At 35.8% G+C, this 60,948-nt stretch overlaps 3 protein-coding genes and 1 long non-coding RNA gene across 12 annotated transcripts; 2 read left to right on the top strand and 2 right to left on the bottom strand.

Moving 5' to 3' along the window:
• Nucleotides 1-237: 237 nt before the first annotated feature.
• LOC147280072 (cyclic nucleotide-gated ion channel 1-like) lies at nucleotides 238-13,569 on the bottom strand. 2 transcript variants are annotated; one of them, XM_086249629.1, is made up of 8 exons: nucleotides 13,448-13,569; nucleotides 12,816-12,988; nucleotides 10,031-10,556; nucleotides 7,721-7,918; nucleotides 3,732-4,015; nucleotides 3,396-3,507; nucleotides 1,026-1,307; nucleotides 238-831 (listed from the first exon to the last, which is right to left on the bottom strand). In XM_086249629.1, exons 2-8 carry the CDS (start codon nucleotides 12,851-12,853, stop codon nucleotides 448-450), a joined length of 1,824 nt encoding a protein of 607 aa, XP_086105755.1. In that variant the 5' UTR covers nucleotides 12,854-12,988; nucleotides 13,448-13,569; the 3' UTR covers nucleotides 238-447. The 2 variants fall into 2 exon arrangements, with proteins under 2 accessions (XP_086105755.1, XP_086105756.1); XM_086249630.1 differs by having other exon boundaries at nucleotides 650-831; nucleotides 1,207-1,307.
• Nucleotides 13,570-25,660: 12,091 nt separating this feature from the next.
• Nucleotides 25,661-28,804, top strand: LOC147280071 (thioredoxin-like protein YLS8). Of its 8 annotated transcripts, XM_086250894.1 has the most exons (6): nucleotides 25,661-25,765; nucleotides 25,841-25,905; nucleotides 25,979-26,055; nucleotides 26,146-26,218; nucleotides 26,464-26,601; nucleotides 27,332-27,847. In XM_086250894.1, the coding sequence occupies exons 5-6, from the start codon at nucleotides 26,482-26,484 to the stop codon at nucleotides 27,638-27,640; spliced, it is 429 nt and encodes a 142-aa protein (XP_086107020.1). In that variant the 5' UTR covers nucleotides 25,661-25,765; nucleotides 25,841-25,905; nucleotides 25,979-26,055; nucleotides 26,146-26,218; nucleotides 26,464-26,481; the 3' UTR covers nucleotides 27,641-27,847. The 8 variants fall into 8 exon arrangements, with proteins under 8 accessions (XP_086107020.1, XP_086107018.1, XP_086107019.1 ...); XM_086250892.1 differs by lacking the exons at nucleotides 25,979-26,055; nucleotides 26,146-26,218 and adding an exon at nucleotides 28,367-28,804 and having other exon boundaries at nucleotides 27,332-27,653; XM_086250893.1 differs by lacking the exons at nucleotides 25,979-26,055; nucleotides 26,146-26,218 and adding an exon at nucleotides 28,361-28,804 and having other exon boundaries at nucleotides 27,332-27,653.
• Nucleotides 28,805-37,297: 8,493 nt separating this feature from the next.
• LOC147280070 (uncharacterized) lies at nucleotides 37,298-38,794 on the top strand. Its single transcript, XR_015123538.1, has 5 exons — nucleotides 37,298-37,647; nucleotides 37,808-37,890; nucleotides 37,966-38,076; nucleotides 38,325-38,551; nucleotides 38,629-38,794. It is a non-coding gene; the product is annotated as an uncharacterized LOC147280070 (long non-coding RNA).
• A 7,713-nt stretch (nucleotides 38,795-46,507) lies between these two features.
• LOC147280069 (Acyl transferase/acyl hydrolase/lysophospholipase superfamily protein) lies at nucleotides 46,508-54,902 on the bottom strand. Its single transcript, XM_086252544.1, has 7 exons — nucleotides 54,258-54,902; nucleotides 53,598-53,741; nucleotides 49,942-50,014; nucleotides 48,411-48,516; nucleotides 48,227-48,323; nucleotides 47,079-47,174; nucleotides 46,508-46,999 (listed from the first exon to the last, which is right to left on the bottom strand). The coding sequence occupies exons 1-7, from the start codon at nucleotides 54,867-54,869 to the stop codon at nucleotides 46,844-46,846; spliced, it is 1,284 nt and encodes a 427-aa protein (XP_086108670.1). The 5' UTR covers nucleotides 54,870-54,902; the 3' UTR covers nucleotides 46,508-46,843.
• Between the last annotated feature and the right edge of the window lie 6,046 nt (nucleotides 54,903-60,948).

The raw sequence follows: 60,948 nt of genomic DNA, 5'->3' as shown, positions 1-60,948 counted from the left end.
TTAGGCTTCTCTTGTCCTTTGTGTTCTTGCTTTCTAGCCAGCTTTCAGTTGAGGAGGTCCTTGTAACTTTGGTTTTTCGGCTTTGCCTCTGTGGCTTGTTCATTTAGTGCGGCCTCTGGACCTTCAGTTGTTTTGGGCTTTGCCCTCTTTTTGTATTTTTTTAATACGTTATTTATTTACGAAAAGAGATAAAAACCGAATGATGAAATGAAAATATAAATGCATTGTATAGGGACAAAACACATCTTGGAATTCTTTATAATTGTCTCCAAATAATGACAATATCAATCCACAATAATGTTCACAAAAAATAATAATAATAATAAAAAATAAGTCTCTAGGACCTTATTCATAATTTTTCTTCTGAAATCTCATCATGTATTTGATCAATCGGTCCCAACTCCTTCAATTGCAAAGAATTGCTATGATTGCTTAAATGCACCAAGATTAGTTGACCATGATCAGTCTCAAGTCCTTGGCCTTGAGAACAAAGGCTTCAACTTTTGTTTGACATTGGACATCTTCCATCGAGATAGGAAGCTGGGAAAAAGAGCAATTGGGTGTACTACAATAACTCAGAAGTTTTTCTCCATAATAATCACCTTCTTTAAGCCACTTGATATTCATCATTGATGAAGAACCCGATTCTGTTTTTGCAGCATTATCACCACTAGTCTTGTAGGTCAATATAGTGCCATCTATAATGAATAGCATAAAGGAAAGTGGATTTCCCTCTCGAAAAACATAGCTATTCTCAGTGTAGATCACTGGCTCGAGGTACTTGCAAATCTTTTTCAGCACTCGCACGTCCATGTTTTGTAACATGGGTACCTATAATAATATATAGTTGACATGCATTGGTTAATTAAGAAGTAAGAAAATTCATCATAGATATATATTACTAACTAGGTTCATTAAAAAATTTCACACGCCACTCATGCTCATGTTAATTTATTAACAATTTAACTTACTAACCATGTGTAATTTGTTAGTAAAAAGTTTATTGATGAGGTTGAGAAACATACTTTTCTTAGTGTATTCATGCAAAGATGTCCTACTATAAAATCTTTATGAAACTTGGAAAGAACAGAGAGTTGACCCTTCACATCCACATCAACGTCTATGCATTCTTTTAATTTCTTTCCGCATTGTTTCCTGAATAATTCGAAACGTATAAAATTTGGGACATGATGTCTGTCCACCCACAATTCTATCATTGGCTTCTTCTTCTCAATCATGGATTGTAACTCATTAAGCTCCTCCGGTATTGTTACTTCCGATTTTGTTACTTGCAACTGCATATATGCCTGTTTCACAATAATAAGAAAGCTTAATTAATTAGTTCATCATCAAATCCTACAAGGTGTGCGCATATCGTAGTATTGTAGTTAACTAGTTAATTTATGTCTAATCCAAATCCATCTGATTAATTATAATTGACCGCAGAATATATAAATCCAAACCAGAGAATGGCTAAACCCTCTAAAATCACTACTCATATAATGAAAAAGGCCATATAAATCAATATGATGATAAAAAACAAATACGTTGTTGATTGGTTGTTGATTGGCCGTAGATTAAACATAAACAGTATATAATAGAAAAGGTATATAATAATTCATTACAAAGGATAAATAATATGTAATTTTTTTTTATGAAAAAACATTATTGAACATATAGTAAAGACAAAACTTCAAAAATATTTCTAAAATATACCCTCATCCTACTAGACCAAATTAATATCCTTGCATATTCTTACCATTCAAAGAAGGGAAAATGTTCAATTCAAGACATGAATTATGGGTTATACCAATCTACATCATCAACTTTATTTTCATGCCAACATACCACTTTTGTCAACTTGGTTGCAAATTCCATCCAAAGATGATCACGTGTCATGGCACGTGATCATTTTTTTATGGGTAAATTCATCATGACTAGTAATATAGGTCCATATAAGTCAAACCACTTCACGCATATGGTTGTTTTGGGGACGAAAAATGCAACTAAACTAACAAAAATGGCAAATTGGCTTCAAAATTAAAGTTAAGGGGGCTGGTATGTACACCGAATTAACCCATAATACGCATCTTAAATTAACACATGGGTCAAAGTTTAAGCCATTTTTAAAAAAATTTCCCTTCCAAGAATGCATGATTAAACTTCAGGCTCTAATGCAAAATGATAGATGAGTTTTGTGTAGAAAATCTTCAAAAGTTAATTTGTATTTTCGTATATATGAGTATAATTGTTACCTCTAAAAATCACGACAAGGCTGGCCGGATTCCTAGCTAGAAATACTGCAGTCCTAGTTTAATGTTTGGGCGTGCCACTATTCTCAGCCAATGAGCCGTAATAGAAAAAAAAAATTCTAAATTGTTATTCGCGTCGAGCTTACTAACTCTTGGAACAAAATGATTGCAAACGAGTCAGGAACAAAAGCTCGCCGAGGTTCCACTTGCCTTAATCTTCAAGGACTTTAATCACTTGGTGAAACAATAACTGTGTGCTCAAAATCAAATATGCGGTGGATGGGTATTAAGGTGATTGGATGCAAAAAAAAAGTTATGAACTCTAATATAAAAAGTATGAACTATCTGATTGTCTTGAAATCGAGTAATAATGGTAGTTCAAATGACAAATCTCATACTAGAATTAAAAGAAATCAATACTAAGAAAAAGGATCCTAGAAGAGCAGATAACCAAGAACAAAATTCTAAAAACTGAAGAAAACGTAGTAATCTTGAGCATTCTGGACAAATTGTTGAAAAAAAGTTTATGCTTGATTTTTGTGTATTGTGTTGAAAGAGATCTTATGCCTTCAATGCCCTGCTTATATAGTATCAATCTCCTAGGGTTAAGAAACCCTTTTTCCTACTTGGTTTCGGACTTCTATTTCCTTAATTATTTCTCTTTTCTTTACCCCCAAGTCATGAATCCTTGTCTTATCCTATTTCGATCTCCTATCTTGCCGATGATTCTCGACAATAAAGGAAACTTCCTTTAAATTTGAATATTTAGCAGTCCAGGCCTTTAATTCTGTAACACGCCATGGGCTTTAACTTCAACCTTAAATGGGCTTTGCTAGTGACATTGGGCTTTATCAACAAAAAACATGGGTTTGGCCATAGATTAGGCCCAAAACCAATTCAGAGTGTAAACAACAATTAAATAATTAAATTAACGAACTCGCTATTGATCAATATAGTAATTTATCTTTACCTTATATTGTTCTAAATTTAACTTTCCACTCAAAATATAATTAACGCATTAGCAAGTAAATGATGTGTTATTTTAATCTAAAAATCTGTACACCCATCAATGTGTTGATTTGAAGCCTGAAATTATTGATGAACACAATTCAATTCATATAGAGAGATTCATCATCAACTTACCTGCATGTTTCCAATTAAATATGAGAATAGTAGCAAGCCACCAATAGAAATGAGAATTGCAAAGCTCATTTCCCCCATGTAGCTACTTGTTTCAAGATTCGTGCCCAAATTGCTGCAAATATTGATCAAGTAATTAGTATATGATACCAAAATTACTAGTAATAATTTGGTAAAAAAATTACTAATATGTGGTGTTTCTTAGTACTAAAAAAAAAAACTTCTTTATCAAAATTATTTAAATAAGAAATAAATTTTGAAACAGTGGAAGATGAAACTTTTTTTAGAAAATATGTGAACTGTTTATATAAAGTTCAACATACTTCCATGTATGCAAACCTTAGATTTTTGAGGCCCCACCATAAACAGTAGAAAAGCTTTGTTAAAAAGTTTTTTTGTCCTGTGGTACCAGACTGAACGGCATCAAGAAATATTCCATAATCAAATAACGTAGCATTTCCTGGATTTATAGGACATAAGTCATAGAGGATCTTAATATTTGTTGGAGTACTAGTATCATCGCAATAATACGTAGCTGTGCATCCTGGAGTATTTTTACAAGCCTGATGCCAACATAATGTGTCCCGTTGAATAGAAAAAAAGTACCAAAAGGCTCCAAGTACCTAAAATTCAATAAATCAGTCAATACAAAATTGTAACGAAAGCAACAAAAATAAATTATCACATCTTTCTTGAAGTGTATATGGGGCATCTTTTATATTTATAATGTATACGGTCCTTATATTTTCTATCCTTGTAGTTTGACATGATTCCACCAAGTCTATGTAGCTTAAGAAGTTGCAATTGTACCCCTATGTAATGTATGGTTTAGTTTGCAATAAAGGACAAAGATTCAACTTCGTCTAATTTTTTGATGGAGTGTTGGCATGGGCATAAGTGCAATGGACTTGAGTAGAAATCAAGACAACTACATGGACGAAGTAGTTCTATTTTGACCCACCTAAACTGATGTCTTAAACCGACCCCTTTTAAAATAATTTCTAAAAAATTTTCCATTTTATACCCTTAAATGAAATGTAATAAAATAATATAAGAATTTAAGAAAAACATATTGAAACCCACTGCCTCAACCCTAAACCCCACATTCCCCACCCTATACAACACCCACCAACAAAGCTCTTTCTATTCTCTTTCTCTTTCTTTTTCTCTCTCTGTTCCTTTCTTTCTCTAGCTTCCTCCTTTACCGGACCGCTATGAGTGACTATCGACTCATTGACCTCGAGATCGGAGGTCAGTGCATTTTCGATATTCCACCCATGGAGGCATGGTAAGAGAGAAAGGAAGACAAAATGAAAAGTGGAGAGCGAGAGAGAGAGAGAGATCATCGCGCCGACGATGAGAAGGAGAGGGTTTTTGGTGGGTATGAGATCATATGATGTTGGGTTGTGGTGGTGGGTTTTAATTTTGGCATAAATTCAATTTAGACACATAACTATATAAGCTATTTCAACGGGGTCCATAAATATTTCAAATATACACCCGATCTATTATCTAAATTGAAAAATGAGTTTCTGTCCATTGATTCGTTGAGAGATCAGTTAAATGATAGCTTGGTTTTTGCTGACCGAGATTACCTGGCGACGTTGCAGTATCTCAGCAAACATTTCCCACCAAATGAGCGACACGGGCCCACAATTTAATAATAATAGAGAGAGAGAGAGTTTGTGGGCCTGTGTCAGGGGTTAGGTGGACCCGTGTCGCTCATTTGGCGGCGTGTCGCTCATTTCCCGCCAAATGAGCGACACAGGTCCACCTAACCCTTGACACGGGTCCACAAACTCATCATCTCTTTCTTGCTCGTTGAACAAAAGTGAGGAATTTATATTCGAATTTGGGGAAAAACATGATGTTTTTTGGAGACTAAATGGTTAGGAGAGCGTTCGATGAGCGGGAAAGAGGTGATGGGTGTGTGGGCCCGTGTCAAGTGGACATGTGTTGCTCATTTGGTGGTCATGTTGCCAATTAATCCCCGTTAGCAAAAGTCAAGCTGACATTTAACTGATCTCTCAATAAATTGATGGACGGAATTTCATTTTTCAATTTACATAATAAATCATGTGTATATTTGAAATATTTGAAAGTTCGTAGACCCCATTGAAATAGCATATATAGTTATGTGTCTAAATTGAATTTATGCCTTTAATTTTTTATGTAAACTATTTAAAACCCTCTAATTAGAGTTTAGTTATTTCAAAACCTCCACTCTTAATTAAATTAAATCAAAACCTCCTATTAAAAATTTAATCTTTCCCAAAACCCCCTAGTCAACTATATCTATGCTAAGTTTGATCCACTTTTTTTTAATATTCCAATTATAACCCTTGAAAAAATATCAAGCCCACATTTCTCTCTCTCTCTCTCTCTCTCTCTCTCTCTCTCTCTCTCTCTCTCTCTCCTCAGCTGTTGCCGGCACATGCGCCGCTGTCCGGCGACAGTTGCCGGTGATAGCGGTCCCATCCCGCTTGCCTCTCCTCTCTCTTCCTCTCCCTGCTCTCCGCGAAACCTAACATCAACGCTGAATCGAGTCTAGGCAGACTAGAGCTCTTTCGCCGGCGATCCGCCAATTCCGACAACGACAAGGTGTCAGACCCGAGTCCACTGGTGTCATCAGAAGATCTAGATGACCTCTAGGCCCACCGTTTCGAAAGAGAGAAGTCAACGACATCCTCGCCGGCGATCTCTGTTTTTTTCTTGCAACCATTTTCGTCGAGTTAGATAATCATCTCCTTCTTCTTGTTGTGCTCTTCAGTTCTATGTTTTTGGATTGGTCCAATTCTTCATAAATCAAAAAACCCCAATCTCAGTGAACAAGAAAGCACAACGAGGTGATATTTGGAAATGGTTACTAAAGGTGATCAGACCTTGAAAGCGCTTGAGGAACTCCCTACTTGTCGTGAGGGGATTTTTGTAAAGGTATGCTTATTGTTAATTATGCTTTCTAAACTCGACAACCTAGAATTCTAATATGTCCTTCAATGTCTAATGTCTGATGCAAATATATTCTAAATGGGTCTGGGAACTGAACCATTTTTCATTCTCCCTTGGCTTGAAATATTATTCTCATTATTTACTTTTTTTTTTTTTATATATATTTTGTAGCCAACATGAGCACATAACAATTCTGTCATCATACTACTATGGTGAGAATCAACCACCCTATCATTTATTTTTTGCGTCTACTACTTTCATATATGATAACTATGTGGTGGATGAATATACATTGGTAAATTTGAGCTGCACATGCAATCCTGCAAATGAAATTTTGTGATGGTGCTGCAATTTTTTCATGCAACTTTTTAAACTAGAAGGGACTAAAGCAGAAATCAGGTCAAACTACATTGACAAAAAAATGTAATTTACCCTAGTAATTTAGCCAATAGATAGGGTACGTAATTTTATCTGCCCCAACATTTTGACAACATAATGATGTTTGTATGTGTTGCTAATTGTGAATTAAGGACACACATTTATTTAAGAGTCAACCTAATTAACAATTCAGATTTATAATCTAACAACATATATAACATTTTAATTTTGCTAAATTGTATGGAAAGAGAACATTATATTATACATATTTGTTCAAAAGCACACGAGCACATCCCCTAGTTGTTCAAACATGGTTGTAATTTTTTTAAGTTAGTTATTAACTAATTATGGTCTTGACATAATTTATTACTTAAGAATGCAAATTTATTGTTTAAGTCTTGGAGTTTAAGATTTACTTAAAACTCAATAGAAAGCCTGATCAACCCATAATCTCCTATAAGAGTGAACCCTACAGTAACTCTAAGTGCCCGCCCATTAAAAGGTACTTACTTAGTTTATGGTAAACAGAAATTGACACCTTGTTTGTAATATATGGTGGGGAGATGTTGATAGTGAAATTTTAGATTAAAGTCAAACAATTAAAAATAATCTTTTTAAATCAAGTGTTCATAACATAATTCAAACACTTGACCATTCACAAAAATTTTCTAAGATTTCATGTTTTAACCTTTTTAATTACAATATTTTTGTCTAATTATAAGGTATAATGTGGCAAGTTTTCTATTAAAACACTAAAGTCATGTCATCGAGTACTGTTATTGTTGTTTTGATAAAGAAAATGGAACATAAGACCAATATTATTGATTCTATTTATTAGATTGGCGAACCTAGATATGCATTTCTATATGTACACCTATGTATACCCTAGAGTTTCGTAGTATGATTATTGTAAAATTAAATGTCCGAGTCAACATCTTTTCTTACGAACATCAAAAAATAAAAAATAGAAATAAAATTATGACAACAATGATGCAACTTACATGACTTGAATATATGTATAGGACAAAATTGAATGAACCTTTAATCCATTTGCTGCGGTTTCTATACTTCCCACCGAATACGACCACCAAGAGGATAAACCTTGGCAGATATTGAAAAGCAAGAAAGGCGTTCAGAATCCTAGTTTTAGAAACATTTCCATAACTTCTCCTTCTGAAAAAGAACACAATTATTGCCACCTACACATATTACAATGGAAATGGGTTAGTTATTGTAAGCATTATTATTATTATTATTATTTTTTTGGTATGATTGTAGGCATTATTGTTAGTGGCATATGCGACGATCATGTGTGTGATGAGAAAAAAAAGTATATTAGAGATTTCTGGACCTTCCCTAAATTTTCCCTTAAATTTAAATTTAAGAAAAAAATATTATAAAACAAAACTCTAATTATTCTCTAAAATCTTTTCAAATTTAAGGAGGGTGTATTCAATTAGAATTTTAAATGACTTTGGTAGAATACCACCAGACTTTTATAAACTCTTTAAACGTTTTGATTCAATACTACCAGATTTTTTAATTCCACCAAAGTCATTTAAAATCCTAATTGAATACACCCTCCTAAAAAGTCTGGTGGTATTAAATCAAAACTTTTAAAGAGTTTACAAAAGTCTGGTGGTATTCAATCAATACTTTTAAAAAGTCTATGGTATTCAATTAAGACTTATAGAGAGTCTATAAAAGTGACATATTATTCAAAAAGTCATTGATTTTATTAAATGATAGACTTTAAAAGACTTTCATGGACTTTGTAGTGTAAATTATGTTATATCAAAGTCAATAATTCTCCATCGTTCCCCCTGCAGATTTCAAAGGATTTCAAATATTAAAAAGCTATTAAAAAAGTGGTATTATTTATTTTTTAAAGAGTGATGCGAAACCCCCTGATCTTATTTTTTCACCCACCTCTTAATTTATTTTTTTCTAATTACTATATCCTCTTATATTAATTTTTTTTTCTTCTTATATTTAATCGACTTCTCATCCTGGGTTGGAACAAACAGCGTTGCCACAATGCAATGTAACAGCAAGATATTCAAACCAACCACTTCACAGTCTGTCTTTACGTACTCAACAAAATCACAAGATTATATATTCATAATTTGAGAAATAATGTTACCACCACATCATATAATGTTCTCAACCTATCAATTCAATTAGACAAATTCTAACAACTCATTAAAACACAATATTTGACAGTCTAACAACATAAAAACATAAAATTCAGAACACTTATAATAAATTATGTAACAAAATAATTTTGGTCCCTACAATTCTAGCCCCAACTTTTTATATTGTTTGCAATATTAGGACAATTTATAACACATTTATCTCGGTCTTGAAGCTCATTCCCATTCCACTCACTCACGGAGGACAAAAAAATAAAAAACATATTAGAGAAATCCTAAAATAAATAATAAAAAACTATATCAAAGTTATTAGAAGTCTATAAAAATCCTTCAAATTCTATGAGAAAAGTCAGGGAAACTCTAAATAGAATTCTGTCAAAGTCTATGTGGAGTTTATGAAAGTCATTAAAAATCCATCAACTCTACCAAAGTCAATGATTTTTAAAAACTCTACAAAAGTCCATTAAAATCTTAATTGAACACCCCCCTAAAATTTTCCTCAAATTTTTTTCAAATTAAGTTAAATAGATGAGATTTCTCAAACTCTCACTAAATCTTCGATGGTCAGATTTTATACAAAAGAGCTAAATAAAAAAAATAGGAAAATTTCAACTTTAGCATTAAAGAGTTTTTCCCCAAATTTAACGTTTTTTTCTGAATTACTCTCAAATTGAAGAAAAATATAAAAAAGAGTTAAATACAAAAATGGTCCACAAACTTTACAGTGAATCTCAATTTGGTCCACAATATATAAAAAGTGTCAATTTGGTCCACAAACTTTGTAGGTTGTATCAAAGCAGTACAAACGTTAACTTCCATAAAAAAATTTAACGAAAACTGGTCATGTGCACAGCAAGTGACCACATTTTCAGAGACATTTTCATCCGTTCATCACATTTTCATGTGACCAATTTCGTTAATTTTCTGATAAAAGTTAGCATTTGTACTGTTTTGGTACAACTTGAAAAGTTTGTGGGCCAAATTGACACTTTTTATAGTTCGTGGATTAAGTTGAGACTCATTATAAAGTTTGTTGACCATTTTTGTATTTAATCCTATAAAAAAAGAACTGAAGATGCTCTTACACAATTGGATATGTTTGAAAAAGATGTGGCGAAAAAGGGAGTTCAAAAAATATGGAAAAAAGATTTCACTTACTTGTGGCGTGGGAAGAATAGACAGAAGCAAGGTCAGGTGGAGCAAACTAGAGCACCGCATCACCACAACTACTGCCTTTGCAAAAGCAATTACCTTACTCACTGGTATGAAAAACGAGATTGCCTTTTTCGAAATTCTTCGTCTCTGTAGCCAAAGTGACAGTGAATTTGCTTCCTGGTCGGGTTTGAAGTCAAACATGAAGACGTCCAAGATACTCACCAAAGCATGCAGGCAAAAACTGATTAAGTAAGGGAGATCGAAAATTGATCGCAAAATCAGAGCGGCAATAGTCAAGTTTTTGTCCATCTCAAGGCATTTGTTTTTCTCATCTATGATTGGAATGTAAAGGAACAAAGGATCTATTATCAGTCCAATCAAATAGACACTTAGAATTGTATTATGCATCCAATTTTGACACTGTTCCATACTACACGTCTGTATCAGCTTGAGCTTCAAGGCCATATATACATCTTTCTTTGAACGTTGCCCCTTAGTGCCTGTATCGCCATCTACTGTGGAAGTATCGCTGATAAAAAAAATAAATAAATTGTTTCCATGTTTTCGAAGCATATAAATTTGTTTGGAATAAAGGCAGCTGGAAATATCTGATATTGGGCTCCTAAAGTTTATAGGGTTAAGTCACAAACGTGTTTGACAATGCTTTTAGAACTCGTTCAAATAGTCAAAACCCCTTTTAGTTGTATTTGACAGGAAAAAAAAACACTTGGAAGCACTTGGATTTTTTTTAAAAAAATTTATGTTTTTTTAATAAAAACACTTTGAGTGAAAACATTTTCTACAAAACACTTTCTGCAAAAACACTCCCAAACAAGCGAGTCTCAGGATGCAACAGCAGACTACTATTGCTTGTAGAAGCAGTACAAATATTTACTGTAATGCTAATTAACAATATTTGTAGTTCTTTATCGCACTCATTAATTAGTGAAAGTGATAGGAAATATACATCATTTACTTTTATATCCAATTCCGGCCAGTACTAAAGTTTTGTAATTAAGGGTGCCCAATTAGAACACGTGTTTCGACCAAAAAAAGATTAAAACACATGTGAAAAATAATTAATATAAGGTGTATACAAGGTGTTAAATTTCAATTTTTTGGGGTGTCGAAATCGAAACCTATATTTGTTAAATTTTCGAGAAAATTTCACCAGTGGTGCTCGATCTGGTTTTGGGTTTTTGGAGGTGAGATCTGGTTTTGGGTTTTTGGAGAAAAACCCAGTTTTGAGAGAAAAATGGGGGGTGCGGCAGGGGGCGACGGCAAGGGGGGCAGCAGGGGGCGGCAGGAGGGGTGACGACAAGGGGAGATGAAGGAGAAAGAGAGGAGGGTAAGGATGGGTTGGTGATGGATAGGAGGAGAGAGAGAGAGAGAGAGAGAGAGAGAGAGAGAGAGAGAGAGAGAGAGAGAGAGAGAGAGAGGAAGAAAAACAGTGGGTGGAGAGTGGAGACTCGGGGGAAAACTGGAAAAGAAAGGAAAGACCGAAAGAGAAGGAAGAAAAAAAAAAGAAAAAAAAAAGAAAAAAAAAAGAAAAAGAAGAAGAAAAAAAAGAAAAGAAAAAAAAGAAAAAAAAAAAAGAAAAAGAAGAAAAGAAAAAAAGAAAAGAAAAAAGAAAAAAAAGTAAAAAAGAGAAAAAAATTAAAAGGTTTAGGGTTGATTGAGGTTTGGGGACTTTGGGCAATTGTAAAGAAAAAAAATGGTTTGGGTTTTCGTTTGGCCGTTTTAGAGTTTCGTTTAGTTGTTTTTAAACCCTAAATTAGTAAACTCTAATATATTTCTATATAAAAAATAATTAAAAATACTCCCTAAACCCTAATATCATATACCATATCTTAATTTAAGGGTTTTGGGCAATTGAAAAAAAAAATGATTTGGGGTTTCGTTTAATTGTTTTTAAATTCTAAACCAATAAACTCTAATACATTTTTATATAAAAAATAATTAAAAATATCCTAAAGGGCCTAAACCCTAATATCCTATACGATATCTTAAACAATATAGAGTATAGATTATAAAGTATATAGGGTTTAGTGTATATATTATAGAGTATAAATAATATATTAATTTTATTTATTCATTATACTAATTTTATTTCACAGTATTTACCTTCAGCTCACATTATATTCATCTTATATCACATAAAACTTACTATATAATTTAATTTCTTCAATGTTTTGTATTAATATAGTAGATAATATGTTAAATAAACATATAATAAAATTTCATTCAAAATTTTCGTATTTTGATAGTAATTTTCATCGTTTTTATCTAATTTCTGTCGAAATTTAAAAATCTTCAAAATTTCCTCGAAACTCGAAATTTTATTCCTTGGGTGTATACTCAAAATCCTAAAATGAAAAAAAAAAAAAAATTGATGTATATAGGGTAAAGAAATAAGAGGCGGATCCGTGACATTTTTTTTTTGACACAATTTTTTAATAGGGCTCACTTCATATAAGATTTAACGATCCGAATCATCTCTTTTTTAAATCTCCATTAAAGAATCATATTTGTAAAAAATTAAGTAAATTAAAAATTATTTGCCTACAAAAATTAAATAGTCAATATTTCAAGTATTTACTTTTTTGACAATTTTATCTTTATAAGTTAATAATTTCTAATTTATCTAATTTTTTTTGCAAAAATGATCTTTTAATGGAGACCTAAAAAATAAACGGTTCGAATTGTTAAAATTCTATAAAATGAGGACATTAAAAGCCAGCTTGTGTCAAAAATAGAAAGCCACTAATCCTTTCCCAAGAAAACTAACCTTTTAACTTCAATGATTACGTCTGGTTTTTGATCCATAACTTACACCTAGCAAACTATAATGAACGCGATGGCTTAATATATTAATGTGTAGAGCCAACGAAATTCTTCCAGTTTCCAGCCCAAAAAGAAAAAGAATTCCTCGAGTTCTAGAATGTATCTTGAATGTTGCTCCTGAAAAATGGAAATTTCTGAGGATTAGTGAAAGTTTTAACCCTTAAAATAATATCGTTGTGTTCATCTAGCAAGGATCCAAAAGTGACATGCAAGTGTACGTGCAGCCATTGCAAATGAAAACCAAAGGAATACAAAGTATGGAGTGGAAACCTTCTCTAAACACGCACAAAAAAAATAAACAAAAGAAATCACACAACAGTCAACACACACACACATATATATATATATATTACCAATTAAATAGACAGCAAATGATCTCATGCAACTCTGATTTTTTTATTTTTGTCAAATCCTTAGTCCTTACATATGCAACATCAGAAATTTTATAGTTGACCCAAAAATAAAAAATAAAAAATTATGAAGTGGATGTCCACCTTGTAATTAAGAAAAGATCGAGTGGACATACATATACCAATTTAGTTTACTAAATTTATATACAGAAATATATTAACTTACTTGACAAATTAAGAGAGGTAGCAGGGGGTGTATTTGGCTAACAATTTCGCAGCAATTAATTCCGTTCGAAGAAACCGATTAAAAGTGGAATAATATGGGTCGTTCACTTTGCAGACTTGTCCACTCATAGCTCTCTGGCGACGCCGGCCACAACTTTTATAACTTGTTTTTCCAAAATATCTTCTACAGTAAATTAAAGATGTTGACGAGTTGACGAGTTGATGTTTGACGAAGATGTAGTCCACTAGTTTTTTTCTAAATATCTTCTACAGTAGTGACCAATGCTCTGTTGCCACACAGTAAGTGCAACAAAGATAAGGATTGTTTTTGGCACTTTTTTTTTTTTTTTTAACATTTGTAATCGACTATTTAGGTTCAAAGGTGATAACTCATAAAAAAAATTATTGTATCTAACCGTAACATTATGTAGCTCGAGGATGTAATGTTATTAATTTAATTATATTATAAAATGTATATGATTTTAGAGGTATTTTTTTGAGTTTTAAAGATTAATTATTATACACGTATTACAATTTAAGTAGATTGTGTTGGGATTGTACTTGACATCATCTTGCTGTGGTTTCATAGTTGGAATAGGATTGCATCTAAGTCAATGATTAGGAGTTCTATTAGAATATTACCTGGAAGCCTATAAAGATTTAAGTGAATCTGGTTTACTAAAAGGCTAAGGGATTCCTATTGTTTATAGGACAATGTATTACTGTTCTTATTGGATTTGGCTGTGCTATTGAGTTTAGTTATGAGTTAGACTATTAGGCAGCCACACACTATATAAGGTCGAAGATCCCCTTGCATTCAGAGCACGCATATATCTAGTTACTCCCATTAAGTAAATTGTGCTAAGGTCTGCCAGTTCAAGGAAGGTCTCGGTTATTGCAGAGAAGGACTTGACTCAACTGCTAAGCTATGGATGTTGCTGTGGTGAATTCAGGTGAGTGTTTTATTCATATAGCTGTATGGTTAACATATGGTATCAGAGCATGGCTTTGTATGATTAAAACCAAAAACAGAAATCCGCTTATTTGCCTTGCTTATTTGTTGAGTGTGCTTAGTCTTGAGTTAATCCTGAAAGCATGAATATATATAGGATTAAATTCATTCGTTTACATCTTTGATTGATCTTGTGCAAATTGATGATAATCATGTCTTTACGTGAACTTTTTTTTTTCTCGTGTACTACAAGTTTTAATTTTTTATCATCAATAATCTTGCTGTTTGTCATGTTACTCTCTTGAATTCAGGGTTGTATAATAAATTGTCCCGTTTACTTCAAATTATCTGGTTATATGATTTGAATGTTAGATATACATATATATATGTTGATCACAAGATTATTGTCATATGTACACGTATCTGAAAGTTATGATCAAAGTTTAGAGGCTTTTGAATCAGCTAAGCGAGCATCGAAACATGACAAGTGAAACAATTTTCTGCTCATAAGTGATCATTATCTCACTGTGGTTAGTTTGATAGTGGCTAGCATAGATAATAAAGTTACAAAGGTTTGCAAAGTTCTTCCTTCTGTCCATAGATGTGGGAAAATTTTTAAGGGAAACCTATGTAATTCTATAATCTAGTGCTAAGACATGGTCTACTCTCAGCCTATAGGTGTGAGTTGATTATGTTCATAAAGTTTTCTGGGAATTAAGGTTGATGTTTTGTTTTAAAATTTACAGTTATGAATTCTTCTTTGAATTTCAATTCCATCCAAACTTTGACTGGTAACAACTTCAAGAAGTGGAAAGCTGATCTTGACTCAATGAAGAAAAATGGTGTATGGGAATTGGTCGATTTACCATCTGGTGTTAAGCCTATAGGGTGTAAGTGGGTGTTTAAAACCAAGAAAGATTCTAAGGGGCAGATTGAACATTATAAGGCAAGACTCGTTGCTAAAGGATTCACTCAACAAGAAGGAGTGGATTACAATGAAACTTACTCACCAGTTTCAGCAAAGGATTCCTTTAGGCTAGTTATGGCAATGGTGGCACATTATGACTTGTTTCTACATCAGATGGATGTTAAGACAGCATTCTTGAATGGGGATTTATTTGAAGAGATCTATATGAAGCAACCAGAGGGATTCATTCAAGAAGGGAGAGAGAGTTTAGTATGCAAACTGAAGAAATCTATCTATGGTTTAAAACAAGCATCAAGACAATGGTATCTTAAGTTTGCAGAAGTTATACAATCTTATGGTTTTGTTGAGAATTCAGTAGATGAGTGTATCTATGTCAAGGTTAGTGGGAGGCATTTTATGTTTCTCATACTTTATGTTGATGATATCCTCTTAGCTAGCACCAACCTAACCTTACTAAATCATACCAAGACCTTTTTGTCCAAAAGTTTTGACATGAAAGATATGGGAGAGGCATCTTATGTACTAAGGATTGAGATTTCTCGAGACAGAGAAAAAGGGATTTTGGCCTTATCTCATAAGGGATATATAGAAATAATACTAAAAAGGTTTAACATGAGCAATTGTGCAGGTACTGACTTACCTATGGGAAAAGTAGATAAATTAATTAAGAAACAGTGTCCACTTACTGAAAAGGAGAAAGATGAGATGCAATCAAGGCCTTATGCTTCTCTTGTGGGAAGCCTAACATATGCACAAGTCTGCACAAAGCCTGACATTTCTTTTGCAATCTCAGTGCTTGGTAGATTTCAATCGAACCCTGGACTAGCACATTGGGTTGCAGCAAAGAGAGTGATGAGATATCTGCAAAGGACAAAAGACTATAAGTTGTGCTATAAAAGAAGCCAGGAGTTAGAAATAGTTGGTTACACAGACTCTGATTTTGCTGGATGTTTAGATTCAAAGAAGTCAACAAGCAGTTATGCATTTTTGTTTGCAGGAGGTGCTATTTCTTGGAAAAGTGCCAAACAATCAACTATTGCTACATCTACTATGCATGCTAAGTTTGTGGCATGTTATGAGGCAACTATTCAAGCTGTGTGGTTAAGGAATTTTGTTTCAAGCTTAAGAGTAATAGTAGACATTGAAAGACCAATTCAGCTGTGGTGTGACAATAGTGCAGCAGTTGACTTCGCCAAGAACAATAAAAGATCATCAGGTACTAAGCATTTAGAACTCAAGTTTTTGCTGATCAGGGAGAAGATCAAGAAGGGTTTCACTTGAATTGATCATATTGGAACAGACTTGATGGTGGCAGATCCACTAAACAAAGGCTTGCCCAATTCTGTTTTTCATAGGCATGTTGACAGGACCGCTCCCGAATTCCACCCTGAAACCCGGAGAGGTCCTGTGGGATCCAAAATCAAGGAAAATCTTACAGAAAATTCGGCAGACCCTCCCCTAAAAATAGATTAACCCAAAAATTTTCTAAATCTGTTAAAAACACTTCTAAAACATCAACCACCTCTACCACAACCAAAAATAAGGTCTCAGGCCCACAACAAGTAATACAAATCTAATCAGAACATATCTAATCAACTATACAATCATATCTCATTTTAATAATTTCAAGAGAAGACCTTGATCCTATTATACCAATAAGCTGGAGATGAGAAACTCGAATGCCTCGACCTCCACCAAAGCTATTACCTGGGGGGAACGTCAAAAATCAAAATGTGAGAAAACTCTCAGTGAGTGGACAAAATATAAAAAACCAAGTATTTAAGTTATTCATCCTTCCAAATTCCTTTAAAATCAAACTCCTCTAAAACCTTGCGTCACTCTTTGAAATCCCCCAGTTTTAAAACAATTTCACAAGTCTATTTCAAAATCTCCTTGTAAACCACAATCATGCTTAGAGTATGAGAAAAACATATGAATATAAAACAATTTCAAATCCTCAGAATGCCCAATGCATAAGAAAAACTCGTAGAATAATAAATGGGTGAGAATCTTAAAAGGAGTCATGTAGTAACAAAAGAAACTCATCATGTGTAAATCTTTTACACAAATCAATTAACTGAAAATCAATCTTTGAAAATAGTAAGTTCTCAAACTGAAATCGATACTGTCAATTTATAAATAAATAATTTAAGCTGAAAACTTTATTCTCAAACCACTCAATATACTAAAAATCAATAAAACTGCTCAACTGAAACCGTCGTACTTAAAAACTTTTGCTGTCATAAACTTATCGCTTAAAATACTTAACAACTAAAAACACACACCAATCAGTTACCCATAAAATCTATCATACACGCGCAGAGCCAAGAATCTGTCGTACGCATGCAGAGCCACAAATTCTGTCTTACGTGCACGCAGAGCCAACCTCCAAAGGGTCAAGCATCACGACACACGGCTCAAAGCCTATGTGTGTGCCGCAATGGATCCCAAATACCTATCTAATAACCTGGAGGGTACTGCAAAGGTGGTTTGAAAACTATTTTTCCATAACCCAAATATATCTTTTTTTTCCATCAAGAATAAATACCATTGAAATCCTTTTACAAATTTAAATTCATAAGCCCAAAATGTATTATTTCAAATATATACAATATACATGAAACAAATCCAATCCTTTCGACAATACCCAAATTGTTAAATAAATCACGTGAATGAAACAAGAGACTAGATTCTTTTCCAAAGTCCAACAACTCAGAAAAATAAACATGTAAATCTAGGTTTTAAAACTTATTTATAAATGAATTTTGAAATCCGAAATCCATTGCCATTAGTCAAATCCCAAATCATCTCAAGATATTATGCACAATAGAATTAATGAATTTTTATAAATTCATTTGAAAACCAAGGTTCAGTCTCATTTGTTATTTCCAAATCAAACTCAATTAATCAGATAAAACGCAAATTTTATAAATCATTTTAAGAAACAAAGGTCCACTCACAGAGATAGCCCTAGCTTCGATCCTCCGCCGGATCGTCACGAGCCACGGTCGTCTCGCCTATAAGATAAACAACAAAAAAACATAGATTAGTCTCGGTTCTACGACCTTTAAAGGGTGTGTGTGTGGAGCCTAACGTCCCACTCGACTTCGTTCCTACGCGATTGGTTTACGATCTACACGAATTGACCAACAACACTTCCACAACCGCCCCTAAGATTTCCCGGCTCAACCTAACCACAATCACTATAACTAATAACGATAACTCAATCAACCAATTATCATAAATACTCTAAAATTATGGAATATCAGTGGGGGTTTCGAAATCATAAAGGTTGCTGCCCAAGGTGGCTGTTTCAAGCCCAAAAATTAACTAAATATACAAAAATTTCTCAATCTTCATATACATTCATATCTAACATCCAATTTCGGGTTTCCGAGATTGTCCAAAATCACACCAAAAATACTCTGAGATTCGGCCAAAACCCCAACTGACCCAAATTGGTTTCCAACCTTACAATTCCTACTTCCCAAAACTTAAAATTTCCTCCAATTTAGTCTAAATTTCGGGTTCTAGATGACCAATGGGTATTTTAGGGATGTAAATCATCTCAGAAAACAGAGAGAAAAGCCTTCAATCTGAAATCTACAGAGGAACCCGAAATGCCCTTCAATTCTCCAAAATCCAAGTTTCTAAATGCTCAAATTGAACAAGATAGGTATAGGGGAAATAAAGCCCATAGGAAATGGAGGAAAACCCACCTGAAAACAATTCGAACGGAGGCCAGAGGTGGCCGGAATCGCTGAAGAGAAGGGACGGCGGCTGGATGGCTTTCTGGCGAGTTTTTCCGATGTGCAGGGGAGCTGGGTTGGGCTGGAGGAAGGCCGGAGCTGAGCTGGTCGGCGTCGGCGGAGGCTCGTCGAAAGTTGGCGACTGCGAGAGGAGGCCGGCGGCGTGATTTTTCTGGTCGTGGTGGTGCTGCGCAGTGAGGTGTGCGGGAGAGGGAGAGAACACGGGAAGAGAGAGAAAAGAATGAAGAGAGAGTGGCCAGGGGAGGGTGGTCGGCGCCTGGAGGGGGTGCTGGTCGGAAGCAAAGGCCGGCTGGGGTGGTTGGTGGCTGCTGGGTTGTGGGCGCAGAGGAAGGTGCGGGAGGGTGTGGCTGCGGGGAGAGAGAATATAAAGGGAGAGAGAGAGAAGTTTGCAGAAAATTCTAGAGAGAGAGAGAGAGGGAAACCCCTTAAAAAATTTCTGATTTTGAATTTTTAAACCCAATTTGTCAATTTTATAAAATTGCCCCTCGCTTCAAACGCTTATATCTCTCAAACCGTAACTTGGATCAACGCGTGCTTCATGTCTATGAAATCATGGGCTCGAAACCTATCCAATGGACCCAAATTCAAAATCGAAAGCCCATTTATTTTAAAAGTCAATTTTGGATCAAGCCCAAATTAAAACAAAAATAAATAAATAAATCAAACCCTTTTTATTTTCCAAATAAATCTCAAATCTTTAAAATATAATTCAACATCGTTTAGAAACCTCTTAAAATCATAGTTAAATAAAAATTTAAATTTCTAATGAAAATTTGGGTCAGGTCGTTACACATGTAACCAGTATGGGTTTATTTTCTGGTTTTGATCTGCTAAGTTAGTGGGAGCCTTTGTTATGTTTCATTATTTCCTTGTTTATGTTTTGTGGTTCTAGTCAATTTTGGATGATGTTAAAGTTTTTGCTTGCAGTAAAGATTGTTAGAAATGTTATGGAGTTTATTCAGTTCAAGAAAGCATGCTGAGTTTTTTACCTTTTACTTTACTGAATAAAAGTTCGTTAAAAGTTATTTGACTGCATAATAAGTTTTGTTTATTAGAAACATAAGGCAGGTTCTTTCGAATCTGATAAGGAAGGATCTGACAAAATTATTGTATATGTTGTGCATTTTCATATGCATTTAAATAACCACTTTATTCAGATACATCAATCATTTTGTTTTCCGTTGTCTTGATGGAGTCTTATGTATAAATGGTCTGTTACATGTGTAGTTCTTAAAGCTCAGGATAATTTGTTAGTCTAAAAGCTTTTAAAACTCTATGTAATGGGTTGTTTCTGACAAGAGACATGCAGGAATTTTTTATTCAGTAGAACTTTTGTGCACTAAAGGATCATTGCAGTAGTTGCCTAATAGCCTATTCAACCAAGAGGGAGAATGTTGGGATTGTACTCGACATCATCTTGTTGTGGTTTCATAGTTGGAATAGGATTGCATCTAAGTCAATGATTAGGAGTTCTATTAGAATATTACCTGGAAGCCTATAAGGATTTAAGTGAATCTGGTTTACTAAAAGGCTAAGGGATTCCTATTGTTTATAGGACAATGTATTAGTGTTCTTATTGGATTTGGCTGTGCTATTGAGTTTAGTTATGGGTTAGACTCTTAGGCAGCCACACACTATATAAGGTCGAAGATCCCCTTGCATTCAGAGCACGCATATATCTAGTTACTCCCATGAAGTAAATTGTGCTAAGGTCTGCCAATGCAAGGAAGGTCTCGGCTATGGCAGAGAAGGACTTGACTCAACTACTAAGCTATGGATGTTGCTGTGGTGAATTCAGGTGAGTGTTTTATTCATATAGTTGTATGGTTAACAGATTGATAATACCACGTCAATTATCATGTCACATTGTATTCCAATCACACACAATAATTTTTCAAAATTACCAACCGACAAAACTTATTCCTCTAAATACACATTGACTACACATATGTTCAATATAATGATAATATGTTTTGATATTATAAAGAAATTTAAGTGTATATTTCAAAATTAATTAGCAATGACATAAATAACCCCAAAACACTTATAAAATACTATATAATGTCTCCCATTTTCAATGTAGAGTTTCTCTTTTAACAAATTTAGTCATTTAATATATTCAATTTAGTTCTAGTCTTCTACATACCAAACGGAACTTAAATACACAAAAAAAAAAAAATTCAAATGTGACGTAGTATGATGTATATATGTATTACGTCATACATATTACGCAACATGTTGTAAATTATTGTAAATACTAATACTAATTAAACAAATAAACTAAACTAATTAAACTAACTAATTAAAATAAACTAATAAATTAAACTAATTAAAATGACAAAAAAAACAAGGGTAGGGGTGCATAAACCCCCCACCACCGACCCTACTCCCCGATGACGGCGGCGGCGGCGCTCCGCTTCCCTCTCTCTCTCTCTGAACTTTGCTTGGCCAACCCAAAAGTCTACAACTTTTTCTTTCATTTATGTGTCCAAGAGTATGTCTGTGGCTTTTATGTCTCTGTAATAAAAGGTTTGATCCCATAATGCAAGTAAGCAAGCCCTTTTGCTACATCAATGATTATATTCTTGCGCTGAGGCCAAGTTAATCAAGAACTTGCTAAACTGCAACCAAAGTGTCATCAGAAAGTGTTCCTTTGTACACAACCCCATACCCACCTTGGCCAATCATGTTTTTCTGAACAAATTCATTGGTAGCTTTTTCAATCTCTGGTGCACCAAACCATTTGGCCCCAGAATTGGGCAAAAAACTAGCTCTGAAACCCCTCCAGGTCTTCCTTGCAAGATGTGTCCAATGGGGTCATTGGACCAACCTTCTCTGTCCAATCCTGAATCGTCACAATCCCAGTACAACTCAAAGGACTATCCACGAGATTCCGGCGTCTTTAGCAAAGCTGAAGACGGTGGAGGCCGCTGACCGGTTGCGAGAGAGGAGAGCTAGGGTGGGCATGAGCCGGTTCCAATTTTTTTTTAGGCCAAATGACACTTTTCATCCATGTATTTTTACGAAATTTTCACTATAGTCTTGTACTTTTATTTTTGGCGATTTTCATCATTTAATTTTTATATGATAACAATTAAATTTAAATAGTTAATATCATTTAAATTGCTGACGAAAAATCCGACGTAGAAGCAAGTGTTTCACACATGAGTGACATTTGAAATCTTTTAATTTACCTAAATGTCTATTTAAGCCCCTACTCGCCATTTAACATATTCAGTTTAATGTTGAAACTTCTTATTTTTCTTTATTGATTACGTATAAGGGTGGGTACGTATGAAACTACTAAGGAATTTACAAATGACTGAATTTAAAACAACGTGATTTAAAATTCTAGAATATATAAATTCTCTTGCTTAAATAAATGTAATTATAATGAAATTTGTAGTAGTTTTATAAAAGAGTAATGGTAATGCTGACAACAATAAAAATGATGCTTGTAGTGAGTTGATGATGACAGTAGTGGTGATGGCCCATGGGCGATGCGAGAAATGGTGGCGGCGAAAATTAGGGTGTTGGAGGTGGTGGCGACTGCGACATTGGTGGTGGTGGTGATAGTGGTGGTGGCGGCACTGGTGTCGATGACGATAGCATTGGCGGTGGTGGTAGTGGTGGCGGCACTGGTGGCGGTGACGATAGCATTGGTGGTGGTGGTGGTGGTAGTGGTGGCGGCAGTGGTGGTAGTGGTGGCGGTGGTGGCAATGTCAATGGTAGTGACAGAGGTGGCGATGGTGGTAGTGGCGGCAGAGGTGGTGGTGGCGACAGTGGTGGTGGTAGTGGTGGCAACGGTGGCAGTGGTGGAGGTGATGGTGGTGGCGGGAGAGGTGGTGTTGGTGGTGATGACGGTAGTGGTGTCAGTGGTGGTGACGGTGGTAGTGGTAGCAGCAGCATGGTGGTATTGTGATTAGTTGGCAAGTTGATGGGTAGACACGACTTTTTTTTTTTTTTGTAAAAATTGAAATTTTGAAAATGACACCAATTTAGGTGAAATTTAAATTTGAAATTTGCAACTTTCAAATCCCAAGTTTTTTTCCACATAGAATTTATAAAATTCTGTATTTATGAACCCAAACAAGGAAATTAGAGTATATAATTTCTTAAATGCTTAAATTTTTTTTTTTTCTATCCAAACACACCATTAGGGAATACTTCCACTTAGTTGATTCATTGACAAGTTCAAACTAACCAATGCAAGGAGGCTGGATATTTCTTCAGGAATTTTTCCATCTAAATTATTTGATGAAAGATCAATACTATTCAACCACTCCAGAGTCTTGTTATATACAAGTTCTCTTCCTTTCCACATTATTGTTGTTTGCACAGTATAATATGTTGGCATAATATACTTATACAACCTTATATTAGGATGAACCAGAGCAGTAATATTATTCAAACACTTTGGAATAGTCCCTGAAAAGTTGTTGTGGCCAAGGTCCAAGACATGAATTAAGGTAGGGAAGATTGCACATGCAATTGTTGGGGGATATGTCCTTTTAAGAAGTTGGATCGCAATTGCAGCAAAGATACTGTGGATATGTTTGACCCAATCCAAGCAGGTACATTCCCAATAAATTTGCTGCCTTCAAGTTCAATCCTTATCAAATAAGAGCAATTTTTCAGGGAAGATGCCGCAAAAATTGTTGTTGTTCAACTTTAATATTATAAGTGAACTTGGGACACCCATCAAACTTGGGATGTTACATGAGAAATTGTTGTTTGCAGCATCTAAATTAAACCATTATACCACTCTAAATGCTCCATGTTTGAGGGAATTCTCCAGAGAAGTGATTGCTTGCTAGCTAGGGAAAGGAATGACAAGCTTATCTTGCAAATAGAGGATGGAACAATACCATTTAAATGATTCTCATACAGGTAAAAAATACATTCAAGTTTGGCATCAGTTGGTCAAAATTTGAGGGAATAGACCCATAAAATGAAATGCTTCCAAGATCAAGGAAAGTGGCACTAGTGTACCAATGTGGGAGTGGACCTTCAAATTGATTATGACCCGAATTTAGCATGTTTAAATTCGGACATTTTAGCTGGAATGGAAGTTTACCATGAATTTGATTGTAAGATGAATCCAAATATTTGATCTGGGAAAATATTTTCAAGAACCAATCCTCTGGTATGGAATCCAAGATTCCAGTATTGTAAAGCTAGGGTGACACTAAATAGTTCAGTTTGACATTGAAGCCATACGGCAAAGTCAGGACCAACTTGGCAATTTTGGATATCAATTGGTTGGAGCTTGAAAGGAGGAACCCACTCATAAGTCACGTTGAAAATGAGGGTCGACATAGGTTGATGTGTTCCTACTGCAAGATTTTCTGATCTTGTGAGGTTTATGAAATGAGCTTCGATTAAAATGTCTTTCCATGAATTCTCAAACAAATGTAGGTTAACTAGTTCAGAGAGTTGCCCCAAACTTTCAGGAATGGACCCGTTCATATCATTGTGGTTGAGGTAGAGTGCTTTCAAAGAGGACAAGTTCCCAATAGATTCTAAAATTGAGTCCCAAAAAGAGTTGGACTCAGGTTAAGATATTGCAATTTGTGTAGCATTCCTAAGGAGGCAAGCAATTCGCTTTCCAACCCATTATAAGACAAATCTAGCTAGGGACTCTAATGTGATATTTGCACAATATGAGAAACCATTAAAAAGCTCTTGAATACCCCCATTAAATTTGTTGTCCCTAAGACCTAAGGTCTTTAACTTGCACATATATCCAATGGGTCTGGGAATCTGACCATCAAAGCCATTACTAGATAAATCAAGGTGTTCAAGATATTTGAGACTTGCAAATTGTTCACAAGGAATGGGGCCATTCAAATAATTATGTCTTAGATCAAGTTTTCTAATGCTAGTAAGATTAGAAAATTAGGTAGGGAATGAAGACTCAATTGAATTCAGTGACATATTAAGAACCAAAGTGATGTGACGTTAATTGAAGTGGATCGGTAACACCACGTCTTCATGCCACGTGGTGTTATGGTCACATATAATAATTTCTCGTACATAAGGGAGAGCTGTAGCCCACCTCTTTTTTTTTTTTTGCAAAAAAAGAAAAGTAGTTTACTGTATTAGCCATTTAGCCCAATAACCCAAATAGACCCAGCCCAATAATGACAAAAAAAAAAGTGAGGTTATGCAGACTATCCTCGAGTTGACCACCTTAACATATTTTGTCTAACTTTTTTCTTATTTTACCCTTTATTGTAAAAACATGAAGAAATCACTCAGATCCATTCGGTGGTTATCTACCGAAACATCCACCAATATTCGGCAAATAAGTGTCGAATAAACACAAATATTTTAGCAGATAATTGTCGAACGCTTTTTTCATTTTCATTTAGTGGTTATTTACCAAAAAATCCACTAATAAATTAAAATTTTTTATTTTAAAGGTAAAATTACAATTTTAAAATATGGTAATTAACTCAGCAATTTATGGTGGTCGGAATAGCATCTCAAAAAAAAAAAAAAAAAAAAAAAAAAGTCAATAACTCAATAGTCAATACCCATTTTTCACGCTGAGACTGCTGAGTTCCTTCAGGCTTCAGCCTTGGAGCATTCCGCCCCTGCACGAACTGAACTTCTTCAGTTCTTCTTCTTCTTGCTCTGAATCTCTCTCCCCATTCCAATTTCAAAGTAAGTTTTCACTTATATACTCAATCCCTCTTCTTAATTTTTTTTTTTCTTATATGCTCTTCATTTTTTCTCCAGCTGAAGTTGTTCTGTGATTATTGTTACTCCGATCGGCACTCGGCAGTCACCTCAAGTTTAAGAAGGTAACTAACTCACTATTTATTTTATATAGAATTTCAAGCTTTTGGGGTTTGATTTAGGATTTGAAAAAATTAGGGATTTCAAGCTAGTGTGCAGACACCAACACACCAAAATTAACAAGAAAAAAAAGGTGATGAATGATGAGATGAGAGGTATGTTTGAAGGTAGAATAGGTATCCATTATACAATGTGTTCTTTGCTTCAAATATGGTTACTAAGCACAACAAGTGAATTTATAGCAGGCTATTAGCACGTTGAATTAATGTTGAAATCAATGGTCCTCAGCCCATTTTACAAGTTTGCAAGTCCATTCAGGTAGCTAGCTGGAGTTGATGCATTTTATTGACTTTGATTGTGAAATTAAGCAATAATAATAGGGTTTATGAATTAACTGTAGTACTGGTCTATTATTGTATTTGATTTACACGTTTACCTAACATTGATTTTGGGTCTAAATAGCGTGTCCTTTTGTAGTGGAAAGGTAGTCCATGGTTGTGGATGACAAGGTGAATATAATTGGGCTGATTGACTAATTAAGTCCAGTTTCAATAATTCTTCAGGAGAGGGTTAAGGAAACGATGTCGTATCTGCTACCACACCTGCACTCTGGATGGGCCGTGGATCAGGCGATCCTCGCTGAGGAGGAGCGTCTCGTCCTCATCCGATTTGGCCATGACTGGGATGAGACCTGTATGCAGGTTTGAATGGAAAACCCCCAATTTTTTTGTTCTTTTCTTTTGTTTTTATTTTTTTATTTTTTATCTTTGATGAAAAAGTCATTCAGTTATTTAGCGAAACCCTAATTTTGAGGGGAGACTAGTATGTGGCTTGCGTAGTAAGGGTTTTATTACAGTATATATATGCGTGTGTGTGTGTGTGTATGAACTCTTGGAAGTCATGGTGTAAATTCTTGAACTTTGCAGTATACAGATTGAGGTAGTTGGGCCTTACAAGGGAATTGGGGCCAACATCTAAACAAAATAAAAGTTGCACAGACTAATTTGATTAAATTTTACTAAGGAAGAAGCAGTCTTTGATTTTCGCTGATCTCAAATTTTGGTAATTTCCAAAGCCAAATTATTAGTTAATTTGGTGTAGTTATATCTTGGAAAAGATTTGGAGTCAAAACTCAGAACCCAAATTATTATACCAGAGGCTGAGGCTGAGAGTGTGTGTATGTGTGTTTTTTTTATTTTATTTTATAGGGTCAGTTGGATATGGAATTATTGGAATAACATTTGTTTTAATAATATTCTTTATTTCTTGTAACCCTAGAGGGACAGAAGCACTGTCTTGTCCCTGTTGGGGTCCTTAACTTTTTAATTCTTTTTATCCTGTTTTCTTTTGATTATGCATGTCTATTTGACTTTTTTTTTTTTTTAACCTTGATTTGAATGCTGGCTAATTTCTGGATTGTTTATCTTTTAGATGGATGAAGTGCTAGCTGGTGTTGCCGAGACACTGAAAAACTTTGCTGTGATTTACCTCGTGGACATCACGGAGGTCCCTGATTTCAACACAATGTATGAGCTGTATGACCCATCCACAGTCATGTTCTTCTTCAGAAACAAACACATTATGATTGACCTTGGCACTGGGAACAACAACAAGATCAACTGGGCTCTCAAGGACAAGCAAGAGTTCATTGACATTGTCGAGACAGTGTACCGTGGGGCAAGGAAGGGACGTGGTCTGGTGATTGCTCCTAAGGATTACTCCACCAAGTACCGCTACTAAGCCGGCTTGACATGTAATCATCCATTCCAGACTTTGTAAGACAAACATTTAAAACCCTATTTTGGTCATGGTCTTAATTTTTCTAGGTTCTAGATTTTAATGTACTGAAAATCTTTTGGTTTGGATGGAATTCCATTAAGTGTTTATGGGTGATTTGTGAACAGAACACAAGTATTTCACAGGTAGGGAAAACAACGTTTCTTATTATTTTCTATGCAGTATCTAATGCTTTCTTATGCAGTGTCTGTAATGTTGTAAGTGTTTCTTAATAATTTTATTATCTTAATAATTGCTTGCATGCTGCATTGCTGCTGGATCTCTTTTGTCGCTCTCTGTCTGCATATTATTAAGATCTTGCATCTCCATAAGATTTTTTTTTAAAATTTTTTTTTTAAAAGAAGTAACCTGAACAAGCATCTTAGGTCAACTGTTCTGATCTTACTAAAAACAAAAAACAAAAAAAGTCAATTGTTCTGCAGTTCTGGTGCTCTGAGTCTGACCTTTTTCTTCATGTTTTGTGTTGGACCCCTTTTGTTGCTATCTTTGTAGATCGATATTATTAACATCTTGTATCACATATTGTGTCTTGACATACAAAACCAAGTTTTTTCAATTTCTTATGTCTACTTAATGCGCACCCCCCTCAATTTCTTGTATCCCAAGATATAGTTGTAACCAGAATTTTTTTCGTCACATGAGCTACTTACCAAGAGTGGATAGATACAGGACAATGCAGGTTGGCCTCCTGAAGATGAACAGAAATTTCTTGTGGGGAGGCTCTGTAAACAAGCGCACGATACATCTTTGCCAATGGGATATTGTTTGTAGGCCAAAAGTTTCGGGTGGGATAGGAATAAAAAAGAATGTTGAGATGAACCAAGCCATGTTTGCCAAAAGGATGAAGGGTTATGGGCTAAAGATGTTTCTGCAAAAGACTGAGTAATTCTTTCATCCTTCATGACTGTGGTTCTACTAGAACTGACTGTTCCAGTACTTGGAAGGGTATTCTTTATGGATTAGAGCTCCTGATATCTAGAGAGTTGGGAATGGCCGGATTATTAAATTTTGAAAGGATAACTGGCTGGATTATGAGCCTTTACTTTCTAAAGTCAGTTGTATTGATGACCAAACTTGGAATAACACAGTTGCGGATTATTTACTTGATGGTTGGTGTAAACATGGAAAAGTTGAGAAATAACCTCCCTGAAGATATTGTGAAAAAAACTATCTGTTTGGTTGCTGGTATTCCTGGATGTGATGTAGATAAAGAGATTTGGAGGAATTCTTGACAATTCAGTGCAAGAACTGCCTACCAACTTTTCTTTCAGATCCAGAGTTTGTTTGGGCTTTCATTTGGAAAATACACATACCCCCCGAGGTTAAAAGACAACAAATAAATAAATAAAACAATTGTCTCAGATCCCATCTTAAAATAAATAAAAAATTACAAAACAATTGTCACCAAGAACCCTTTGCAAAACACTTTAAAGTTAGTAATCTATTAATCTTAAGATGGGATTCAAAAAAATTCAACAGAGAAGACTAGATTACAATGTCACACCTTGGCAATGACAATCTTATGTATTGTTACATCTGGGAATTGCTCACTTCATTCTCTAAGGATTGGAGATATCTACCTACTAGGGGTGGGTCGGAATACCGCTATAACCGAACCGCACCCGAAAATCGACGTGACCGATCCGCCCAGCAACCGCTCCGACGAGAGCCGACGCATTGGTTGCGGTTTTCTAACCGATCCGACAGGGGGCGAAGGCGGAGGCGGCTTCTAAACCCCCACACCGTCGGTAAACCGCACTGACCGATCCTTCTTTATCTTCTTCTTCTCTCTTGGTTTCTGGCAGCAAGCAGCTTCTTCTTCTTCTTCTCCTCTCCTGGTTTCTCTTTTTTTTCCTTTCCTAGTTTCTGGCGCGCAGCAACTTCTTCTTCTTCTTCTTCAACCTGCAACCTCGCCGCCGAGATGGACGACCTTTCTTCTTCGACTGCTGCAACCTCGCCGCTGCGATGGACGACCTCAGATGCCGTCGCCGCGATGGACAACCTCAGATGCCGCTGCAGCTTCTTCTTCTTCTTCAACCTGCAAGTCCTGCAACCATCGCACAGCCACACCAAGCACAGCCACACCCAAACAGAAAGCTGGTCGGTTTGGATCCATTTCGAACCGATCCGACCGTCACTTGCGGTTTCACCGACAGTCGGTTCACCGACAGAGTCGGTGGCGGCAACGGTTGGCGTTTTGCCCATTTCGACCCTTGTCGGTCGGTCGACGGTATGTGGCTGGCGGTTCGGTTACCGACACCGACCCACCCCTACTACCTACTGGCTGCACAAGAAGAGTACACCAAAAATAAGAACTTACAAGCTGGCCAACTTGCTGCAGTGAAATAGAGAAAATTAACGCCAAAAATAAAAAGGCTTTATTGTATAAATGTCATCCAGACTATGATAGTTGTGCGAAAAGTACCATACAGACTAAAATTTTTACAAATTGCCATCTAATCTTTCTAAATGGTACAAACCTTCCACTTCCGTTTAATTCCATCCAATTTGCCGTTAGAATCAAGGCCATTTTTGACTTTTCGCACCCAAATAAATATTTCTTCTCTCTCTCTCTCTCTCTCTCTTTCTCGATCCCTGCGCGCATCCACTGCTCCACACCATTTTTGGTGGGTTTTTCTCCTCTCCTTATGGGCTTCATTTCCACTATACAATTGTTAGTTTAATTTTAAGTATTTGAGAAATTGAAATTTGGGGTTTGGGAACTCATTTCAAGTACCTTTAATTTCGGTTGTGGAGAGTGATTCTTGGGTGTTTTGGAAAATTCTCACCCTAGAAACCTTTAATTGTTTATTAGAATTTCCAATTCTAAGCAATTTTGAAAAATTAGCATTTTTCAGATAAAAAACCGTCGACGCCGCAACTGGTGGTGGCGGGTTGTTCTCCAATTCACACCCTATCTTCTTTTTTATCAAAAAATAATGATGAGGAGATTCCAACTTCAAAATTCCAGGTGTAGAGGTACAAATGCTCCTACCTAGAGTTACATGACTCAACTATATTACACCATGAGCAACTCCAATTCTCTCTTAAACTTTTCCCTAAATTTAAATTTGAGGAAAATTGACTCAAAACGTACTCACCTCCAAAAATTTCCTAAACCTTATCCAAATTTGAGATTTCTCTAAAATTTTTCCCAAATCAAGTTATATGAATGGGGACCCCCAAATCAAGTTGCATGAGATTTTTCAAGAAAAAAATATGGATGGAAGTAAGTTTTGGAGGGAATAAATAAATAAATAAATGATATTTTTAGGACAAGATAGACATTTTAAAACATATTTGGGGAAAAATTTAACATTACCATTGGAGTACTCTTCCTTAAATTTAACATTTTATTCAAATTTATTTACCAATTTGAAAAAAAATATATAGAAGGATTATGTATAAGGGTTTCTTCCCTATTTTGACTTAAGGAAAAAAACGTTGGTTGGATAGGAAGGCTGATTGAGGAGCCTATGACCTCAGATAAGGCTGACTGAGAAGCATTTGACCTCATATAACGTTCACACGTTATTGTTTAATTACTTTTCTGACACCTTTAAATAGGTGATAATTAAAAGATAAAAAGAAAATAAAGGAACATATCAACTACTCACCTAGCCTCTAATGTTAACATGGAGTAAAGATAGAAGAAATTTTAATCCTATCTCCCACTAACTCAAGTCCTATCTAATTAGAACTCTATTATTCTAACTAAACAAAAACAAAACAAATTTTAATTAAAGAGTAGGAAAAGAACGTAACAGATATGCTCTTTTAAGTGTTAACTTCCCTGATTTCAAAAGGTGCTCATCCCAGTTCTCACTATTTGCCACACTGTGTTTCAACTTTTTCATTTTCCTTTGTGATCGTCTTCCATCACAACAAGGGCTAAGAAGTTTCTTCTTTTTTTTTTTTTTTTTTTTTTTTGAGCGGAATATACCGAAATTTTGTTTAAGAACAATTGAACAAAACACCCAAAACTGAAATACCATGAAGAGGCAACTTTGAACTCTGACACCGAAAACATATAGCAGAACCCAATACCCGTGATGCCCAAGGGTTTTAAGGCCCACGTGATACCAGGCTCTCATTATTATACTTCATCCACGACTTCACAAAATCTATTTGTTTCCTCTCTGCTCGATCGACTTCACTTCTGGGCACAAAACCATCCGGCAAGTAAAACCGACAGCCCAAAACTGACTCGGGTAGGTTCCGCTCGGGCCCACGTCACTCAAATAGAACCAGCCCATTATTTTATTTGAGCCGAACATTTGTTGGGTAGGCTACGGTTTGGGCTTTCTACCACCCAAAACCAACTCGGCCTGCCCAATTAAATTTATATGTATAAATTATTAATATATACCAAAAGTTTTCTATCCTAATATTGTTTATATTAATAAATTATTAGTATAACTTTTCTAACCTCACACTCACAACCGCCTCCCCCTCTCACTCTCAAATTTTCTCCTCACAGTCGCTTCCTCTCTCAAGTTTTCTTCTCAGTCATCTTCTTCGGTGAAAAGGCCATTGTCGCTCCAACTCTCTTCAGTCTTTTCTCCAAACTCCAGCCTTCTCCTCCCTCTATCATTCTCTCCGACTCTCATTCCTCTCTCCGATCTCAACATTCACTCGCCAACCTTAAACCAAAACCAACCCACTGTACCCGCAACCCAACTGAAACCGAAACCAAGCTGACTAAAAAGAAACTAGGCAGTTACGGACTGGCAGTACTCAAAACCAACCCCCTCGATGCCGCCGGCGGGTTAAGTCCCCACCCGACCCACTGAGCTGGCGAGTTAGGGCTAAGGTTAAATGCTAGTGTGGCAAATCATGACTAGGCATGTTAAATGATGTGACGCCAACTCAACACTTCTTCCTCGCTATGCCTAGTCGATCATGATTGACCGTAAATTGGACGGGAAAAAGTGCTGAGCTGACGCCACGCCATTAAACATGCCTAGTCATGATTTGCCACGTTGGCATTTAGCCTCAGCTTTAACAGTCTATCTATCATAAAGTTAGTTTTTCAATTTTAATATTAGTTCATAGATACATTGGAAAGAGTTTATTGTTTGTGGACCTAGTTGAAATACACCCAATAGTTGGTGGGTAATTAGTACTTGAGCTATATTTTTTAATTGGTTTTTTCACACTTTATCTACTTGAATTTTGAGTTTGATCTCACTTCACCGCTTAAAAAAATTGTGACAATTTATTATTTGAATTAAATATTTGTTGCAATGTAGGACATCAAAATCAATTTGTTGCACTTAATTTATGTTAAAAATTAGGGTATTTTGGTCTTTTCATATTAATTTTTATTGTTTGACAAAAAAATTGAAAAATTGTAACAACCACCTGACCCCATTCTCCCTCCCTTCCTCCCCTCCCCTCCACCACTCCTGGAAGATACCCATCGTCACGGTCCCTCAAGCCGACCACCTCATTCCCTCCCCCGTTCGACCAGCCCCCTCCCTTCCTTCGCTCTCGCTCACTCTCTCTCTCTTTCTTTCTTTCTTGTGCTTCGGTGGCTACCTGGTTTAACCAGAAAAGCCATACCTCTAAAGTTTATGGAATAAAGCACTTGAACTCCAAAAACCCCAAACATAAGGTTTTTAGAACAAAAACAAAAAAAACCCAGATTTAAGAAACCTTGAATGAAAAAATCCCAAATCTGAAGAATGAATGAGAGAGAGAGAGAGAGAGAGAGAGAGAGAAAGAAATAAAGAAAGAAAGAAAGAGAAAGGGAAGGGGCCGGAGGGAGGGGGGTGATCAGAGCAAGGGACCATCGACAATGGGGTTGTTGTCGGCGGTAGCTAGTTGGTGGGTATAGTTTCTTATTGGAATGCCATTTCTGATAATAGCAGCTAGTGGAGGTAATTTTTTTTTTTTTTTTTTCAAAAACAGCCTTAAGCTTTGCAGACATGGCATCCCATTTTAGTCATTGGATCGAAATTCATAACAAAAACTAGTTTCGGTCGCTTCTACTTTAGACATCAGAAAATGGACAAGAAATAATTATGTATGACTGTAACACCACACTATGTGATGTAACCAATCTACGTGTTATAATATAGATAAATGTTATTAATACTATACTCTAAAAGTATAAATCCTTCGTCTACCTACTTTAACACATGAGTCTAGTTTTACTCACCACAAAAAAGAGGTGGTGAGCATTACCACCATGATAAATATATGAGTGACATGTGTCACAAAAAAGTGGTCAGGAGACATGTGTCACTCATCCACCATAGTGAGCAAAAATAAATCTTTTAACACATTAATTGATTACACCACGTATCGCCGTGTCAGTATTAAAAGGTGTTCAAAAACTTTTATTAAGAAATCTACATATATATAAAGAGTTGGTGAGTTGGCAAAATAGGGAAAGAGTTGTTAACTCTTTGAAAAAAGATGGCATGGGTTCTTATAATAGAAAATTGAATTTGAAGGGGGTTTTCTCTAGTAATTTACTATATATATATATAAAATAATGCTCTAAAATTAACTGATTAGTAAGTTAATACAAAGCTAACTACCATGTTGGGCCCACTGCACAATGTAATATTAAAATCCGAATCGTCTATTTTTTAGGCTCTACTTCAAAATCTATTTGTTTCCTCTCTGCTCGATCGACTCCACTTCTGGGCACAAAACCATCCGGCCAGCAAAACCGACAGCCCAAAACTGACTCGGGTAGGTTCCGCTCGGGCCCACGTCACTCAAATAGAACCAGCCCATTATCTTATTTGAGCCGAACATTTGTTGGGTAGGCTACGGTTTGGGCGTTCTACCGCCCAAAACCAACTCGGCCTGCCCAATTAAATTTATATGTATAAATTATTAATATATACCAAAAGTTTTCTATCCTAATATTATTTATATTAATAAATTATTAGTATAACTTTTCTAACCTCACACTCACAACCGCCTCCCCCTCTCACTCTCAAATTTTCTCCTCACAGTCGCTTCCTCTCTCAAGTTTTCTCCTCAATCATCTTCTTCGGTGAAAAGGCCATTGTCACTCCAACTCTCTTCAGTCTTTTCTCCAAACTCCAGCCTTCTCCTCCCTCTATCATTCTCTCCGACTCTCATTCCTCTCTCCGATCTCAACATTCACTCGCCAACCTTAAACCAAAACCAACCCACTGTACCCGCAACCCAACTGAAACCGAAACCGAGCTGACTAAAAAGAAACTAGGCAGTTACGGACTGGCAGTACTCAAAACCAACCCCCTCGATGCCGCTGGCGGGTTAAGTCCCAACCCAACCCACTGAGCTGGCGAGTTAGGGCTAAGGTTAAATGCTAGTTTGGCAAATCATGACTACGCATGTTAAATGATGTGGCGCCAACTCAACACTTCTTCCTCGCTATGCCTAGTCGATCATGATTGACCGTAAATTGGACGGAAAAAAGTGCTGAGCTGGCGCCACGCCATTAAACATGCCTAGTCATGATTTGCCACGTTGGCATTTAGCCTCAGCTTTAACAGTCTATCTATCATAAAGTTAGTTTTTCAATTTTAATATTAGTTCATAGATACATTGGAAAGAGTTTATTGTTTGTGGACCTAGTTGAAATACACCCAATAGTTGGTGGGTAATTTAATACTTGAGCTATATTTTTTAATTGGTTTTTTCACACTTTATCTACTTGAATTTTGAGTTTGATCTCACTTCACCTCTCACTTCACCGCTTAAAAAAATTGTGACAATTTATTATTTGAATTAAATATTTGTTGCAATGTAGGACATCAAAATCAATTTGTTGCACTTAATTTATGTTAAAAATTAGGGTATTTTGGTCTTTTCATATTAATTTTTATTGTTTGACAAAAAAATTGAAAAATTGTAACAACCACCTGACCCCATTCTCCCTCCCTTCCTCCCCTCCCCTCCACCACTCCTGGAAGATACCCATCGTCATGGTCCCTCACGCCGACCACCTCATTCCCTCCCCCGTTCGACCAGCCCCCTCCCTTCCTTCGCTCTCTCTCACTCTCTCTCACTCTCTCTCTCTTTCTTTCTTTCTTGTGCTTCGGTGGCTACCTGGTTTAACCAGAAAAGCCATACCTCTAAAGTTTATGGAATAAAGCACTCGAACTCCAAAAACCCCAAACATAAGGTTTTTAGAACAAAAACAAAAAAAACCCAGATTTAAGAAACCTTGAATGAAAAAATCCCAAATCTGAAGAATGAATGAGAGAGAGAGAGAGAGAGAGAGAGAGAGAGAGAGAAAGAAATAAAGAAAGAAAGAAAGAGAAAGGGAGGGGGCCGGAGGGAGGGGGGTGATCAGAGCAAGGGACCATCGACAATGGGGTTGTTGTCGGCGGTAGCTAGTTGGTGGGTATAGTTTCTTATTGGAATGCCATTTCTGATAATAGCAGCTAGTGGAGGTAATTTTTTTATTTTTTTTCAAAAACAGCCTTAAGCTTTGCAGACATGGCATCCCATTTTAGTCATTGGATCGAAATTCATAACAAAAACTAGTTTCGGTCGCTTCTACTTTAGACATCAGAAAATGGACAAGAAATAATTATGTATGACTGTAACACCACACTATGTGATGTAACTAATCTACGTGTTATAATATAGATAAATGTTATTAATACTATACTCTAAAAGTATAAATCCTTCGTCTACCTACTTTAACACATGAGTCTAGTTTTACTCACCACAAAAAAGAGGTGGTGAGCATTACCACCATGATAAATATATGAGTGACATGTGTCACAAAAAAGTGGTCAGGTGACATGTGTCACTCATCCACCATAGTGAGCAAAAATAAATCTTTTAACACATTAATTGATTACACCACGTATCGCCGTGTCAGTATTAAAAGGTGTTCAAAAACTTTTATTAAGAAATCTACATATATATAAAGAGTTGGTGAGTTGGCAAAATAGGGAAAGAGTTGTTAACTCTTTGAAAAAAGATGGCATGGGTTCTTATAATAGAAAATTGAATTTGAAGGGGGTTTTCTCTAGTAATTTACTATATATATATATACAAGAATGCTCTAAAATTAACTGATTAGTAAGTTAATACAAAGCTAACTACCATGTTAGGCCCACTGCACAATGTAATATTAAAATCCGAACCGTCTATTTTTTAGGCTCTACTTCAAAGATTATCCCTGTAAAAAATCTCCAAAATCGGAAGTCATTTAGTCATCTGATTATAATAACAACTATTTACACTACACCAAATATGGCCAATGATCACCTTGAAAAGAAACTAGATTAGAGTTAGTGGCTATTAACATTTTTTTTCATCACTAATTAATATTTTAGTAGAGGTAAAAAAAAGAGTGGAGTTAAAGGTTGCCATATGTTCCACTAATAGATATATTAGTTGACTTAAGGGTAGTATGACAAAAAAAAAAACTCATTCAGTTGAATATTAACTAAATACAACTAAAATAATGAAAAAAAATACTAAATACAACTAAATGGGTTGCGTTGGGCTGCGGTGGTAAAACCCATTGTCTAAGATCCTTTCTTCCCACCACAAATTCAACCAAAAATTGGAAGAGTGGGAAATTTCTTTCACTTATTACAGTGTCCAGCGCACCATGAATTTGGGTTGCACCCCTTCAGTCACTATTTACACCTGTGTTGATGATAGATAACAAAATATGGTGATTTTAGTTTAAGGGGTAAATATGTAATTTTGCTACTTAGGGTTGATGGAGGATAAAAAACTAACTCCAGAAATTCATCTTCATTTTCTCCAAACCCCAAACCAGCCGCACCCTCTCTTCTCTCTCATCTCTGTGATCGAACCACCATCGTATGATGGAGAATTCTGGCGAGATTATCGCCAAACTCTTCTTCTCCTCCTCTCTCTCTCCCTCTGATCTATGTCTTCCCAAAAACCCAGCCATGACGCTAGATCGAAACCAAACAAGGGTTTATACTTTGTAGATCTGAAAATACATGGTAGGTTCTGTTTGTAGATCTCTGTCTCTCTCTCTCTCTTCTCTCTCATCTCTTTGTAGATCTCATTTTGTTCATATTTTAGGATTTTTTTTGTTTGTTTGTATCCAATTGATTAATCAACACAATGTAAATTAAATAAAAATTGTGGGTTATTTTGCAGCGAGGAGTGCAACAAGGATGTGCCAATGGCACTAATCAGCATGCACAATTGTAGCCTTGATGCCAAAATCAAGATGCACTTGGGTGGGTTTTGTGTTGTGTGAATTGTTTGTGAATATGATTTGGACTTGCTTTGATTAATTTGTTTGATATATTTAGAGTCTCAAGTTGTGGAGAAGTCCACTGAAGGGTCGCTTCCTCGCTACGGCCAGCAGTAAAGGGACTTTGATTCGGGTTTTCAATACTTTTGATGCTTCATTGCTCCAAGAGGTATTTAAATTCATTTTTTGTTTTCTAATAAATGTATGTATATGAAATTTGAATCTGAGTTAAAATTTTGATTGTCTGTTCATGTGGTTTTTGATTTTAGTATGTGAATAGGGGGTGTGTTTATATCATAAAATCAAGTTTTGATGAACATGTCTCATCGTTTTTGCATGAACATCATAAAAATATATGAATTTTTGTAACCACTACAAAATATTTGTATTGAAGAAATGACTTGTATTTTTATGAAGGTTAGGAGAGGAGCAGACAGAGCAGAGATTTACAGTCTTGCTTTCTCTTCAACTGCGCAATGTCTTGCCGTCTTGAGTGACAAGGGAACCTTCTATGTTTTCAGCCTAAAGGTTGATTTCGCTGGATCCTTGGGGGGCATTGATAGATCAAGCAGTGCAACCCGAATTCAGTCATATTAATCCATCAGGCATTTCACTGAAGTGACTAAGAAACCTTTCACAGAGAGGTATTCCTTGTTTCCATTTGAGTGGCTTTGTACAATTTTTGTCTCTTCTAATATTGTTGTATGTATGTTTTCTGCAGACCAAAGGCAAAGAGAGCCAAGACAGAAGATTGTGAAGAAGGGCAAGGATCCATACAATTTATGCATCTTTTGATATTGCTGTATGTACGATTTATGTATCTTCTAATATAAGTGTAAGTAGCAAGTTGATTTTTATTCAATGAAATTCACATTTCTGGTTGCTTCTATTTGATTAATAATGGATGAGTTAGAATCTGCAAATAGCTCATCAAATATACTAGAAATAGCAGCAAAAACCACTGGAATTATGCATTGCAATTAGCAGCAAAATCATTTGCCAATTTATCAAATATAATTCAATCTCACTCTAATAAAAATTGGTTGCAAAAGGCATTTTGATTAACACCAATACAGCAACATTTCCATCAATGGTGATCCCCTATTAGCAACTATCTGCAACATTGGTGGAGCCACAAGCTGTCAGCAGTGAAAGACAGTTCTTGTCTCCAAACTCCACCATTCCAAAAAAAGGGTTTGCTTAGCCACTTTGCCACCCCATTCTGAACAACTATCAGCCTAAAGGTGACTGCAGGGTGGCAATTTCTAAATCACAACCAATGATAGTGATTGCTGCAGCAATAGCTAACAGAAAAAAATAGTGATGATAAGGGGGAAATGGTGTAGTGTTATATGCTTTTATCGAAAATACTGATCATCTATTTATTTAATTTCAATTAGATGACTACATTATTTTCGATTTAGTTGATTTTTTACAATGGTGATCTTTGAAGTAGAGCCTAAATAATTGATGATTCGGATTATGAAATTAGTTATGTGGTAAGCTCAAAAACATGGTTAGCTTCGTATTAACTTGCTAACTGGTTAGCTTTAGAGCACTCCTCGATCTATATATATATATATATTTTTTTTTTTTCCTTATTACTTAGGTCTTTAATTAGGAGTCATTGTAAAAGCTAGGGTAAACTTAATTATCATTATTTTTAACAAAAAGCGAGTGGAAAAATAGTACCAAGGATGAGAATAGTACCACCCTTGTTGTAAGTAAGAGTGGTAGTGGGGTGTCATGTTTCAATGTTGACTTGCTGAGCAAAATAATTAAACCTTCACTCCTAGCTCTTTAATAAAACGTTGCATGCCATCCACAATGGCCATTTTCCGAGCTCCGGCCAAAAGCCAAAAGCCAAAAGCCAAGGCTAATAATTTATAGCCTTTCCGATCGATCGACACAGTAAATAACTAATGCTTCTTGGAATCCAATGTGAAACTGCAGAGCAAGCACTCCAAGCCAATGAAAGTAGAGCACTAGAGCACCCGTCTAATACAAATCATCGGTGTCGCTTTGGACATGTAAAGGTCACCATCTCTTCATCATTACTTGCAAAGAAAAGTTCAAAAGAGTTAACAAAAAGAAACACAACTACATGATCGATATGCACTACGCAAATATAACTTAAATGATATATGCTTGCTAGCTAGGTAGCTTTTTCAATTTCCTGTCAATGGTTGACTTGCACTAACGATCACCACAAAATACATTTATATGTAGTGCATGAAAAAGAGAAAAAGTAAGATATATGTCGTTTACCAGGATAAAAAACTAAATAAAGAAACAAAGTTGTCAAATGACACAAAAATTGAAAACCCTACATGAGAGTGGACCCCATGAGGGATCCTACATTTAGTGTTAAATGTAGGATCCTCATACCAAAAAAAAAATATAGGATCGTACAATGAATTTAGCCTCCCTATATATATATAGATTCGATCAAGTGCGGATGAGCACTCGATAGCACCATTGAGAGCTCGGCGAAATTTTTTTAAAACAGGTGAGTACTGCTTCTTCTACCTTGTTTTGAGGGTATAGACCGATGGGTTCACCCAATCCCCTCTTAGGGTATAGAATGACTTTTGTAGAGGCGTTATGTTAGAATTTATCTCCGAAATTTTGAGCAGAATTAAACCATATCATAAACGCTGACAAACCAGGTCCAAGTGCTTGTTGCAGAAACATTTTGCACTACTGAGCGCTCAGCAATGGTTACCGAGCGTTCGGCCCACGTTCGCATATGAATGGACCTATATATATATATATATATATATATATATATATGCAAAGACCTCTTTAATGGTAATACAGTACAAAACAGTCTAAACCATAGTGCTAGATTCATAAAGCCTTACAAGCAAAGAATACATTGATAAGACAATTAATGGAATATTTTCATGCAGTTTCTGTTGGCTGCTTAGACATACAATATGACATGATAGCTACAAAATATGTGGCTAGAGCTTGAGTCCGGCAAACTAAGCTAGCTTCAATGATATATAGGCAAAAGAAAACATCCAATTTCAGAAAAAAAATATTTAATAGTAAGCTTTGTTTAAGCTAGGGATCGACAAATTAATTATTATTGAGCTCACCCAGCCCTTGCAATATAATTAATAATGGACAGGAGATGAATGAGAAAATTAACTAATGATCGAATGAAAATAAAACCAAAAGCAACGTACACGTACTTGACCAATGAGCTGGGTATATATGATCAAGGATTTTGAGTCCCATGGGTTTCTCAGAGAGAAATTTACAGAGCCAGTTTGACATGCTGGCCGCCTCCATAGTCCAGAGTCTGCAGTAAACATAAAAGTACGTAGATCACGCGATCGATCATACCAAGTACTTGTGATGGATGGAGGTGGACAGAATGCCAAATTGGCTCTGCAACAATGCCCCTGAGAAACCCTAGAGAGAGAGGATGAGAGAGAGAGAGAGAGTAGCTGAACTTTGAAGACAAAACAGATAGGTTGTACTTATTAATTAAAAGGATGTTAATTAAATTGAAGAAGAGGGTGGAATTTATCCAATGACTTTAGAAAGGAGATTGGCTTTTTCTAGAAAGGGGGGTACATGAGCGTGCATGGTGTTGTACGACCTGTGGGGGATATTACATATGCCGGCCGTTTCTTTTCTTCAATTCTAAACCCTGTTTTCGATCAACTGATTTCATGACAATACTACCCTTTCATTCATTTTTCTTCTACAGAATCAGCAGTCCTTAATTTTGGTGCAACCATGAAAAGCTTCTATATCTGTATACCCTTTTACTTTGCACAGTATATGTATGACTTTATTTTACCTTGGAGGTCATGCGCTTCTACTCTCTTGTGCTTTCACTTTGCTTTTTGACTTGCTGCAACAAAAGGATGCAAAATGGGCTGTCATTGTCTCCCACTTCCATTCTAATTACTTTGTCAACTGACTCATGGGTTCAAACTTGTGGTAATAATCATGTTAGGTTTTGTACAAATTTGAATAATTTCAATGACTGGTAAAGTAAGAGTTTTAAGGGATATTTGGGATTAAGAGATAAACTGAAAAAAAAAAAATGAAGGTTTTTTTAAGGCCTTTCAATAAAATATAACGTGGTCTAATTCATTATTGAATGGACTTTTTTAACATTTGAAAACTCTTTTTTTTTTTTTTTAGTTGAGGGGAGGGGGGATCGAACTTGAGTACGCATTATGGGTAATTCTACGGCCTTTTCAACTGGGCAACCAAACAAATGCTAACTGTTGATGCAAAAATTCATAAGAGAGATGCAACAACTTAAAGTGGATGATCTGGCTGATTGAAAGTCTTGTTGGATGATGAGGTGAATGTTGACTTGAGATTTATCAAGTTTTGCTGGATTGTTGGTTGGAGCTTATGAGATCTTCCAGCATGAACACAAGATCAAAGAAGAAGGACCGGTGTGGTACAAGCCAAATATGCTCCGATGATGAAGTTAGTGAAGTATATTTGAAGGTGTTTGAGTAAGAATAAGGAAGAACAAGTGATGAACTTGGGAGAATATGGAAGAACAATGTAAGATCTTCTGGGTTATTCTCAACTAGTTGTGTGTATTTTAGTGGGCTTTTTGTGAGTGAAATTCTGTGTGTCTTTTTGTGCACATAAGTCAGTTTATATAGGCAAAGAAAGTTGTGAAGGTTAAGTTACCTGCATGAGGGTGAATGGTTGAGAAGAGGCCACGTGTTCGGCCATGAATAGTAGCATACACAGCTACCTATCTCATTTACATTTAATGTTGTATTCAATGCAAGAATGGAAGATCAAGTGGGATACCCTAATAGTCATGGTTGTGAGCTGGGATGTCTCATCTGTCAGAGAGTTATGTCAGAGATATTCGAGTAAGGCGGTTCGTCCTGACTCCAATCTTCCAGAATGACGGTGGCGTCAGAGCTGAGCCGATCACAGATAATGTATACGTAGGTATGAAACATATTCATGTTCGGATCAGACATGGATGAACTAGTTCAGATGAGTCCAACGTATAGTGTGACAACCGCCATTTGACGGCAATCTGTTGGTCACTAGATCTTTTTGAGAAGATGATCACTAGGCGCCGAGCCGAACCGAATTGAGATATCCAAGAAAAAATTATCACTCAATTTCTTAGAAGATCCCCAGATCGGCTTGGATCGGATTTGGGGGATCTGTTGACATGAGCCGATCCGAACCGGCAACGAAAGTGTTGCCGAGTTGGTGTGGTGACGTGGAGGCCCAAGTTTGACCCATTTGACCGTTGAAAAGTCAAAGTTTGAAGTTGGATCTGACCAGCCACGTGTCGATCCATGATTAGTTGTTAAGTCCATGTGGATTTATCGACAAACACTAACATTTGAAAACATTAAGTGGGTTTATTTAAAATTAGAGGATGTAGAATGAACTTATTTATCATTTACTAAAAAGAAAAAAAAATCAAAATAATGCATTTTAAAGGGCATGTAATTTTGTATGACCCACTTCGTCTTGGATGGTATTCATTAATTAAAAGTTAAACAAATTTCCATCTTCTAAGAATTAATTAATAATTAGTACCAAAAACAAAATTAATAATCGGACCGTCATACGTTCAAATTGAGAAGAGGAGATACCAGGGTAAATATTAGAATTATTAACCACTCGCGGCTTCCCAGCGGGTGGTGGCATTTTTCGGCCATTTCCGACCACCTTTTGGGGTTGACCCATGTATAAACGTTACTCCCATCATTCCAATCTATGCAATGGTGTAATTTGTTTTTGTTGAAAATTAATTTTGAAAATGGTCACTTTTCACCACCAGCGAGACCATTGCGCATGGCGATGATTTGGATCAGTTTTGGTGTTTTTGGACTATTCTTGGAGCCTAATAGCTTTGTTGGGTGTGTCAGGTGGATTGAAAGAGATCGAAGAAACTGAATCGTAACCCTCTCTTTCATATTTGATATAGTGATTTTGGTTAAGTGTGAGATGCTGGTTTGGAGGATTGAGGTTAATTAGGGTTTATTTACAATTATTATTTGGTTTAAGGAATAATTGAATAACCGAGTCGTAACAAACATACATGAGTGTTTAATGTGTCAGATCTCGTATTTAGATAAAACAGAACATTTAGAAGATTTTGGACTTAAAGCATGTAATTAAAGGGTTTACGTAGAACTTAATTGAAAGTTACACCTTCATTATGGAAATGCGTACCAAGGGTAATTTGGTAATCTATGAGTTTGGGCGAGACGACTAGGTCACACGCACACGTACTTTTTGAGTATTTGGGGAAAGTCTAACCCGATTGTTTTATTGTATAGGTGACATCGTTTACCACGAGGTTTGAGGCGATCTCGAGAAGGATATATGCTCGGCTAGTCCTATTTTAGAAATTTTTTTTTTGAATTTTAGGATTTAATTACTATTTGTTCTCTTGAGTTTGAATGAGAAATGATGATTTGTGAGATTGGACCTTTGTTTTTTCAAATGTTTTAAGGAAATTTAAATAAGTTATTTCATATCCATTTATTGAGAATAATTGAGAATTCAATTAAAAGTTTATTTCATGGTATTTGAGAAATTAACTAAGCTATTTCCAAATCTATTTAGCCCGATAATTCATTTATGGAAAATGAAAATTAAATGATAAGTATTGTTTTATTATTATATTTTGAGAGGTTTTATTTTTGAAAATCAAATACTTGATACTTTATATGCATGAAGATGAGTTCATTTAAGAAGCTTGCATTAACTTATTTCAAATCAGGTACTTAGCATATTTGAATTATATTTGCATCATATTTGATTTATAAGTTTTACATGGCATTTAAGTTTTAGAGTCTAATCATTGGAATTTATTTCATTTGGAGTTGAGCGTTTTCAAGTTTTAATAAATCAAATTGTACTGAGATGATTTCTAAGATTTTTGAGAATCATGCATTTAATTGGGAAAGATTTAAAAGTGCATTTGTGGGACTTTAAATAACGATTATGAACCTATAGCATATTTCTAAATCATATTTTATGCACAGTGTAATTTCATTAATAAGCATGTTTATAAGAAGTATTAAATTTTCGATTTGCAAGAAACTCCTAAGATTCAAAAGTGAGTTTTATGAAATGCATTTTTAAGAATATTTATGGAAGGCTTCGAGAAGTTGTGTTTTGGATGTGATTATTATATTTTACTTATTTATTAAATATAGTTATTCGAGTTATGGAAAGTATTTTTAAACCGTCACATGAGTATCCTCCCCTACAAGGTACAATTTGGCTCTGCACTTGTTTCCTAGATATTACTCAACGGTGTATGATAGTTACAGTTAGGTCTTTGGGACCCATCATGACACATATAGAGGCTTTGGACTGTGTGTCAAGATGTATAGCCCTTTCGGGGCAGCTCTGCGTGGACAATTATTTTGCCATCTTTGTACGATGCAGCATTACGTAAAGGTGTATGGCCAATTTATCTCTACCCTACTTGTGCGATGAGTTCTGCAAAGGTATATATGGCCAGCTTTTTCCCTTGGGTACTAGTGTGGTGTGAGATATTTATTAAGTATTTATTTGAGATGAAAGTTTACAAAATATGATATTTATATACAGTTTGACAATATAAATTTCAGTTTGAGAATTATATTACTATTCAAAGATTGACTATCAACTTGTGATTTATGTTTAAGCATGACATCTTTTAGAGTTTTTATTTCCAGCTAATCAATTTACTAAACAAGATGCATATGACAAGTCACTTATTACTATTGCATAGTATGTTCTACACATCTCATATTAACGAGTTTTCTTATGCATCAAGAACATTTGCATATTTGAGATGATTTTGAAAATTTTTCGGAATGAGTTTTAAAACTGGGGTTTCCAAAAGAAAATGAGCTAAAAAAAAAGTTGTTTTATAAAACGATTTCAAAGGAAACATTTTAGATTTTATTTTTTCCACTCACTGGTACTCCATCCATATCTCCATATGAAATGATTTCAAAGGAAATGGTTATTCCTCCTGGATGACACTTGGTGGAATGTTTGAGAACCAATCAACCCTTTTATAATTAGCAGCATGTTGGCATCCTCAAATCAACTCCCACCAGTGTTGTCATCCACAAGAAAACTTGCATTCCCTAGCTTCAACTACATTGAACATATGGGAAAAGGCAATGAAATCCGTTAAATTGATATGCATAGCCAATAAAGTATCATCCTCTGACTAATATAAGCCAGGGCATATGAATGAACATATGAGATCCATAGCCATCTGGATAATCAGGTTCTTGCATGTACAGAATTTAATCTGAACTATAGCCATCTGTTTTCCCTTTAATAAAGTACCAACGCCAGAGAAATCAAAAACCTGGAAGACTTCATTCATATACCTCTTAGGATTCAAGATGGAGATATGTCCTAATCTCCTATGCCACGACAAAGAGTAATCCTCATCCATGACACGTATTTCATGTTAATCTACTATCTGTAATGAAATATTATAATCACAAACAAAATCCAAAGAAAGTCTACATAAACCACCATCAGGAAATCCAGAACCAACCACAATTTAAAACAGTAACAGCATTAATAGTAAAATTGAAAATAAAACCAAAAATAACTAGTCTGGAAACAGATAAGATTTCTAAAATTGGACTGAAACAGAACTGATGATTATTAGTAAAATACAATTTCAATTACCTTTATCTTTTTTTTTTTTTTTTCCTATTTCCTCATTCCTCATGTCTTGCAGTAAATTTTACAACTTGCTATACAATTGCAATATTATATCGGAGAATGTCGTTCCTGCCCTTTTATAATCAAACACTGTACTATTCTATAAGAACGCTAGCCCGTCTGACCAGTATGTGAAAATGACGTAACAGGATTCTCAATAATTGACTGTAATCAAGAATCTTAAGCATCTTCAAGGTCAAACGGCGATATCTAATGGTGGGCTACTGAGCTAGGCCACTACCAACCAAGGAACTGTCATCTTCAACTACTTGCTCAACTGGGTTGTCCTCAGCCCATGCAGCTGCATCTTTATATCCAAGCTCAAAGAGACGGTCAAGAACATCATCTTCTGCTGGCTCAAGTGCCCAATTGAAAAGCTGAAATAGTGGGAACAAATAGTTCATCATCTTATCCTTAAAGGAACGTTATCATTCAAATGCAGAGGTAGAAATTTACCTGTCGAGGGGTAGCCCTATTATCAGGATTACAGTCCGGACTGATCCCAATTCCTTGCATTCCCAATCGGCTGGCTGGGAAAGCACAAACACGTACCTGCAAAGCAACATTAGGGGTAATAAAAAGATATAATCTAGGAATTAAAACATTTAAGGCATTTCCAAACCACAAATGAAACAAAGGAGGCCACCACAAATTATAGTATTAATAACAAAGTAAATGAGGCAAGATCATTATTAGATCCTAGAAAGAATCACAGTGACTGTACAATACAGGTGCACCATGCTTAATGAAATCCTACAAGGAATCTACTCTAAAAGAAGAGAAAACCTGATACATGTGTCATGTGATTTGGTCAATTTACTTTTTTCTCCTTTTCTTTTAAAATTTTTTTTGGGAAGGGGAGAGATGGAAACAAAAGATCCATATAGGTAATATTAGATATATTACTACTTCTACCATCAGTAGAATCAATTATACTCTATAAGACAAGTCTCCTACCATTGCATTTCACTTCAAAATCAATTGCAAAATAAATGACTGGCAAAATAGGACAGCAGACAACAATTGTTTTCTCAGGTGAAAATGTGGTATTAAAGCTTCAGCAAAGTGAATGTGTTCAACCTTAATCAGAACTGGTACAGAAAAAGGAATTGGAAGACACATTTGACAACACGACCTGATAAACATGGGAAGGGTTTCACGGGTTTATACTAGGAGAAGTTTGAAAACCACATTCAAATTTATGTTCACTTAAAGCAACAATTTGCAACATATTTGGTACAAAACCACTCATAGCACAAATACTAAAGAAACATAGGTTTTGTATCACAATTTTTAATTTTCTGCCATCCATCTATGAAGTGTGGGAAAAATTATTCAGATCCGTACTGATCATAGGTTAAATCCACCAAAAGCAGACCTTATCAAGTGATCCACATCAAAGATTATTCAAGAATTCCCACTTGCAATGGATAAATGTTTCATTGGAAAAAATGTATTTGGACTAAGGACTCCTTTAATACAATATTAGTAAACTATGCCAATCCATGGATTATAGGAAAGCCTCACAGTACATCTAATAACAGGTTTACATATTATTAAAGAGAAGAGTTATTACAAGTTTCATAAATGAAAAAACATAATACCGTCTGTGATGCAGATGTTGGTGGCATAAATAATGTCAAGCCCCCATCAATGCAGAGCCGATTCCGGAACATTGTTGCGGGTTTTGGTGCAAGATATCTGCACTGAAGTATACTTTTAGTTCTCAACTTCATACATCAATCAACAGCAGCAACTACTACAGCAAAGAATGGTATATATAATCACCCTGGAATAAAGGAAGAAGTAAAAACTGCATCAATGAGATCTTCCTTGGAGTCAAACTTATCCACCAATAGACCCCTTGGTCTCCATAGGAGCTGCGTTACAGCAACTGTGGAAAAAAAGGCAATGATAAAGAAACCGCATGCAGAAGTCAATTGAAAAAACAATTGATCAAAATGGAAGTACATGCATAAAATTGCTGTTTGAGAAAATATAGTAATCTGAATAGCTAAAATATCAAATACATAAGCTTGGCCATTTGTTTCGGACATTAAAAAGAAAAATTCTTTCAACAGATACAACCAATAAGGGCCATGGAACCAAGAATAAGAAGAATAAAAAACATTTATTTTAGACAAAAAGAAAAACTCATGTTTAAACACAAGTAACCAAGTGGTGAAATAAATAATCACTATATGATATAGAGACTGTTAAGCTATGAAAAAAAAAAAAAAAAAATTATAAGCATGAATGCGTTAAGAATATAAAACAATTGTTGAACCACATCCTAACAACTTAAATTTTCAGAATCGTGACAAACCAAAAAAATTTATCGTGGTACCTAACCAGGACATCCTAAGTTCGAATTCCTACAATTGCAACCTCCCAACATGAGTTGCATTCCACATGTTGGGCCCTACAGTGGGGAGAGGTCCCACATTTGAGGGGGTCTGTTAGAATATAAAATAAATGTTGGCCCAATTCCCAACAACTTAATCTTTTGGAAATAGTGGTAAACCAACAAACTTTATCAAAGTGAAAATGAAATACATAACTTCTTGATATATTCACTGTCTGGCAATATATGAATTGAAATGCATATGCTGTCTCCAACTATTCTTAAACTAACCATTGTTTACTATAGTCAGGATACCTTACCCAAACTTCTTACATCTGTCAATCATTACACAAATTTTGGCGCAACAAGTTATCGTGTTGGGTGGTAAAGCTTAGTGTTGGGATTTGGGGCAAAGGGTGGGTGGTGGAAGGAGTGCAAGAGAGGAAGTAGTTAACAAGGAGCTCTGTCACGTTTCATGTTGAATATATTGTTAAATTTTCATTGTTTTGAAAGCAAAAATTTTGATTTATTGCAGTTTTGAAATCATTTTTCTGTTACTCTTTGGATTTAGAAAGAGCAATCATTTGCATTGTGGTAAATAGGAACAAGCCATCCAGAGTTCGAAAACCTCAAAGGTAGTTGGTCAAATTCCAACAATTAGAAAGAAACTTTCAACCATAAAGGTTATCCTCAAATTAAGCATAACTACTTTTGTCACAACTGCAAGATCACAGGACTGATCCTCCCCAAAAGATCACAGGGCCTGATCCTACCCAATCATCACCACCAACACAATCACACGTTTGATAGATCTCCATTGATACACATATCTAAACACATTACATATCCATAAATATGTAAGATAGTTATTGCATATGGACATAATTATTAACCGAACTCCACAAAAAAAAAATATATATAATTAAAAAAAGTAGAATATATTCTTTTTGTGTAGAGAGCAAGAAAACCACTTGCCTCGAACCCTGCCATTAGACCTAATATGAGCATCATCGGGCAAAAACTTTTGAAGAACATCTCGAAGAACAGCCTGTACAAGTAAATATAGGACAAATTAAGTGATGGAGGACAGGGAAAATAATGGAAGAGGAGAAAGAGAAAGAAAGAAAAAAGATAAATAGATGAAGAAAAGAGGAAATGAGAGACACAGAGAGAGAGAATAAGAAGAATAAAAAGAAATGGAACAAGAGGGAAAGACAGTATTGGGTTAACTAAATTGTATTTAATCAGTATTGAACCAGTACAAGGAAACAATTACATAATAACCCTAACACATTTACAAATAAACATTAATTAAGCAAGTTTAATTCCAACTTTCCTCTATGCCAAAATTTCTTAATTTTACTCCCCATCATTAAGGCTAGCATTTGATGGGTAAAGGAAATATCTGTGTAACTCATTCGACAAAGTCAAGGTTTTAGGTCGTGCAAATGAACACTTGTTACAGAGGATTACAGGATCAGATTCAACTGATAACAAGCAAAGAACTACAATATTTAGCAACAGCATATTTAATGGCATCAGACTAGTTGAACTGACATGTTTTATATAGGGTAACTCCCTGCTTGGAAACACTTAATGTTCTAATCCACTACTCATTCTATATTCCTCATTAATTCTTTCTCAGATGAATTAATAATTTAATATCCAACTATGTTTCACAAATGAAAAGCAACTTTGTCGGTGACAATGAGTTTAGAAACCCATGGTATTCAACACTGCCAACCAAAATACAAAATAAGACAAAGATGAATATCATGAAACCTTAAATACAAAATATGCTACATTACAAGTCAAATCACTCAGAAGAAGGAATTATATCCTAATCTCAAATCTCCTCACTCAAACGAAGGAATTACAATGTGAATCGACAACTTGCATGTCAATTGAACACACACACAAACCTCCTCACTCACAAGAAGGAATTAAATGTGAATCGACAACTTGCATGTCAATTGAACACACACTATTGGTAGATTGGAGGATTAGAAACATGACTATTGCTTTCCAATTGGCTGTTTTTGCATTAATTGCTACTTCATTAATCTTATTGATTAGTGTACCTACCTGTTGTATTTGCTTCTCCTAAGGGTTGGTCGGGTGACAAAAATGTTGTAGTTTCCGGTACATCATTATGGATTGGATTAGTCTTTCTGGTGGGTATCCTTAATTCTCTCATAACCTATTCTTTCTAGATCCAAAAATGAAATGACCCCTCCCTCCGAATTCCTTCAGGTTGTGAGACACATTAAAATTCAATATAAATCCCAAAAATGCAAATAAAGAAAATAAAAAAATTAGAGGGAGGGGTCAAACTTTTGTGTATTTGTATTGTAAAAATATGTTATGTAAAAATAATAAATTAAATAATTAAATTAAATTATATATTTTATATATTTAATGATTGCCTTAGTGAAAGCACTAAGGATGTGAGAACAAGCTCACCTGGGACTAGGGGGTCCCCCCCTTCTGTGACTCATCTAGCTAGAGAAAGAATGTTGCTAACTGTAAGAACTCTAAGAGAAAACCCTTTTAGAGCTCCCTAACGAGAGTGACTGCTCCCTTGCTAGATTGAAAGTACTTAGCCAGGGGGAGTCGAGACCAAGCCAAGGGCAGGGGACTATTCCGCCCCTAAGTCTTGGGACATTTTGGCGTAGGTTGGAGCCCCTTGATGGCTTTTCTTTCAAGTAGTCCCTAAACTCGCATGCTTTGCGGTGTGCAAAGACCAGCAATAGCTCATAAAGAGATCGAGGGGGCGTAGGCCCACTTAGGTTAGGGGGGCATTAACCCTTAGTTCTTACCAACCTCCGGTGTGTAATCGACTCCTCTGGGCGCTAGGCACTCCCGTGGTTCGCGATAAGGAGAAAGGATTCATCCTTTGTTACATCTGGCATGAGATGATAAAGAGAGAGCTTCTTCAAGGCTTGCCTGCCCATGGATTAAGCAGCAGTTCGAAGGTTGACCTATTCGGGAATCTCTGGATCTACGCTTATTTTCAACTCCCCGAAGCATTTCGTCACTTACTACGCCCTTCCTAGTCTCTGGGTGCCTAGGTATCCACTTTAAGCCTTTCCTCGTTTGAACCTTGCCCTTAACTTTATTTAAGGCTATGCCATCCCCTAAGGTGCTGCTAAATGGAAGGATCTTATCAACGTCCATGAATGATAAATCACACAACCTCCTCACTCACAAAAGGAAATATAATGTGAATCGACAAATTGCCTGTCAATTCAACAGTTCCAATTTACATAGAACTTTTTCCATACAGACTCTTTAGTTGTCAGAAGTGGTAGCCATAATTTGGAGAAGTTATTGTTTGTATAAGACATTTCCCTGAGTGGGACATTTTTTCTTCAGAAAAAATGATCCATTTGATCCCTAAAGTTTGGATTTTTTCAATTAGGTCCCTAAAGTTTTAATTTCTTTTTACAATCAGATACCTGTAGTTTAGTTTTGTCTAAAATTAAGGACAAACTGGATTTTCATCATGTTTCTTCCTCTTATTAGTCCTTTTGAGTTTTGATGCAAGAACCAAGTTCATAGTATAATAAATAAGCTCATCCAAGTACTAAGCACTGTATGATTCAGAGTATTTGTACTTTTTTATGTAATAAATCCAATGTACACGTGTATTATGTGTAATGAATTGTGCCTGTCAGCATTTCTAAGTGTATTAATTTCTAGCTTGGATATTACTTGGGAGATTAAATACCGCTGATGTTATCCAAAGGAAAAGACCTAATGCTAGCTTAATGGAAAAGGCCTAATGCTAGCTTATCACCTTAATGGTGCACCATGTGCAGAAAAGGTCGTCAACAGAAGAATTAATCATCTTTTCTTCATTGTTATTGCATTGAGGTTGTGATACAAGGTTACTCAGGTGGCAAGATTAAAATGGGTGATTCCTCCTGCATGTTCTTTATTCATTGAGAAATTATGTGCATTTGGTTGAGGGAAAAAAGGTTTGAGTCTTGTGGAACTATAGCGTGCTGGCAATTTTGTGGGTGGTTTGGATGGAAAGGAATAGCAGGATTTTTCAGAGTAAATGTGGGGAAGTAGTGGACTTCCTACTGGACAGGGTCAGATCTCGCCCATTGTTCAGTTCCTATCCTTTCTTCCTGCTCAATGTGGGCTGGGTCACACCTATTTTTTAGGTTTTTTTTTTGTCATTTGTTAGGATCTGGGCTGTCTAGCTGTACTTGATAGGTGACTAGGTGTTCTGTTCAATGTGGTATTGTTGGTTCACTGCAATTGTAATGTTTGAGAAAACCCTCAGAGGACTCTACTTCATTTGTAAAGTTGTCCTATTTCATTCCTTAAATTGTTTTGTTTCTTATCAAAACTGTACTTTGATGGCTTTCTACTTAATTTTTTTCATTCCAAGATCGCAATAGCAAATGTGAACTGAATTTCTAATCTTAATATGTATTCAACCAAATAAAACTAATGAACTTCACCATCAAGATTATCAGGGACGAAATCATGACATATAGCTGCAATTACAGAGAGCTGTATTTTAAGGTCATCACTACCCTAAAAAACAAAGAAATTAAAGTTTAGTTGATTGAGAAACATCAGAACTACTGAGTTGTACTATGGGAGGAGAGAAATACCCCAAGCCGAAATGCAGTCCCTCTGTTCCGGCAATCTTTAGCCAGTATTTTGGTAGCTTGTAAGGCCTCTTCCATGCTGGCTCCAGAGGCAATCACAGCACAGACAATGGCACCTGCTGAGGAACCAGCTAATGGTGTGGTTTCCTGCACAAGAACATACATTCTACTTCTGAATACAGTCACAGACACCAAAGATAATGTTTGTTCACTTCCATCAGGGGCAAGCACAAGGCAAACAGAATATTTTCAAAAGAAAAAACAAGCATTAAAAAAAGCAGAACTTTTACGAGTCATTGACACAATTAGTGCCTGTTCATATGCAACCAAAGCAATCGCTCCAAAACCCAATAAACCTCAGTCCAATAATATTACTAAATAATCCCAAGCACCTTTCAATTTAGCAAGCACAAACAAGGGGGACGTTTTCCAACATAGAAAATAGAAAAGAATTTCTCTCGCGACATAGAAACATTAAATTTTAAAATCAGATAAGATACCAACTAGAGTTTTGAGCAAGAAAGCACACGACTTGAGCATAGAAACCAATAACCCAAAATTGAGTTGAAGGTATCAATTTAGACAAGTTGAAAACTACATGCATTCAGTAATAAACATACACATATACATCGAGAAACATAGGCAAATTGAGAAAGGCAGGACCTTGATATAACCATTCTCAATAAGGAAGCGAGCAGCGCCTAGATGATAAGGGAAAAGAAGTCCTGCAGCAGAAAAGCTGAAGCCGGGGCTCGTAACGACGCGCCGTTGTCTCTCAGCCTCCACATCCTTGACACGCTGCTCCCAAACGACCTCTGGCTGAAGCTCATCCTCCATCACCTTCCCAATTCGCTCCTCGAAGTACTTCCCATAACTGTCGAACATGGGGACCGAGGAGGCCGCCTTGCCGTCTGGGCCTCCATAGGACCGGTTGATGATCCTAGACGCCAGGCCCAAGAAGAGCTCGCCCGTGGCAACGGCGAAGGACTTCTTAGAAGTAGGAGGAGAAGGAGATGGAGATGGAGGCGGTGCAGAAGACGAAGAGGTTTGGTTGGTGTCGGGGTTGGGGTAGGGGGAGGAGCGCGGGAGAGAGGTCGTTAGCTTTTGAGTCCGCAGAGGAAGGAGGGTGTACCTATGGATGACGTTAGGGTTAGGGTTAGGGTTAGGGTTTGGGGAAGAAAAGGGATGGTGTTGGGGATGGAGGAGAGACGAGAATGGAGCCATGACTGGTGAAGAAGAAGTGGCTCCGCTTGTTTTCCTGTAGAAAATCATCATCTTAACGTTTCATTTCGTTTCGTTTCGTTTCGTTTCGTCTGGTCAGTGGTAACAAACTAACAAATTTTTTAATTATTTTAGCCAAAAAAATTGCTTTTTGTTTTGGCTTTTTTACTAAAATACCACCATGATTACGAGGGGGTGTACTTTCATACCGCCCAAACTTTTTTTCTTGTCAATTTACCACCTAAAGTTAGCAATATGTGTCAATTTTCCACCTGACATTCATTTTTCTGTTAAATAATCAATAAAATTTCCAAACTTCCCATTTTATCCATGAATACAATAAAAAATATTATTATTTTAAAAACTATTTTTAAAATATAATTATAAAAAAACTTAAAAACTAAAAAATAGAAAAAAAAAATACCCTTAAAGTCTTTTTCTTTCTAGTGGGTTTCCTTAGAATTTTTTTTTTCAATATTTCAAATGCTTTTATTATATGAATTGATAGAAATACCCTTAAAATAAACAAAAAATTTAACTGAAGTGATGATAGGTGGTAGATTGGCATGTGAAAGTTCAGGTGGTAAATTAACAAAAAAAAAAGTTTGGGTGGTATTTAAGCACACCCCCTATAGTTTAGGTGGTATTTGAGTAAAAAAACCTTTTGTTTAAGAGAGAGACTTACATGTACCCGGGATACCACAGCTGGTATCCCTCTCTCTCTATCTCTCTCCTCTCTCCCTGTCTCTCTCTCTCTCTCCTCTCCTTCTCTCTCTGCTATTACACAAGTCTGCTCCTATCACATAGACAGATAAGTTATTCTCTTTGTTTTAACTTTGTACTTTGTCAGGGTGTTATTCGAAAACATCATGTTGTTGATCTGTGGACTTGCCGCAAGGAAAAAGCAAAGAAGGGTGTGAAGTAAGTAAGTAACTACAGTAAATACTGCAAATCTCTCTAAAATGATTAATTATTTGTGAAATAAACTATTTTAATATCAAAATTACTTTTTTGACTCTCAACTCTAAACTTAATCTTTTAAAACTTTTTTGGCAATTTTTAGACAAAATTACCCCTAATATATATATATATATATATCATATGTACACACTTTGTCGGATGTGGCGACCAAAAAATTGATCTTCTCCAAAAGTAACTCATTCGTCATTCAGCACCCCACTGCCACTCAACTTCCCACCGGCATTGAAATTTCGGCCATCATCACATTGTCAAGGAGGCCACAAGTCTCCATTTGTCTAAACCCCCCTCCCCCACACACCGCAAATCCTTGAGATCAGTACTTGTACCATGTCGAATCCGAAATTGAAACCCTAGAATTCGCAGACAAGCATCCGTTCCCGCAGCTGGGTGTTTTAAATGACGATTGTTGAAGTTTTATTCATTTGCTAACAAAGATAAGAACTCATCTTAAAATGAATTACGTTCATACATAGTCCTTTGGTTTGTTCATATAATCATGCTCGATTAAAAATTAAGGCCATGGATTTTTGGGGCTGAGGATGACAATTTTGTGCAGATGCGATGAACCCTAACCTCCCCTCATCTCAAAATTAATTGGGTTCATATACAGTCTTAGTGTTAGTTGATATACATCATCCAGGAATAAAAATTAAGGCTGAGAATTTTGGGGTTGAGGATAGGGGATGAGAATATTGTGCAGATGCAATAAACTTTAGCCTCCCCTCCAGTTGACGTTGTGTTTACAATGTGTTGTAACACAATGTATGTTGGAATATGCCATAATGCAAATCATTTTAATAAACGTTTTGTGTATATTTCTAACAGCGTGGGCAAACTTATCTTTTATGTTTCATTCTTCATATATATATATATACTATATCCTAATATATGTGTGTATGTATAAAAGAGGTTCATTGTTGGACACATTTTATATCATTTGTTTATGCAATTATTCTGTCATTTAGCGTGCTAGAAATCAATCTTTTATGTAGGTATTTCTTTGTTTTTGTATTCATAGGTTTTTCAGGGCATAATGAAGAGAATGGGCTGAATTGTGCAATATTGAAGATACAATTGGACTTCCGAATACACAAGAAGAAAGAATGGACCAAGAGATGCCTAATTGGCCACTAGAGGGCAACAAGCACGTATGAGCAAGGCCTTACAAGACCACAAGGCTTGCAGCCCACCACAAGGAGGCGCCACCTCAAGCCCACCATGGACGACGGCCCAAGCTATGTGTGCACCTCCACAAGACCGATGGCCTACACCCATCCGCACACACACAAGGCTTTAAGGCCCGGTTCACCTCCATGTCACCTCCCTTGACGCCCAAGTAGAGTGGATAGCATGGCAAGGAAGCCTCCTTGTCGCCTCTCCTAATCCCACAATCCCACATCGGAAAAAGAGTACAACTATCCGGCCACCTCCCTTGCTCCTATAAATAGACCCCCTTACCTCTCATTCAAGCATCTAGTGATTTAGGAATTCATAATTTTCTTAGAGAGAGTTGAGAAAGTAGGAGGGAGATAAGGAGAAGGTGAAGCATGCCATCTAGCCACCGCCGACCACTATCAATGCCGCTGCTACCTCCTTGAAGCCACCGCCGATCTTCTTGATTTGTTCTTGGTTCTTCTTGTACTCCAACTCTTTCATTTAATTAATTCAAGTACTTTTGTTAATTGCATTGATTTCAATTATGCTTTTCCTTTTCTTGTTAGTAATGGATCAAATCCATCTTTTTAATATGAATTAGTTTATTTGACATGTTAGAGGGATGATGAAACTTTAATCGAAGTTAAACCATAACATCGTGACATGAGACTTAGAGGTCAAGTGAAGATCATGCATGCATAACAATGTTTATCTAGTATCAAATTCTTAATCTTTGAAACAATGATATGTTAGATTGTTGAATTTCTTATAATTGATTACTCTAGGTTTTTTGCATCTAGCTAATGTTAGATTGAGGTGGGATATGGTTTAGAGAATACCTAAATCATAAGTAACAAATGAATCAATGGATTCAGGAGATTAGTTTTGTAGAAAGTAGGGGATAATTGGTCTTGCCTAGCTCTTTGATTTGCATGTTTTGTCGTTCATAAATCTTAATGACTCTAGGCATGTGTTTAGCTCTAGGAAATCGACCATCGATCGTAGTTGATGGAGACTCATGTTTAGTAAACTACTTTGTGATATTGTTTTGAGATCTAAGTATGAACAAGGAACAAAATCTGTTAATAGCAGTTGCCACTAGTCACTAGCCAAACCTAGCTGGTAGGAAAAATTTGATACTAAGTACTTGAATTGTAGAGCATGACACCTCTAAAGGTGGATTCTAATCTCTAGTATGTCACTTCATTTACTTTCCATGCACTTAAGTTAGTTCACTTCTCAAACTTCATTTTTTTATCGCATTCAATAAATGCTAGTCAAATAAGTGTGTGCCTCATCAATCTCATTCCTTGTAGGATTGACCTCGTACTTATACGTTATCGCTACACCAAACGATTCGTATACTAACGAGCTACAACTTGGTATTTTTTTTCAAATTCCAAGTAAAACAAGTTGTACAAAAGTTGGCAACATTCATGCATGATTTTAAGTTAAGGGAATAATGTCCTAAAGAAGTTAGGACATTGAGACTTATATCCCTTAGTACTTGAAGTCTAAATTGTTCTTGGTTACTGGATTGATAACTGAACAATATCAATCTGGTAAGACTAGCATGATATATCTTTGCCTAACATTTAGGATTATCGGGGTAGAGATACTAAGAGAAGATCATGGGTGCCAATAAATGGTTCACTGAATGTGACTGACAGAACAAATACTTGTCATGGAGTATTACTCACCCATCAACAGGAATTCGTTTGGTCTTGATAACAGAACTAGTCCCTAGACTTGGACGCCACAGTTGTCATGTGCGCTCGGTCATTGTGCTAATTTAACTTTTTTATAAGGATAGGCTCCTAGAGTTTAGTCAAAGTTATAGATTAGGCATAGTCACTGATGTATGAGGACATGTGTGTGTTCAACACAGGATCTATCACTCATGGTAAATAGGAGAGATGTTCTAAGAGGCAACATATGTCTAGATTCATGAATCTTTGGCCATATATAGTACTAGATCATGGAAATGTGCTTTTTTTGATCGGATGGAATCTATACATAATTGTTGGACTTCAAGGATCATGCTAAGGTTGACGGAAATACATACCCGACCATAATTCAGGAACATAAGATGATAAAGAGATTGAATTGTTTTGCAATCAAGACCGAATAGGCTCTTCCCTCTTCCGTAGCTCTCTACTTAGGAATATATCGAGAGTTCTAGAGTTCCCATGTGCGTGTAACGTAAGCAATATATATTTCGAATATCCGTTGGAAATAACTAGAGACTAGATTATGAAGAATTGATTGGTTTTGCTTGGAACTGAAGATATACTTTCGAAGAATTATTAAATATCCATTTATAAAGGAACAATTGGTATATATATTTTTAAGAATTGATTAGTTATGTTTTTAAATAGAGAACGACTTTCATTGTCAACTTAATGGATTGTTGCTTATATATATTACGAATCTAATACATGATATGGATGCTGGCATACGGTATGAGTTGAAGCACAAATGCCCCCCACACCAGGCAAGGGTGTCATGTCGGTCACTGTTGAACGAGTGCATAAAGAACATAAAGAGAACGTTTAGCCATGATCAATTGGAATGGTTTGGAAGAAGTTGTTTTGGTCATTTCCTTGATGCATGGGATAGAGAATGATCATAGAGAATGCTTTTACATTTATTGTTGCTACGAGAGGGTCACAACAAAGATGATCACCAAGAGGGAATGGTGATTATGTTGTCAGAGAGCCAGGTGGGGCTATTCAGCAAGAATGAATTTGCTCTTAAAACCAGCTGTTTTGGTAATATACCCATAATTAAGTTTAATGCTTGTGGAGGCGTTGACAAAATGTATAGCCGTTGTAGGCTGAAGAAAACATATTTTAGGAAGAGAAAACATGTTACCCGGGGAACTAAGAACTAATGTTCCAGTCATGCCAGAACAATGAGAATACATATAGTTTGGGCATCCTATATTTTGTCAACTTTGTGTTGTTGGGAAAGAAGAGAAGTAATCACATTGACCTAAGGTTCCGTAAGTTGGAGGAGAATGTAGATGATTTATGCAATTTTCTTTGGGCGTCGATTTGCAGAGTCGATGTGCTAAGTTTGAAAATGAGAAGAGATTGGTTGAATACGAACTCAATTGCTTTCCTTTTGCATTCCAGGTAATTAATCATTTCAGTTTGGTGACAGTGTGGATTCCACACTAGTAAGTGAAACCATATATGTTTGACGCATTTGTTGTCTTAAATATTAGGTTTGGGCCTTCGAATGCATTCCCTCCATATCTGCTAATGCAGACACTAGAAGGGTATCACAAGATGCTTTCCCTCACATCTTGCACTGGTTGGCAAAACTTTAGAGCCATTACGTATAAGCAACTCGTCAGTCATATATTCCTATTTGATGAGGTAGGTGAGCCCTGTGATACATGAACTTTATTTTCATATTCAAATTAGCATATGGGTTCACAAGCTTAAATTGTCTATAAAATTAACTAAATCTAAATAAAGGTATTTATTTGTGATAAGTACGGAATAAATGTCAAAGAATGAAATATAAAGATTGAGATGGTCCTACTCATCTTCACTCTTCTATGACTGTGGATTATGTTGTTTTGTTGCAATGATCAGAAAAATATATAGATACCTTTTATTTTATGAATCCCCTTTTATTAATATCCTTTAGTCTTATAAGTTGTCTTGGCTGATTGAAATTGTTTTATAGTGTTGTGTTGGCTGTATTTGGGACATAGAAATAAGTGTGGTCAAATTCCTTCACAAGTATTTCTATAACAAAATTTTCTTTTTATATGTTTGTTATTTGTTTATAAGTGCATATGCAACCAAGTTAGTGTCCAAGAGTTTAACATAAGATATCTTTTAAATGTGCAGTATGATTTGGACCTGGGATTGTAGATGGGACAACAATCTGGCCGATGAACAAGCGCACAACATTGAAAATGAGATGGGGTTGGATACGACTCTTGAAAAGCTGAAATAAAGTCATTTGAGTGGAGCAACAT

Source organism: Dryas octopetala, chromosome 7 (assembly GCF_963921425.1).
Source record: "Dryas octopetala chromosome 7, drDryOcto1.1, whole genome shotgun sequence".
NCBI lineage: Eukaryota > Viridiplantae > Streptophyta > Magnoliopsida > Rosales > Rosaceae > Dryas > Dryas octopetala.
This window is presented reverse-complemented; position numbering and strand designations above follow the sequence as displayed.

Excerpts from the sequence above, each read along its gene's own strand:
- LOC147280072 (XM_086249629.1), bottom strand. The coding sequence starts at position 12,853 with ATGGATCAAAAACCAGACGTAATCATTGAAGTTAAAAG. Across the intron at positions 7,919-10,030 it reads CTATTCTTCCCACGCCACAA|GTGGCAATAATTGTGTTCTT; the intron begins GTAAGTGAAATC and ends TAATATGTGTAG. Across the intron at positions 1,308-3,395 it reads ATTTAATTGGAAACATGCAG|GCATATATGCAGTTGCAAGT; the intron begins GTAAGTTGATGA and ends ATTGTGAAACAG.
- LOC147280071 (XM_086250892.1), top strand. The coding sequence starts at position 26,482 with ATGTCGTATCTGCTACCACACCTGCACTCTGGATGGGCCGTGGATCAG. Across the intron at positions 26,602-27,331 it reads GGGATGAGACCTGTATGCAG|ATGGATGAAGTGCTAGCTGG; the intron begins GTTTGAATGGAA and ends TTTATCTTTTAG.
- LOC147280069 (XM_086252544.1), bottom strand. The coding sequence starts at position 54,869 with ATGATGATTTTCTACAGGAAAACAAGCGGAGCCACTTCTTCTTCACCA. Across the intron at positions 48,517-49,941 it reads GTCTAATGGCAGGGTTCGAG|TTGCTGTAACGCAGCTCCTA; the intron begins GCAAGTGGTTTT and ends TTTTTTCCACAG. Across the intron at positions 48,324-48,410 it reads ACTTCTTCCTTTATTCCAGG|ATATCTTGCACCAAAACCCG; the intron begins GTGATTATATAT and ends ACTTCAGTGCAG.